This window comes from Adiantum capillus-veneris, chromosome 24, assembly GCF_014529385.1.
Source record: "Adiantum capillus-veneris isolate H3 chromosome 24, ASM1452938v2, whole genome shotgun sequence".
Lineage (NCBI taxonomy): Eukaryota > Viridiplantae > Streptophyta > Polypodiopsida > Polypodiales > Pteridaceae > Adiantum > Adiantum capillus-veneris.
Window position 1 is genome coordinate 57111274 of NC_140954.1, and position 72089 is coordinate 57183362.

Consider the following 72089-nt stretch of genomic DNA (forward strand, 5'->3'; position numbering starts at 1 on the left):
TGTTTAAGCCTCACTCAATACTCTCAAGATGGTCCTTGATAAGAACACCTTGGCTTAGTGCACACAATCCCTTTTTGCCCCAGGTCAAGTCTCTAAAAAGTCAGGAATTTGTGACTTTTTTGGTCTCTGGAAATCGGTTCTAGGTACCCTAAATTTTGGAATTAGGAAACCTAGAAGTCTAGGTGTGTGCTATTGCCCGCAAGCTTTCTTTCTAGCTATACCTGACTCAATTTGGAGTTGCCTATCAAAAGCTAGAGCACTTTTAGTGAACTACACTTGAAACAACACTCAAAACAGTCTCAGGACCAGAACACAAGAACTTTGGCTTGTATCTGGGCCTCCCAAAGGTATTTTTAACTCAAACTTGAGATTTGGGATGTCCTTAAGTATGTCTACCAACTTATGAAGTCAAATACCCTCACTATGGATAGGTACACCGATCGCGATCGTTGTTTGGAGCCCAAATTGGATGAAAATTCACCAGCTTGTTCACTATGCTATTTTAAGACTACCTGCCAGACACTTTTGTATTTGGACTCAAAAAAGTCAAGAATTTACAGTTTCTGGGTCTATCATGCTAGTTTTACCCAAGTGGCCTGATTTCCTTGATTTTTGATGTTTTTGGGTGTGGTTGCTTTAGACAAACTTGTTTAGAATCTTATCAGGAAGGAACATGTCAAATCTTGTACAATTCTGACACTGAGGTACACCGATCGCGATCGTAGTACCAGAGCAAAATCTGATGAAATTTTACAGGCTCTCTCTGACACGTATTTCCCAGTGTTTGGTGCTACCACTTTGTGATTTGAATCAATTTCAACTCTATTTGGTCATATTTTCTAATTTCAGAGTCTTATGGCCCTTTTGCCAAAGTTATGGTTTTCTGGTGTCTTTGACTCTATCTTTTGTCCCAAATTTGACAGGAATGTGATTTACCTATCCTACTCCTAAGTACGGAAATGAAAGAACATAAGAAAATGAATCAAGCAAAACAAACAGGATAAAAAACGGATGATGGATCAATACTCAATCAATACAAAGAAATTTGAAGAGAAAACATGCTTAAAGAAACCTCACTCACAACTCCCTATCTCTCTCAAGAGTAGATCTAGCCAGTCCACCGACCCTAGACTCCACTAAGCACTAAACCCCTGTCTAGATGCTTCACTGAAATGTAAATGAAATGGAAATTATATTTTGGAACAATAAGATACTCTGAATACGCACTCGGTCACTTATCACCTAAGATTCATTCCCCGGTAGCGGCGCCAATGTTTGCAGGTCACCGAAATGGCCGTCCATAGCATAGCCTTCAGGCATCAACATAAATATCAATACCAGGGAAGCGACTCGGATGAGGCATGGAAACTCACTAGGGTGTCAATCCTAATGCAAATCGTATCGGATTCGCATGAGCTTGAAGGGAAGCTACAGGGACTATCAGGAGAATATCCTATCACTATCACAATATTCTGGATGGGTACACGGATCACGATCGTTCGTCCCAAAGTACACAAAAATAGTAAACGGATGATCCTAAAGGGTCGTTTTTGGGTCCCTAAAGCCTCTCCTAAGGTCAAAACAACATAAAATACGCATACAAACACTCAAAACAACGATTTAAGGCCACAACAGTTGCGTTTGATACCTACACCGAATCTTGAATGCTTACACTTGAATGAAAGAGCAGAGTAAGAAGAACACAATGCAATAAATAAAACTGAATTTGGATTACCGTAGCCACAATAGCAATGATTACAACTTGGAGCCAAGAGGTCGCTCTCTGTGCGTACAACAATAGTCACTTATCTTCAAAAAATAATCCGCCTTTCCCACTAACCTTAGTGTATTATATACCTAGGGCTTTCTAAAGTGGCCGGCGGCCAACTTCTCATGGACCTTTACATACATCATTGAAAAAATTACATCTTTGATTTAGACTTGACATAGACGATTGTCATTAGGCTTTTACAGGGTTTGATGTATTAAACATCGGAAAAATAATGTGACCACATCAAAACTTTGGTTAGGCTGACCCAACGGGCGCCTTGGCTAGGTGGGCACTTGTATGTTGTTATCACCTCCAGACAAACAAGTTTCATCTCATTTGGTCCTATGAACTAAGTATTGAGGAAGTTTTACTCTTTTTCAGAAACTTCTTTAGAAAAAGTGGTGATAAGGTGCAATTTTGATATCCAAACTTTGATGTGAGTACTTGTGCATGTTGTACACATCAAGGTGCACCTAAGAAAGAAATAGAAATGAATTCTAGCAACTTAGACATCATACACGTATGATGTCTAAGAGGCTAGATTTGAGAAAAAAGGAACCTTTGTGTGAATCATGGTGTTTAAGAGTATCTAGGGAGTTAGTAGGCCAAGTCTCATTAACTTTGAAGCAATTTAAGGCTAGTAGAGACCAAGAGATGGAGTTAAGAAAATTGAATGCTTGATTTGACCATATCTAGCACAATAGGTATTGAAATTACATTTTGCAAGTGGCAGTGAGTTTCTTATGTGGTGGGTATCCTCTGGAATGAGATTCACTACATTTTGACCAGATAGACATCATACGCGTTGTCGAGAAATTTGCGGTCTTGCTAGGAAAGCACCGGGCTTATGGCTGTGAGAGAACTCAACAAAAACTATATGAAGGAGTTAAACCATAGATGCCATGAAAACTAGGGTTTGGAAAGAAGTGCAATCAAAGAAGACTCACTCTTTCTCTCTTGCACTCACACACACAAAGAAAGAACACAAAAGAGAATGTCAAAACAATACGAAAATGAAAACATCAAGGCTATGTTCATATCGTATCATGGGTAATATGAAAGGGTTAATAGATGTTCATATTTGGTCAATCTTGACTGACCAAATAGGCTACGAATTGTTCTTTGGAATTGTAGTTTTGTGCTTACCATAATATATATATTTTGTCTAGTGATTGGGATTAATTGTGTGTACAAATCCTCTTGGTTCATAGCAAGATAACTACGCTTACGTCAAAAGAAAAGTTATAGTCTATGAGAGGTAGTATGATGGGATCCGGTGATCGAAGTATTTCATTAAGCCTTTCTGGGCCAAAGAGAACACTATACATTGTTGAAAGTGTATTTTTCGGCTAATCCATACGTTAATTCTAATAGATCGTACAGAGTGAAAGCGATAGAAATGATCATCATGTGGGTTATTCATCTAGGATAGTATGTGAGAAATGTAGATATGAGAGAAGTGAAGAGATGAGAAGTTTCCCTCCCAAGCCCTATTCTTGCCCATAGGCAATAAGGATACTGCGGGGAGAGATGTACCTGTAGAAAAGCGAACCTAGAATTTGCAGAGAGGATGAATTACTAAGAATGAGAGAGATAGGTTTGGTTAAGGAGATGAGATTAGATACATATATATATATATATATATATATGTTGGATTAGAGATGAAAAAGAAAACAACAAGAAATCAAGAAAACATCAATGTAGAGCACATCTTACTTGAAAAACCCTTCGGCACTATTATTGATGGAGAGAGAAGAAGAGGGGAGCACTCCACTTTGATTGATACGCCAAGTACAACACCTTCTTTGATTAGAGTTGATCTTCCAAGGATAGCGTACAAGAATGGCTAGTCTTCCTCTAGGAGAAAGTGTAGGCTTGGGCTTATGTTAATGGGGCTAAGTGCAATTAGGCATTACTACTCACTCCCTCAAGAATTCCTCTCATCAATGGCTTGAATGCTTGAGTTCCTTTTCAAGGAAGAAGAGGTCCCCTTTTATAGGTGAAGGGAACCCCCAAGGGTTTACACAAGAAGAGAGGAGCCAGTGTGAATAGGAATTGGAAAAGTTGGAAATGAGCTGTCCGTGCATGATGTGGGCAGACTTGGGTCTAGTATTTTGATCATATCTCCTCAACCGTGGCTCTAAATAAAAAAGTAAAAAAATGGGCAGAAACTTCAGCTGATTAGATACGATTTTCATTTTAAAATCATTTTCCAATTCATCAAAATAGGGTCCATTTCTGGCAGCAAAAGTCTTCCCGTGGTCCCCTTAGCCTAGACTTTCATTTAATTCCAAAGGACACCTCATGCCATATGAAAGCATGACATTGCTCCTTGACAAAGTTTTATAATCATGCTTGCAATAATGCATTAAAATAAGTGTATCTTTGAAATCATGCCACCTAGTGTCCCACTAGGATTTGATTCCCTCCTAGTAGCTATTTAAAAGAAATATAAGAAAAGTATAAAAAATACATAGAATATATATATATTGGAGTTTACCCTAGATATAAGATCTAGCTAGGGTGTGAGATGATAATGAGATAGTAGAAATAAAGAATCAATGCTTTTTGCCCCAAGTTAAAGAGGCGGAGCTATTGACCTTTTCCCATAGTATTTTCTGATGGTAAAGTAAGGATAGGTTACCCTTGAGAAAAATAATAGGATGAGATAGAAGGCTTATTATTATACTTAAATATGCATATGTACATTATAGGAAAGATAATTATGTATCTAACAAGTTACAAGATAGATCTTGTAGCATGCATTCCCACTATGTATGTGTCACAGCACGACATCCACCCCCTCTAAACCTGCACATCCTCCGGTATGTGCCACATTATTTCTTTGTAAGATCAGCCCTCTTGTACATCTTCCTTGCTTTCTTCTTCACTGGATGATTCCAAATCTTCATCTTCACTTTGATCTTTACCTGTGGTTTGCTCCTCCTCCTCATCAACATCTTATGGATCATTGTCTCCTTTTCTCTTAAACATTTTGATCCTTTTTCCTGCAATGGGAATCTTTACTTTTGTACCATCTAGTTCAGACAATCTGTAAGTAGCATTTTCATGCACATGCTCTACAACATACGGTCCAAACCATCTTTTTGAAAACTTACGCATGACTGTGTGCTGGTTATCAAGGCTACTATCATACACCAAAACCCAGTCACCTTTGTCAATTGCTTTGCTCTTGAGTCGATGTCGCTTATCAAAGTATTCCTTGTTTTTCAACCTTGCATTTTTGAGTCGTTATTTTGCAGCTTCAATGTCTTCAGGTCTTCTCTCTAGCTGCCTTATACGCAGTGCAAGGAGATCTTCCTTGCTAAGCCCCTCTTGCCAAGGTAGTACATTCCATGTGGGAATTGTATCTTCAATCGGCATCACTGGCTTTTGACCGCACTTTAGCTCCGCAGGCATGTAGCCAGTTACTGAGCTATGTGTTGTACGATCAGCCCATAAAGCATATGGTAACAATTTTGGCCACTCACCAACTCTTCCTTTGCAAGCCTTGGCCAAAGCTTTGATGATAGGAGGATGCCCTCTTTCACTCTTTCCATTGCCTTCAGGGTTGTAAGCTGTAGTAAGAGAAAGCTTGATTCCTAATCTAGAAAAGAACTCCCTTACTTCTTCGGCATCCAGTTCACCTCTATCTGCATTGAATTTTCCCACACAACCATAACGAAAAATCACCTCATCAAGAAGGAATTTGCACACAGCTTCTGTGGTTTTAGCTCTTAATGCTCTTCCTTCAACCTGGTTAGTTAGGTCCTCTCGTTCAAGAACCAAGTATCTCATCTGCCAAAGTCCTAGAGGCATTGTGACTAGATCCACAACCCATTTATAGTGCATGGCTAGTGGATATGTAGGATGCAATCCATCACGATGTCGAACATTTGAATACACTTGACAAGTTACACATGTCTCTACAAACTGAGATACATCTTTATACATACCCTTCCACCATTATTTTTCTTTCAGCTTGGAGAAGGTTGCCCATACACCCCTGTGTCCAGCCCATAGACTCTCATGAAACTCTTGCATGAGCTTTACTTGAGTCTCTTTTTTACATATAACCCTTTGTGGTGTAGCACCCTTTTGTTTAGGATGCTTCCACAAGTAACCATCCCTCAAAAGGTACCCATATGCTTTCCTGCGTATCCTCTTGAATTCTTGTTCAGACCAATCATTCTGTTTTGTTAGAGTACTCAAGTAGCTTCCAATAAGAAGCCAATCACTTTCATAAAGCTCTTTCAAGAATGATTCAAGTAGATTAGTCATGCAGACATTGTTACCTTTGACATGAGAGATAGAATAGAATTTTGTGCCTACATCATCTCCCTCGTTAATCATTTGTGACTCATCTTCATACCTTGCCGTTGATAGCATATCTTCCACTGTATTGTCTTTACCTGCAATGTGCTTAAACTCAGGATTTAAGGACTTAATGTAGGCAATCCACCGCAACATAGCAATGTCTGGAGTTGAGCAGCTTGTAATCATCCCAAGAAGTGGTAGACAATCTGTTTCTACAACCACACATGCACCAATTAGGTACTCTTTCCCACTTTTCACGGCTGTAACGATACCCCATAACTCTCTCTTTATCTGTGGATAGTTTCTTTGGCGAGCACTTAGCACCTTTGCTCCAAATCTTACCACATACCTGTGTCCTTCTTTGTCATCTTGCCCTATTGCCCATCCAATCCCTGTAGGACTGGTGTCTACTGTCACAATTATTGACCTTTGACACTCATAGTCTACCTTTCTCAAAGTTGTTGCTGACTGGAGCAACTCCTTTAGCTTTTTCATGGATTTTACATGTGCTTCTGTCTATTTAAACTTTTGATTCTTTTCAAGCAGCTGATAAAGAGGATCAGCTACATGTGCATAATGTGGAATCCAAATAACATAGAAGACACATGCTCCCAGAAACCTTCTAACCTCAGTGATGCTAGTGCACGTTTCTTTCATTCTTTGGATGGCATCTACCTTTGTTGGACAAGGTTTCCTACCATATGGCCCGCACATGTGCCCCACAATAAGCACTTCATTGACACCAAACATAGACTTTTTCCCTGACAATGTAAGATTCACTTCTTCCAACCTAGACAAAATTTTATCACAATCATTTATGTGATTTACCACAAACCTGCGACATCCTTTGAGATCCAAAGCTTCATCTTTGTCACTTTCTTCACATCCTTTGATAGGAAAATCATCAATGAACGCATTGTGATTTGAGGAATAAAGTCACATAAGACCTTATTCATCCAATTCATCATATGTGCAACCGAGTTGGTTGCTCCCTGTGGCAAGGTACACATCCTTACCAAACCCAAAGGTGTCCTCATGGTTGTCAAGTCTCTGATTTCGATTGCAAGCTGAAATTGATCATACCCTGAGTAGAGATCCCCCATTGAGTAGATTGCCCTCCTTGCAAATGCCTTTGCAAACTCATCCACAATTAGACCTGTACCTACATTTCTAATTGTCACCTTGTTCACTGGTTGCATATCTTGGATGAAGTGTAGAGAACCATTCTTCTTCGAAACTGTGAACCACCTGTTTGAGTATGGAGCACAAGAAGGCTTCAAGATTCCCATTTTGATTTTTTCATTCAGTAGCTCTACTAACTTTGGCAAATGAGCCTTTGGAACCGGAATAGGCCACAGATTCCAAGGCACATGAGGTATTGTGAAAATTACCATAGGAGCTACAATAGAAGGATCAACACATCCTATCTCATGTGGCTCAAATGCAAAAGCCTTACCATGCTTTGAAAGCATTTCTTTGAAGCACTTTGTCTCCTCCTGTGTTAGAAACTCCTCGCGACCAATCTGCAAGTCTTGGAAAGACTCCTTTGTGAAGGTATGCCCAATCTTTTTAGGATTTCTCAAACTTGGTTGTAAAGAATCCTACTTGATCTTTTCCCTGTTGTTGGGTGGTAAGGGCGAAGCTACTGGTTTCACCTTCTTTGCTACACTCTTGTATTTAGTTTCAACATGGACTTCTGGGCCAACTGTTTGGATTTCTTTAAAGGCTTCTATTACTTGATACAATTCCATAGAGCAAACTTCCACAACTTCATTTTCAAGATGCAAATTAGACCACATTATAGCATCAATCTCACCCATAGTATCTACAAAAGAAACTTGTTCACACTGAGTCGGTCCGGGGCAAGCAACAAGAAGAGCAACCTCTAGACACCCTTTAAGGCTCCCGTGCTGCTCAATGGGACTGGGGGACAACACAACACAAACCAAAACAACGAACCCACAGCCAAATCCCAACTACACCAGGGGCACCACCTAGTTTAAGAGCGAACTAGGACGCAAAAGAGGAGAATCGTTAGAGCAACCCACAAACAAGCAAGGAATTTACACTAACCCTAACACCAATGGAACACTCTCACACACTAAAACACGAGAGAGAGAGAGAGAGAGAGAGAGAGAGAGAGAGAGAGAGAGAGAGAGAGAGAGAGAGATAGTGCTCGGGCTGCTTTGAAACGTATCGGCAATGATCAAGCAAACACAACTATATATTTAAGAAAGAGAGAGAAAGGGAGAGGGGGTGCTTGTTGCATTAATATCTTCTTACAAATCTGTCATGACAAATCAAAGTGAGATTAGTATGTGTTCAACATAGCTTGCGTAAATTTCACCACAACACATCACAAGAAAAGCCACCCCAATCACTGTCTTAAAGCCAGGGGAGTCCTCTCCACCCTGTCGCCCTCTTACAATATGTGGGATTTATGGCTAGATTGATGACAACACCAGAGACAAGCTATCAAGAACTTAACAAAAAACACCAAGAAACTTACGCATCATTGTTTTCCATTACTTCACGTTGGAAGGGAGACAAAGTATCCAAGCTTAGTCCAAATCCACCCTCCTTGATTCAGCAAATGTTGGGCTTACACTAGTAGGAGAAATGATAGATTTCCTACTCTCAATTGAATGATCACTCTCTCTCTTACAATGGCATAGATTTCCCTTGCTAATCCCCTATTACAACACATGCACATGCATAAGACAATGAGCTTCCACTCAAGAGCTCCTTCTAGAGAGGTTGAGCTTGGCTTCTCAAGCTATAGCATAGTGCTCTTGCTTATGGCTCCCCCTTTTTGTGCTAGCTACACCCTCCTTTTATAGAAAATTTGAAGGCTAGGGTTACTCCTCTAACCATGGTTGGGTTAGATTTTCAGCAATTTATCTAATTTCTTTTGCTTGGAATTATCAAGAAGTTGGTGGGGAAAGAGAGAGGAGAGAAATGGAGGTGATAGGACTTTTCATAGTGGGTTAGTGTTAGTAGAGCTAGTATTAATTTACAAATGGAATTGGATATTTACAATGGGAGTATCCATGTAGGATACAAATAAGGAAGAAAAAACTCTTAAGAGGTAAGAAAAGGTGGATTTCTTACAAGGTTGATGCTCCAAGTGTCTTGAGTAGGGCCAATTTTGACGCTTGTTGACGGTCCACTAGCTTTGACGGTACATTTTTTCTCCACTCTTGACCTTCCTTGAGAGACAAGGTAATTGAAGCTGAGTAATCAACCACCATGATGCTGTCTTTTAAGAGAAGAGGTTGAATTTTGTGGTTTTTTTTATAGATATGGGTAATTTGGAGGAGGAAAAATGAGACTAGGTGGTCAATTTTGGAATGGAATTGTGTGTGGGAGGTATGAGTTCACCATGGTTTCTCTTATTCTTCAAGGTTGAGGAGAAGGTGAGTAGGGTGCAGAGAGGAGGGGTGAGAGAGGTGGGGATGATGAGTGGAGAAGTGTGTGTGAAAGAGGAAAATGATAAAGTGGAAGAGAGAGTGTGGCTGCATAACATGGGAAAATTGGGGTCCACTAATAAAATCATAGCTCACTGCTCGTAGCTCAAAAAAATATGAAAAACTTTGAGGCAAAAGTTCAGCCCACGAGCTACAACTTTTGTTTGTATCACCTTTTCAAATTCGGAGAGCAAGTGAACTTTAAAAATTCAGCAAAACCGACCGTTTTTTTCCACTGCACAAGGTCCTTGTGGGGTCCTTCTTTGGATGATTCTTTTGAATACCTCCAAGAGTGAGCCCTCCATAGGGCATGTATGCATGCCACCTACCCTTGACCTTATTTGGTAGGTCTATAATTGAAGATATTGTTGAGATTGTGATATAAGTGAATAGTACAACTAAGAAAATCAAATATTGAGGGGTCTAAAAAATATGTACATGTCAAATATAAATAATATAAGTGGAAAAAATATAAAGGGGTCAAAAGAAATCTCTCTCATTATGAGGCTACCATAAAAAGATAAATATTTTTGGTGTTCTAATTTTTTAGAAAAAAAACAAAATAGATGTAGGAAGGGAAAAATCACAATAGTGAAAAAATATACACATAAATAGAACTAGTTTTTTTGGATTTTTGTTGGGGTGGAGTTACACCAAATATAAGAGAAACATACATGAAAATATTTCTATATGGAATAAAGAGTATGAAAAATGGTAAGAAAAATTGTGGTAATGTACAGAGCATAAATAACACACACCTAGGTAGAAATATTTAAATAAATACCAAAATAATTATAAAAAAATCTTTTATTTAGGCCCTATATACAAAGAAATATTTACATACGCATGGGACATAATATACTTATATTTTTTATATTTTTTATTTTTTTGGCTCAACTAGCCCCATGCCTAGCTAATTGAGGGTTTTTTATTTCAGTAAGCAGATAAGGGAAAAGTCCCCTAACTCACACGCACCTATATACAGTGAAAGGGTGAGGGTAACCACAGTGTTTGAGTGATTTGATAGGGTGAGATAACTCACTATGGAAATTACAGAGAGCCGAAAAACGGCTATCATTAGCCCTCCCCTAGGATGATGGTATATTCATGTACCATTAGAAAGAATCTTTTCCAAAGAGAGTGCTTCAGAGTCCTTGACAAGATCTTCATTGTTTGGCCCCTTGGAATTTTGGTTTGTGCTACACTCATACTTCATGGAACAATACTTACATGGGATAGTTGCCTTTTGCTCTGGTAGATCCTTTGGTAGAAGGCGACTCAAGTAAGGCTTCAAGCGATAGCCGTTTACCTTGCTGGAGTGCTCTTTCCCATTCAAGTCCATAAGTTGATAGTAACTTGAATTGAAAGGCTTCTTGACTATGTATGGCCCTGCCATCTTGTTTCAAATTTGGTATCAAAACGATTATCGAGTCGATTGTCATACCTTAGCACAAGATCTCCTTCATTGATGCCTTTGTCCTTCAGTTTCTTGTCAAGCTTCTCCTTTGTCTGTGTGGCTTTCCTCTTATAGCACTCGTATGCTGCTTCTCTTTTCCACTCAAGCTCAGCTAAGGTAAGAAGTCGATCCATCCATGCTTCTTGATCATCTTGTGCTCCTTTGCCATGAAGTCGCATTGTTGGAATGTTGAGCTTGATAGGCTGCAAAGCCTCTTGACCATAGACCAAGTGAAATGGTGTGAACTCCGTGGCTTCCCTATATGTGGTTCGATATGCCCACAAGGCACCATCCAAGAAGTCATCCCATAATTTTGTCTTGTTTTGCACCATCTTTCTAATGATTCCTGCAATGACACCATTAGCCTTCTTCACCAAACCATTTGACTGTGGGTAGTATGGTGTGCTATGACGATGTAGAATGTGAAGCTCTTCACAAACTTCTGTGAGCAAAACATCATATTAGTGAATTTGGGACTTCTTGGATTCCCACTTTCAAATTGAGCTTAAGATTTGACGACATGGCCAAATCTTAGCCAAAGTTTTGAGAGCATGGATCGGAAGAGATTTGCAAGTACTACCTTGTGGAAGTATTTGGCCCTTAGAAATAGTTTGAGATCTGTCCATATGGCCAAATCTTCACGACATTGATGATTTCCAAATTTTCTCTAAAGTCTCAAACTCTTTAATATGGTGTTGCAAGCCCTTCCTAAACCCTGGACCATTATCAGAAACAATCTCCAAAGGTGTGCCAAATGTGCAACAAATGTGATTGTACACAAACTTGCTAACTGTCCTCTCATTCACTCTTGCCACACTTTGAGCTTCCACCCACCTAGTCATATAGTCTATAGCCACTAGAATGTAGAGTTTACCATTTTTTGTCCTAGGCAGAGGACCCATAGCATCAATGCCCCACTTTTCAAAGGGTCCATTTGCAAGCACTATTTGCCTCGGGCCATGCACCAACCTTCTATTTCCATTTATCTGACAATTGTGATAGCTTTTACACCAATGTTGAACATCCACATGCAAGCTTGGCCAAACATACCCCGCAAGCAAAATCTTCTTCACAGTTGATTCTTGGGCAAAATGACCACCACATGCCTCTTCATGCAAACCTTTTAGAATGGCTGGAATTTCCTCGATAGTTGGTACTCTTCTGCACACTTGATCCTTCCCTCTTTGATAGAGGGAGCCTTCTAGGAAGAGATAGAAACTTGCCTTCTTCATGAGTCTCCTCTTCTGAGCCTTCGTGAAGTCTTGTGGAAACTCGCCCTCCAAAATGTAGCTAATAATGGGAGTCAATGACTCCAATCCCTGGTATCTCGGTTGCTTGACAGTTGTTGCCACCATGATGACCTGCACTTCTTTCTCAACACATGTAACTACTTGCTGTGCAAGTAAATCGGCATCTTCATTCTGTTTCCTAGGAATATGATATAGTTGCACTTCTTCAAATTGATTAAACAATCTACGAATGGCATGAACTTTTGTCCGTAAGCTTTCATTCTTGCATGTCCAAATACCTAAAATCTGTTTAACAATGAGATGTGCATCTCCCTTTACCATGAGGCGTTGTATCCCTTGGCCAATGCACATCTTCAAACCATGAATTAGTGTGTCGTATTCTGCTTCATTGTTGCTAGCTGAACTTGGTAGATTGACCTTCTCTTTCATGACCACCTCTCCACTTGGGTTGAGCAACACTAGCCCTCCCCCTGCTTTTCCTGTGGCTCGACGTAAAGCTCCATCAAAGAACAAGGTAAAAGCATTAGGAATACTTTTTGGTGGTGGCAATGGTAGGGTCTTTACTTCAGGCACCTTAATCTACTTTTCATGCACCCTATAAGTGAGAATCCCTGCCAATTGTGCACGCACACTATCTTCTACCTTGAAAGAGTATTGAAACTCTTGCAACTCCATAATCCACTTTGAGATCCTAGTACTAAGATTCATTTGAGATGACACCCAAGGGAACAAATTTTCTGCAGTGAGAATTACAAAAGGTTTTGGTAGTAGGTAGGATCTAAACTTTCTCACCGCAAACATGAGAGAAAGCATCATGAGTTCTGCCTCCGTGTAGCCTCTCTCTAAAGCATTCATGACCCTACTAGCAAAGTAGATGGGCCGCATCCTGGTACTATAGGGATCTTGTTGTAACAAAACTGCACCAATTGTTTCTTTCCCAACACTAGAGCTAACAAAGAATGTGTACTCCCAACAAGGAGGCATGAGTGTTGGTAGCTCTGACAAAATGACTTTAATGTTACAAAAATACTCTTCAAGCTCATCAGACCATGCAAATTCTACTTGTTGTGTCAACTTTTGCAAAGGATGAAGCAACTCCGAGGCTAAGTGAATGAAGCGTGACATATACTTCACCTTCTGAATGAAAGAGATGACCTCCTTAAGACTCTTGGGTGAGGGGAGCTCAATAAGAGCCTTTGCCTTTGAAGGATCCACCTCAATGCCTTTATAGGAAACCTTATGACCAAGAAAGATCACTTCATCCTCAGCTATGTGACACTTGTCGGGGTTGAGTTGACCTCCCATGTCATAGAGCTTCTTTAAACCTTCTTCTACCCTTTGTAGATGCAATGATTTTGAGCTATAAATGCAAAAATCATCAATAAAAACCCTAATGGACTTTCCAAAGAATGCTTGAAACACCATGTTCATGAAGCGTTGGAAAGTTGCAGGAGCATTTGTCAGGCCAAATGGCATGACTCTAAAAGCATAACAACCCCAAGGAGTGATAAAGGTTGTTTTCAATTGATCCTCCAATGCGATACCTATTTGAAAGTAACCTGAGTAGCCATCACACACAGTGTACTTCTCATGACCAGCTACATTTAGTATCTCATCCTGAAATGGGAGGGGAAAGTGATCTCTTTTTGTTGCCTCATTGAGGGGACGGTAATCCACACACACCCTCCACTTGCCATTTTTCTTAGGAGTGACAACAACAGGAGAGACCCACTCTGAATTCTCCACTGGATAAATGAAACCTGCTGCTAGAAGCTTTCTTACCTCCTTGAGTAGAGCCTGTTCCTTTATAACTCCTAGCCTTCGTAGCTTATGAGCTTTAGGTGTGGCCTCAGGCTTTAACTCAATCTTGTGTTGAACAACATCTACCCCACGCACGTCGGTGTATTCTTTAGCAAAAAGCCTAGGAAACTTCCTTAGCACACATTTGAACTCCTCTCTTTCGTCCTTTGTAAGTGTTGTTGATAGCATACCTTCCAGCATCCCTTCATCTTGAACACCTTCGTTCTCTTGAGGACCTACCTCCTCCAAGCCTTGACAAGAGGTCTCTTGGTTGCTTGGCTTAAACCTTACCCCCATGACTTCGATGGAAGACTCCTCTTCAGTAATGCTGCCGCTACTTTCTTCTTCTGAAGTGCTATCGGTCCAACCTTCTTCCGTCTCACTTTGAGATGATTCTTCATGGAGCTCCTCTTGGCGTTGCTCCTTCATGTCAAAGACAACCTTCTTATGATTGTTGTTCCTGCAAATTAGCTTTCCACTCTCCCAATCCTGCAAAGCTCGCATTTTCATTAGCCATGGTCTCCCTAGGATAAATGGGTAACCATTTCCTTTGGTAGACATGACATAGAAATCCACTGCCTTCTTAATTCCAAAGGCCTCCACAAAAACATTTTTACAAATGCCTACACACCTAGCCTTGCTATTGTTTGCCATCTTGACTTTGATTTCAGGTGTCTCATGGATGTGCATGCCTAGTCTTTGTATGAGTCCTTCTGTCATGATGCAAATTTGTGCACCCCCATCCACTAGACCTTTCCTAACCAATCTTCCTTTTATGTAACAATCTAGCACAGGTGTAATATCCTCTTTCATTTCAGCATGTGCAATTTTTACAACAGGAAAACTCTCTTTTACCTTTCTCCTAGTGCTAACTGCCTTTGTTAAATCCCTCCTAACTTGTGGGCATAATGCAAGAAACTCAGGCCATGAGATATCAGGACCCTTACCTCGCATGTCTTCCAACAGGTTGTATGGAGCCATACCATGTCCAAAAGGGAAGTCTTGGAGATTGATACGACATCGAGTCCTCTTAGCTTCCTTGGTCTCCTTTGCCTTCTTGCCTTGTCCATGGTCACTCTGTGATGGGACACCCTCTTTCTCTTTACCTTTTCCTTGGCCATACTTAATGCCATTTGCTTCCATGTCAACCTCATTTAAGTTTGTCACCTCTACCACATGCACATTTGGATCTGGCAAAGGTGGAACTCCTTCTACCCCTTGTGGAGGTGGTCTTGGTCCATTTGGTCTTTGTAGAAGCCTTGGTTGTTGACCAGTTCCTTCACCTGCATTCATCACTGGGTAATTCAAGTTAGGTCTCCTTGGCTCCCCACGGGGCCAAGGACAATTATACATCCCATGTCCAGACTCTTCGCAATTCCAACATTGCAAGACTCTCCTAGGTCGTGGATCTCGCTCTTCAGACTTCTTTGCTTGTCCCTTTGAACCTACAGCTTGTGCAAGGTGAATTGACAGGCTGCTTAAAGATTCATTTAACTTCTCAATCACTTTAGCCGTTACCTCAGGAAGCTCCCTAGATGTTGATGCTTGTGACTTACCTTTGGGTCTAAGACCTTCTATTGAAACCTCTCCCCTTAAGCACTTGAGTTTCCTATACTTCTCAACAGCCCTAGTTTCCGCTGCATCAAAAGTAGCAGGTGCACCCGCCTCAACTTTTACCTTAAGGTCAGGAAAGAGTCCGGCTATGAACCTCTCCTTCTTTAAGAATTCTGCACCATCACCAGGGTTAGCAACATTTCGTATCCATAGAGCCCAAAGACGTACAAACTCTTTCTTGTACAAGTAGTAGTCATCTAAGTCCTTTTGCTTATGAGAAACAATGTCTTGCCATAGTTTTTGAGTGTTTTGGGGATCAAAGAAGTATCTCTTAAAACGATTCAAAACTTCTGTGTAATTCCCCTTAACTTCCTCAGGCAAAGAGTCAAACCAAGTACTAGCATCTTTCCTAAGGACCACCTCAAACATTTCTACACGTTCTTGATCGGTTACTATCCTCTTGATACGGCAAGACATCTTGAAATTTGCTAAAAATAATTATGCATCTTCTCCAGGCTCTCCAAAGAAAAGAGGATATCCAGACATTTGGCGTTGGCTCTCCATTATTATGAAAGATTACAACACGAGTTACAATAAGGGATACAATAGAGATTTAGAACCACTCGCCTGCAAATGAAGAAGTAAGAAAATACCACTCTAGGTTTTCTTCTTCAGCTATCCAAGCTTCAATGAGGTCTCGATTTGTTTGATCAAAACAAAAAGGTAGACTATTGATGAGCTCTAAGAAGGGTTGAAATTCTTCAAAGCTAAGGCGATAAACAGAAATCTCTAGAACTTCATTTTCTGGATCCAAAAGAGCAACCACGTCCCAAGTGATAAATTGCACTTGCTCTACAATTCCCAACACACAAGCGGTTTGTATAAAAACTAGATCTTCATGCTCGTCGAAGGCCGTGAGAAAGTAGAAATTGACTAGGAGCTCCTTTCCTTCGAGTTCCACACAGTCGGAGTGAGGCAACGTCCTCACAATTTCATAAAGAACATCCTCATCAAGTCCAATCAAGTTTGCAAGATTTAAAGACTCCACTTGTGCTACAAAATTCCTGGACAAAAACTCCTTAGGATTATGGTTAAATCATTCAAAAGAATAAAGAGATTTACAATGTCTCTATGAGCAAAGTGTCATAGAAAGTAGAGAAGGATGAGAATTTATACAAATTTGCAATCTTCTCTATGCTCTCTTAATTAAGACAAGCAAGCTTTGAATAGCTCCCTATCTCCTTTGTTGAAAGCGAAAGGAAGACTATTAATAAGACGCAAATGAGGGAAAAATTCACCAAATGTGAATCTATGAAGCATGAACTCTGGCCGCAAGTTTCCTGAAGAGTCTTCCTCAATGGTGAAATGCACTCGCCAAACGCCAAATTTCTCTCTATTTACCAATCTTATGGCACACACTAGTTGGATGAATGCGCGGTCTTCCTTAGTGCCCAACAACAAGAGGAAAATGGAATCCACGCGTAGGACCTTCCGTCTTAACTTCACCACCCTCTTGTTATGAGGGAGACGCCTTACTACTTGCTCCTACAACTCAATTGGTAATAGAGCTAGATCTCTAAGGATTGAACTTTCACTGCACACACATTCCCAGTTAGAACAAATGATCGTTTTTTGTTTCTTGTAATAACTTGGACAAAGAAAAAACAAACATACACACTATTTTGCCGGGCTGCACTTCATTTTAAAATAAAATGAACACATGTACATCAAAAGAAGTGTGGTAGTTGATGAGAGGTAGAATGACAGGGTTTGGTGATGCAAGAATTTCTCCTACTCTTTGGGCACCAAACATGAACACCATTCGTTGTTGAAAATGGATATTTCTACTAATTGCAACGTTTATTCTAATGTGTGGAGTAAAATGAAAGGGAAAAACCTCTATTCCTGGGCCATTATCCATGGCCTATGCATGTCCTAATGCTTAAAATAACACAAAAATATAGACGTCCAAGCTAATATCGTACCTAATGAGAGGCAAAATAAAAGGATTTACCGAAGTGTTTATCTCGGCTAACCTAAGAGGACCTAAAATTCTACGAATTACTCGCTGAAATTGCAACTTAGTACTAACAATTATGTGTACCTTTTGCCTTGCAATGGGAATGAAGGGATCATACAAATTCTCGTGATTCATGCAAGCTACTTGATTATGCTAAAGGTTGAGCCTTCACAAAACATACACAAGCCTGTCCTCAGTGGGGGCACCAATTTGAGGCGGTCCGGGGCAGGCAACAAGAAGAGCAACCTCTAGACACCCTTCAAGGCTCCCGTGCTGCTCAATGGGGCTGGGGCACAACACAACACAAACCAAAACAACGAACCCACAGCCAAATCCCAACTACACCAGGGGCACCACCTAGTTTAAGAGCGAACTAGGACGCAAAAGAGGAGAATCGTTAGAGCAACCCACAAACAAGCAAGGAATTTACACTAACCCTAACACCAATGGAACACTCTCACACACTAAAACACGAGAGAGAGAGAGAGAGAGAGAGAGAGAGAGAGAGAGAGAGAGAGAGAGAGAGAGAGAGAGAGAGAGATAGTGCTCGGGCTGCTTTGAAACGTATCGGCAATGATCAAGCAAACACAACTATATATTTAAGAAAGAGAGAGAAAGGGGGAGGGGGTGCTTGTTGCATTAATATCTTCTTACAAATCTGTCATGACAAATCAAAGTGAGATTAGTATGTGTTCAACATAGCTTGCGTAAATTTCACCACAACACATCACAAGAAAAGCCACCCCAATCACTGTCTTAAAGCCAGGGGAGTCCTCTCCACCCTGTCGCCCTCTTACAGTATGTGGGATTTATGGCTAGATTGATGACAACACCAGAGACAAGCTATCAAGAACTTAACAAAAAACACCAAGACACTTACGCATCATTGTTGTCCATTACTTCACGTTGGAAGGGAGACAAAGTATCCAAGCTTAGTCCAAATCCACCCTCCTTGATTCAGCAAATGTTGGGCTTACACTAGTAGGAGAAATGATAGATTTCCTACTCTCAATTGAATGATCACTCTCTCTCTTACAATGGCATAGAGTTCCCTTGCTAATCCCCTATTACAACACATGCACATGCATAAGACAATGAGCTTCCACTCAAGAGCTCCTTCTAGAGAGGTTGAGCTTGTCTTCTCAAGCTATAGCATAGTGCTTTTGCTTATGGCTCCCCCTTTTTGTGCTAGCTACACCCTCCTTTTATAGCAATTTTGAAGGCTAGGGTTACTCCTCTAACCATGGTTGGGTTAGATTTTCAGCAATTTATCTAATTTCTTTTGCTTGGAATTATCAAGAAGTTGGTGGGGAAAGAGAGAGGAGAGAAATAGAGGTGATAGGACTTTTCATAGTGGGTTAGTGTTAGTAGAGCTAGTATTAATTTACAAATGGAATTGGATATTTACAATGGGAGTATCCATGTAGGATACAAATAAGGAAGAAAAAACTCTTAAGAGGTAAGAAAAGGTGGATTTCTTACAAGGTTGATGCTCCAAGTGTCTTGAGTAGGGCCAATTTTGACGCTTGTTGACGGTCCACTAGCTTTGACGGTACATTTTTTCTCCACTCTTGACCTTCCTTGAGAGACAAGGTAATTGAAGCTGAGTAATCAACCACCATGATGCTGTCCTTTAAGAGAAGAGGCTGAATTTTGTGGTTTCTTTTATAGATATGGGTAATTTGGAGGAGGAAAAATGAGACTAGGTGGTCAATTTTGGAATGGAATTGTGTGTGGGAGGTATGAGTTCACCATGGTTTCTCTTATTCTTCAAGGTTGAGGAGAAGGTGAGTAGGGTGCAGAGAGGAGGGGTGAGAGAGGTGGGGATGATGAGTGGAGAAGTGTGTGTGAAAGAGAAAAATGATAAAGTGGAAGAGAGAGTGTGGCTGCATAACATGGGAAAATTGGGGTCCACTAATAAAATCATAGCTCACAGCTCGTAGCTCAAAAAAATATGAAAAAATCTAAGGCAAAAGTTCAGTCCACGAGCTACAACTTTTGTTTGTATCACCTTTTCAAATTCGGAGAGCAAGTGAACTTTAAAAATTCAGCAAAATCGACCGTTTTTTTCCACTGCACAAGGTCCTTGTGGGGTCCTTCTTTGGATGATTCTTTTGAATACCTTCAAGAGTGAGCCCTCCATAGGGCATGTATGCATGCCACCTACCCTTGACCTTATTTGGTAGGTCTATAATTGAAGATATTGTTGAGATTGTGATATAAGTGAATAGTACAACTAAGAAAATCAAATATTGAGGGGTCTAAAAAATATGTACATGTCAAATATAAATAATATAAGTGGAAAAAATATAAAGGGGTCAAAAGAAATCTCTCTCATTATGAGGCTACCATAAAAAGATAAATATTTTTGGTGCTCTAATTTTTTAGAAAAAAAACAAAATAGATGTAGGAAGGGAAAAATCACAATAGTGAAAAAATATACACATAAATAGAACTAGTTTTTTTGGATTTTTGTTGGGGTGGAGTTACACCAAATATAAGAGAAGCTTACATGAAAATATTTCTATATGGAATAAAGAGTATGAAAAATGGTAAGAAAAATTGTGGTAATGTACAAAGCATAAATAACACACACCTAGGTAGAAATATTTAAATAAATACCAAAATAATTATAAAAAAATCTTTTATTTAGGCCCTATATACTAAGAAATATTTACATACGCATGGGACATAATATACTTATATTTTTTATATTTTTTATTTTTTTGGCTCAACTAGCCCCATGACTAGCTAATTGAGGGTTTTTTATTTCAGTAAGGAGATAAGGGAAAAGTCCCCTAACTCACACGCACCTATATACAGTGAAAGGGTGAGGGTAACCACAGTGTTTGAGTGATTTGATAGGGTGAGATAACTCACTATGGAAATTACAAAGAGTCGAAAAACGGCTATCAACACAAACCCAAAACATTTTCAGTAGGCTCTAGCAACCCACTCTTTTTCATGCCTATTTGTACATTATGCACATATTGCTTATCACATCTCTTCAAATCTTCAAGTTTTGTAAAACATACTGATCCATTCTTTGTTACCAAGGAGCTTGTTGAAAACGCTTCACCTATTTTTGGATCAGGTGAGAACCTTTTTCTTTTTGTACCACTGCAATCCCGCTTTACAATGGTACTTGGCGAAAACCCATCATTTCTCTATGATCATGAAACTCTTTGCTCACCTTTGGTAGAGGATGTTCTCTGAGGTTATCACGATTTCTTTCATGGTTCACACAAACTGTGAGAAATTGGACAGCTCGTTTACCATCTTTGCTACGTATCCTAGCATATGCTGAACCATCATCCATTACCTTTGTTTCCATTCAAACTCCCACAATGGAGGGCTGTCCAAGGATGAGATGATATGAAGATGTATCCTGTACAAAGAAGTTTTGGTCAATCTTTACATCACCTATTGTTACCTTCACACCTGGACATGTTGCATACAATTCACTGGATGAATTTTTTGCCACTTTTACCATCCAGCCATGATCTATGTCCATCGGCGATTTGCACTTGTTGTAGAGACTCTTTGACATTATGTTTATTTCTGAACCATGGTCAATCAAGGCAACAAATGGCTCTTCAAGATCACCTACCTTGACCAAAGTTTCTGTAGTAGCCCTTGCCCAATGACTTCGTGGATAGTAACTCCTAGGAATATCTTCAACTTCTTCATCATCATTTGAGAAATACACTTGCTTCACTCTCCCACTAGATTGGTAGCATCCTACCACAGCTCCATCATTCTCCTTATTTTGCAGTTGCATCCCTTGTGTCTTTGAGGTTTCCCCTTCAACCTGTGGACGAGAAACTTCAGCAAGGGTTTGCCTCTTCCTCTTGATGATTTCAATGATCTCCTCATGGAATTCACGCTTTGAAATGCCAAGAACTTCTCCTAGAGTAAACTCAATCATGCTATTCAAGATCATTTCCCCCAAGACTTTCTTTAAATCTGTAGCAACCTCAATATCAGATTTTAGTTTATAAGTTGGGCCTTTTGTCTTACCTTCCGTTGGCTCTTTCTTCTTTCGTGTTGTAGACTCCTCCATGAGTACTTAGGGTGGAGATGCTCCTTGTGTTGAGGGTGTTTGAGAAGCATTGAGTCGCTTCTTCCCCCACTTCTAGAAGCTCTTTTTGATGGTCCTTCATAAGCATTCTCATGTCTGCGCTTCTCTTCTACAATTGCCTCATTTTGTTGGCATTTTGTAATGTAGGCATGCACTGACAATGAGTCCACTGGATCATTCCATCCTGTTTCTAGACGTATGCAATCACCTGCTTCATGTAGAATCTCTTTTGTAAGCTTTCCTTTTTTAGCTAATTGCATGACATTTGGCCAAATTTGACCATGATGGTCACTCACCTCTTCATCACAAAAATGTTCAATTTTTACTCCATAAGTAGCTGCCTCAACTGAAGAGGTGGCATGCTTGGTTGCCATATCTTCAACTAAGGTTTGCATTCCCCCCTTCTCAAAGTTATTTCTCAAGGGTAGACCTGTCTCTCTTAAGTGGATTTTACCATCCTTAAAAAAGACAACATCTTTTGACAAAGCATTACTAAATCATCACAATCCCTTCTTACATGGTCTGTACTATCACACCAAATACATCTATTAACAAACCCTTCTTTGGGCTGTTGTCTTTGCCTAGGAAGTGGCCCTAATGGTTGGCCTTTTTCTTCAAGCTTTGCAAACTTCACCTTCAAGTCACGCATTCCCTTCACAAGCTCATCTAGCATGGACTCATCAAACTTAGGAGCGATAGAAGTAGGCTTTACCATTTTGTCAGAAGTTGAGGTGGAAGGACTTGTAGTGTTTACTACCATCTTGTCCCTTCTTCTTTGTCGTTTGGCAAGCAGTGAGATAGCACCTTCAACCTCAATCCAGTCGGTCTTTAGTCCTTGCTCAGCATCTTTATCTTCAAGAAGAAGCTCCAAATTTTCTTGAAACTCTTTACCTACAGCTTGTAAGAAAAGATCTGTCTTCTCTGCATCTAGTGTGGCCCTTTCTGTCCTGGTGAGTTGTGCATAGCGCCGCTCAAATTCCCTCAGTAGCTCTGTTATTGATAGTCCTTGCTTTGGCTTGACTACCCATTCTAAGAATGTCCTTTTGGTCACTCTCTCCGAGTCCTCCATGAAATATTCCTCCTTTAAAGCTACTTTGAGTTCTTTCCAATTTCTCCCATGCCCATCTTTAATTTCCCTAACATGCTCCCTAATTTCTGGAGCAACAACTAGCTCAAAGCTTTGAATCATCTCACCTTCTGACACGCGATGCAACTCCATCTCCTTCACATACTCGCGTAAGTACTTGGTTACATCTTTGCCATTGAACTGATCCATTCTGTTGACGACCGCTTGTATGGCCTTCGTTGCTAAAATCTCCCTTCTTTCAGTAGCATGTTGTTGTTGCATGAACATTGCAAATTCTTGAAACATTTGCATTGTTGCTGGGTCAAAATGCATACCCTGTTGCTCAACATGATCACCCATGGTTACCCACAAACTCTCACCCTAGCAGATTCGCGTCGGGTTCACAAAAAATATGTCGAGAAATTTGCGGTCTTGCCAGGAAAGCACCGGGCTTATGGCTGTGAGAGTTTGTGAAAGAACTCAACAAAAACTATATGAAGGAGTTAAACCATAGATGCCATGAAGAATAGGGTTTGGAAAGAAGTGCAATCAAAGAAGACTCACTCTTTCTCTCTTGCACTCACACACAAAGAAAGAACGGAAAAGAGAATGTCAAAACAATACGAAGATGAAAACATCAAGGCTATGGTCATATCGTATCATGGGTAATATGAAAGGGTTAATGGATGAGTTGTTGGTATTCAATCTGGGCTGACCAAATAGGCTACGAATTGTTCTTTGGAATTGTAGTTTTGTGCTTACCATAATATATATATTTTGTCTAGTGATTGGGATTAATTGTGTGTACAAATCCTCTTGGTTCATAGCAAGATAACTACGCTTACATCAAAAGAAAAATCATAGTCTATGAGAGGTAGTATGATGGGATCCGGTGATAGAAGTATTTCATTGAGCCTTTCAGGGCCGAAGAAAAACACTATACGTTGTTGAAAGTGTATTTTACGGCTAATCCATACATTAATTCTAATAGATCGTACAGAGTGAAAGCGATAGAAATGATCATCATGTGGGTTATTCATCTACGATAGTATGTGAGAAATGTAGATATGAGAGAAGTGAAGAGATGAGAATTTTCCCTCCCAAGCCCTATTCTTGCCCGTAGACAATAAGGATACTGCGGGGAGAGATGTACCTGTAGCAAAGAGAACCTAAAATTTGTAGAGAGGATGAATTACTAAGAGTGAGAGAGATAGATTTGGTTAAGGAGATAATATTAGATATATGTTGGATTAGAAATGAAAAAGAAAACAACAAGAAATCAAGAAAACATCAATGTAGAACACATCTTACTTGAAAAACCCTTTGGCACCATTATTGATGGAGAGAGAAGAAGAGTGGATAATTCCACTTTGATTGATACACCAAGTGCAAGACCTTCTTTGATTAGAGTTGATCTTCCAATGTTAGCTTGTTGCAAGAATGGCTAGTCTCCCTCTAGGAGAAAGTGTAGGCTTGGGCTTATGTTAATGGCTAAGTACAATTAGGCATTACTACTCACTCCCTCAAGATCTTTTGACAAAGCATCACTAAAATCATCACAATCCCTTCTTACATGGTCTGTACTATCACACCAAATACATCTATTAACAAACCCTTCTTTGGGCTGTTGTCTTTGCCTAGGAAGTGGCCCTCATGGTTGGCCTTTTTCTTCAAGATTTGCAAACTTCACCTTCAAGTCACGCATTCCCTTCACAAGCTCATCTAGCATGGACTCATCAAACTTAGGAGCGATAAAAGTAGGCTTTACCATTTTGTCAGAAGTTGAGGTGGAAGGACTTGTAGTGTTTACTACCATCTTGTCCCTTCTTCTTTGTCGTTTGGCAAGCAGTGAGACAGCACCTTCAACCTCATTCCAGTCGGTCTTTAGTCCTTGCTCAGCATCTTTATATTTAAGAAGAAGCTCAAAATTTTCTTGAAACTCTTTACCTGCAGCTTGTAAGAAAATATATGTCTTCTCTGCATCTAGTGTGGCCCTTTCTGTCCTGGTGAGTTGTGCAGAGCGCCGCTCAAATTCCCTCAGTAGCTCTGTTATTGATAGTCCTTGCTTTGGCTTGACTACCCATTCTAAGAATGTCCTTTTGGTCACTCTCTCAGAGTCCTCCATGAAATATTCCTCCTTTAAAGCTACTTTGAGTTCTTCCCAATTTCTCCCATGCCCATCTTTAATTACCCTAACATGCTCTCTAATTTCTGGAGCAACAACTAGCTCAAAGCTTTGAATTATCTCACCTTCTGACACGTGATGCAGCTCCATCTCCTTCACATACTCACGTAAGTACTTGGTTACATCTTTGCCATTGAACTGATCCATTCTGTTGACGACCACTTGTATGGCCTTCGTTGCTGAAATCTCCCTTCTTTCAATGGCATGTTGTTGTTGCATGAACATTGTAAATGCTTGAAACATTTGCATTGTTGCTGGGTCAAAATGCATACCCTGTTGCTCAACATGATCACCCATGGTTATCCAAGAAATCTCACCCTGGCAGTTTCGCGTCGGGTTCACCAAAAATATGTCGAGAAATTTGCGGTCTTGCCAACAAAGCACCGGGCTTATGGCTGTGAGAGTTAGTGAGAGAACTCAAGAAAAACTATATGAAGAAGTTAAACCATAGATGCCATGAAGACTAGGGTTTGGAAAGAAGTGCAATCAAAGAAGACTCACTCTTTCTCTCTTGCACTCACACACACAAAGAAAGAACACAAAAGAGAATGTCAAAACAATACGAAAATGAAAACATCAAGGCTATGGTCATATCGTATCATGGGTAATATGAAAGGGTTAATAGATGAGTTAATGGCATTCAATCTTGACTGACCAAATAGGCTACGAATTGTTCTTTGGAATTGTAGTTTTGTGCTTACCATAATATATATATTTTGTCTAGTGATTGGGATTAATTGTGTGTACAAATCCTCTTGGTTCATAGCAAGATAACTACGCTTACCTCAAAAGAAAAGTTATAGTCTATGAGGGTAGTATGATGGGATCCGGTGATAGAGAAACACTATACGTTGTTGAAAGTGTATTTTTCGGCTAATCCATACGTTAATTCTAATAGATCGTACAAAGTGAAAGCGATAGAAATGATCATCATGTGGGTTATTCATCTACGATAGTATGTGAGAAATGTAGATATGAGAGAAGTGAAGAGATGAGAATTTTCCCTTCATAGCCCTATTCTTGCCCATAGACAATAAGGATACTGCGGGGAGAGATGTACCTGTAGCAAAGAGAACCTAGAATTTGCAGAGAGGATGAATTACTAAGAATGAGAGAGATAGGTTTGGTTAAGGAGATGAGATTAGATACATACATACATATATATATATATATATATATATATATATATATTTGTCGGATTAGAAATGAAAAAGAAAACAACAAGAAATCAAGAAAACATCAATGTAGAACACATCTTACTTGACAAACCCTTCGGCACCATTATTGATGGAGAGAGAAGAAGAGGGGAGCACTCCACTTTAATTGATACGCCAAGTACAACACCTTCTTGTTGGGGTATAGGCGTCTGTGCCTTGCCCGGCCGCCCAGAGTTTGGGCGCCCACTGACTTGTATACCTTATACATAGCATAAGTGTATAGGGGGCTGCTCACTCTTTTGTGTCTCCCCACCCATATCTATCTGTCGTGTATCTCCTTCTCTCTCTCACTCTACGTCTGTGGTGCTCCCCGATCCCCTTCAATTGGCATCAGAGCGTAGGTGCGGAGGGAACGCGTGTGTGCACAGTCACGACGACAGCGGAGAGCCAGTTTCATTCCCGAAATCGCGTCCGCGCGCGCGCACTTTCAAGAGTGCAAACAGGGTTTCGACTTCGGCATCGGCAAATTCAGCTTTCCGAGAGCGTTTCCACAAGGTGTATTGACGTTTTACACCCCTTTCGAAGTCATTCGAGCCATCAGAAACCTCATTCGAGCTACGGTTGAGGAGCTATATTTTTCAGCCCTCTTTTGGCAGTTTATGCTGCGTTTTTGGGCCGAAAGAGAGGTTTTTGGCATAGCTTTCACACCCGGACTCGGATACATGTGATCCAAGAGTCTACCTTGGGGTATTGGCACGCTCCGGACGCGCTCGTCATATCAGAATTTCAAAATTCTGAACGTTGAATTTTTTGCAGCAGCAGCAGTTGTTTATTGTGTGTCGAGGATTCCACACATGGTTTGCTCTCAAATGTGAGAGTGATATTTGCTGCAAGTTTCCTCATAGGTGGGAGGATATGATGTATGCCTTATGTGGTTTGATGCTCAGGGAGACTAATGTGATTGCATTTTGAGCTCGGCAATGTATGCCTCGAGCATGTTTTTTGGCAGTCACAGGTAGAGCAGATATTTGTGTACTAGATTTGCAGGTGTTTGCAATGATGTATGCAAAGTGTGGAGATTGGTGCATGCATTTGGAGTGCGGTTTGATGCGCTTTGGTTGCTCATGGTTTTGAGTGTGCAATCAGTTTGGTTACTGGTTTTGTGGACGTTTGACTGACAAAACTCTGGAGAAATTTTCCCAGGAGTTTTATGCGCATCATTTATGCGATCTAGGTAGAGATTGCGGGTTGCACTCAGCATTTGTGTGCGGTGTTCTCTGCAGGTGGGAGATTTGTGCGTGTGTATGCATCGATACTGCACATTGTGGGCTTGGTGATTAGCTCACGGGTTTGACAGGCGTACAGTTATCTTGGCACACTCACAGGAGTGAGTATTGTGATGCATGCTTGTGTGGCTACGAGCTAGGTAGCCGGATTCGAGCACTAATGGCTTGAGGTTTTTCAGCAGGTTTTAGCTACAGGTTTACAAGTTTACAGGCAGGTTTGAGGTCTTATTTGGGCGCTGAATTTTCAGCCATTGTTTCCTCTTTGCAAGTGTCTATGTATGGCTCAGTTGTAGGCTGATCTGGGACACGTTTGTGACTTGTTTATGCAGCTGTTTAAGAACTGAATTTTGGGGCTGATTTGCAGCCATATTTGCAGACTTTTGTTTGAAGCGATTCGAGCCAGTTTAGGGCTGATTTGGTTGACATTGCGGGAGCTCTATTTTGGAGTGTGTCTCACAGGCTTTACATTGTGTTTCTGGCCATATTTGTAGACAATTTCAAGGTGTTGTTGGTGAGGTGGCTTTGCTATCTAGCTTGCTACTTGTGCTCATGGCAGAGACAGGTGATCGATCAGATTGTGACCTCTCACAGATGCGCGTTTTTGATGGGTCAGACTTTGCGGCATGGAGAGAGTGTATGCTTGATGCATTGACACAGCGAGGGTTACATCGACCATTGAGTGGTGATGCAGGTAGACCTTCAAACATGTCTGACGATCAGTGGCAGGAGCTAGAGGAGATGGTACTATCTACGCTCTCTTTGCACCTTGTGGAATCTGTATATGCTCTTGTTATGTATGAGACTACTTCGAGAGCACTTTGGCGCAGATTACATGAAATGTATGATAGATCTGAGTCATCAAGGACTCGTGTGAGACATGTACATTCACGAGCACGCCGACAGGTGACATGTTGGTATTGTGGTCATTCTGGACACGTTAGACGGCGTTGTTTTTGTCGTATGCGACATCGTAGGAGACATGGCAGTCTCAGAGATGTATGTAGTGATGCCATGGACTCAGTTGCTTTGACAGTTGAGGCAGATGTAGTGTCGGAGTATACTAGTGACAGGGATGTCACTTTTACCTCGATCTATGCACGAGATGCTATACATGTGGATAGTGCACTCCCTTCGCAGTGGTTGCTAGATGCAGATTCTATGTTTCATGTCACGTCGCATCGTGAATGGTTTTGTAGCTCTTCTAGCGGGATGCTTGGCAGTGTACGTTTGACCGATGGATCGGTGCATGCGATAGTAGGTGCAAGAGATGTGAGACTGTCATTACCGAGTGGTGCATCTCACTTGTTACGACATGTGCGCTATGTACTAGATTTGACAGTGAGTTTGATCTCGATTGGTCAGCTTAGAGATTGTGGATGTCAGATTTTGCTACGAGAGCGAGATTTTGTGATGCGTTTGGGTTCGCTAGTGATTGCAAGAGGTGCTAGAGTTGGCACATGGTACCCATTGCACATAATACTGTTGCGAGATGATCGAGTCTCGATCTTGTTACAGCCATGCAGAGAGCGAGAGACCGGGACAGTCTCTTTTGCTCATGGGTTGCAGGGTACTTTGCATGGAGTGCAGAGTAGTGAGCTCATTGTGCACACAGATGGTGCACGACTTGAGCAGTCACACAGAGAGGTGACAGAGTCAGACATGCATGCTTTGCTAGTGAATGAGCAAAGCAGAGAGTCAGTTGTGCGAGATACTTCTATGCAGGATAGACAGGTAGAGCGGTCTTGCTCTAGTGAGTCACGACAGGAGGACGTTGTACAAGAGTCTATGCATACGGAGTTAGAGCATGAGAGCTCTAGTGAGTCACAGCAGATTGAGTGGTCATGTTTGCAGTGGATGATTGCAGAGGAGACTGAGATGTCAGCGATTATGCACTCATTCCTTTCTATGCTCGACAGTGAGCATGGGGATATAGTTGTGCAGGATATGTCTTCCAGCAGACACCTAGAGCAGCTGGTTTGCTCTGAGGTTGCACGATAGGTTGATGCGTCTTTTGCGGACAGTCAAGAGATGCATGTGGCTGACACACCTTGTCAGTCAGAGATGCCTATTGCCAGGGATATATATGTTGATGCATGCTTCGTAGAGCTAGCAGGGCCCGCTAGCATTGCATCGGCATTCGGTGGTCTCATGTATGAGATGCTGATCTTGAGACCGGATATCGCAGCTGTAGTGGGAGCATTTGCAGTTGGGGTTGTCAGTTGTTTGTTGATTGATGATGGCATAGTGCACGAGGGAGATATGCAGGTATTGCATACATACTTGCAGTACGTGTGCGGTACGTCTGGTGGTGTATGGACTTACATGGGAGCAGGACAGCCGGATGCACACGATCACAGTCAGCCAGTGGACATCGGTTGAGAGAGGTTTTCTCTCGCCTTTTGTAGTCTTTAGACTAGGTTCTCTTGCTTAAAGACATAGTCGCCTTTAAGTGGGAGGTTGTTGGGGTATAGGCGTCTGTGCCTTGCCCGGCCGCCCAGAGTCTGGGCGCCCATTGACTTGTATACCTTATACATAGCATAAGTGTATAGGGAGTTGCTCACTCTTTTGTGTCTCCCCACCCATATCTGTGTGTCGTGTGTCTCCTTCTCTCTCTCACTCTCCGTCTATGGTGCTCCCCGATCCCCTTCACTTATTTGATTAGAGTTGATCTTCCAAGGATAGCGTACAAGAATGGCTAGTCTTCCTCTAGGAGAAAGTGTAGGCTTGGGCTTATGTTAATGGCTAAGTACAATTAGGCATTACTACTCACTCCCTCAAGAATTCCTCTCATCAATGGCTTGAATGCTTCAGTTCTTTCCAAGGAAGAAGAGGTCCCCTTTTATAGGTGAAGGGAACCCACAAGGGTTTACACAAGAAGAGAGGAGCCAGTGTGAACAGGAATTGGAAAAGTTGGAAATGACCTGTCCCTGCATGATGTGGGCAGACTGGGGTCCAGTATTTTGATCATATCTCCTCAACTGTGGCTCCAAATAAAAAAGTAAAAATATGGGCAAAAACTTCAGCTCATTAGCTACGATTTTCATTTTAAAATTGTTTTTCAATTCGGATTGGAACCTTGTGTAAAAAATTCATCAAAATAGGGTCCATTTATGGCAGCAAAAGTCTTCATGTGGTCTCCTTAGCCTAGACTTTCATTTAATTCCAAAGGACACCTCATGCCATATGAAAGCATGACATTGCTCCTTGACAAAGTTTTGTAATCATGCTTGCAATAATGCATTAAAATAAGTGTATCTTTGAAATCATGCCACCTAGTGTCCCACTAGGATTTGATTCTCTCCTAGTAGCTATTTAAAAAGAAATATAAGAAAAGTATAAAAAATACATAGAATATATATATATTAGAGTTTACCCTAGATATAGGATCTAGCTAGGGTGTGAGATGATAATGAAATAGTAGAAATAAAGAATCAATGCTTTTTGCCCCAAGTTAAAGAGGTGGAGCTATTGATGCTTTTTCCATAGTATTTTCTGATGGTAAAGTAAGGATATGTTACCCTTGAGAAAAATAATAGGATGAGATAGAAGGCTTATTATTATACTTAAATATGCATATGTACACTATAGGAAATATAATTATGTATCTAAAAAAATACAAGATAGATCTTGTAGCATGCGTTCCCACTATGTATGTGTCACAACACGACATCCACCCCCTCTAAACCTGCACATCCTCCGGTATGTGCCACATTGTCTCTTTGTAAGATTAGACCTCTTGTACATCTTCCTTGTCTTCTTCTTCACTGGATGATTCCAGAGCTTCATGTTCACTTTGATCTTCACTTGTGTTTTTCTCTTCTTCCTCATCAATATCTTCTAGATCATTATCTCCTCTTCTCTTACACATTTTAATCGTTTTTCCTGCAATGGGAATCTTTACTTCTGTACCATGTAGTTCAGACAAGCTGTAAGTAGCATTTTCATGCACATGCTTTACAACATACGGTCCAAACCATCTTTTTGAGAACTTACGCATCACGGTGTGCTGGTTATCAAGGCTACTATCATACACTAAAACCCAGTCACCTTTGTCAATTGATTTGCTCCTGAGTCGATGTCTCTGATCAAAATAGTCCTTGTTTTTCAACCTTGCATTTTTGAGTCATTCTTTTGCAGCTTCAATGTCTCCAGGTCTTCTCTCTAGCTGCCTTATACGCAGGGCAAGGAGATCTTCCCTACTAAGCCCCTCTTGCCAAGGTAGTACATTCCATGTGGGAATTGTATCCTCAATTGGCATCACTGGCTTTTGACCATGCATTAGCTTCGCAGGCATGTAGCCAGTTACTGAGCTATGTGTTGTACGATCAGCCCATAAAGCATATGGTAACAATTTTGGCCACTCACCAACTCTTCCTTCGCAAGCCTTGGCCAAAGCTTTGATGATAGGAGGATGCCCTCTTTCACTCTTTCCATTGCCTTCAGGGTTGTAAGCTGTAGTAAGAGAAATCTTGATCCCTAATCTAGAAAATAACTCCCTTGCTTCTTCGGCATCCAGTTCACCTCGATCTGCAGTGATTTTTCCCACACAACCATAACGGCAAATCACCTCATCAAGAAGGAATTTTCACACAGCTTCTGTGGTCTTAGCTCTTAATGCTCTTCCTTCAACCTGGTTAGTTAGGTCCTCTCGTGCAAGAACCAAGTATCTCATCTGCCAGAGTCCTAAAGGCATCGTGACTAGATCCACAACCCATTTATAGTGCATGGCTAGTGGATATGTAGGGTGCAATCCATCACGATGTCGAACATTTGAATACATTTGACAAGTTACACATGACTCTACAAACTGAGATACATCTTTATACATACCCTTCCACCAGTATTTTTCTTTCAACTTGGAGAAGGTTGTCCACACACCCCTGTGTCCAGCCCATAGACTCTCATGAAACTCTTGCATGAGCTTTACTTGAGTCTCTTTTTTACATATAACCCGTTGTGGTGTAGCACCCTTTTGCTTAGGATGCTTCCACAAGTAACCATCCCTTAAAAAGTACCCATATGCTTTCCTGTGTATCCTCTTGAATTCTTGTTCAGACCAATCATCTTGTTTTTTTAGAGTACTCAAGTACCTTCCAATAGAAAGCCAATCACCTTCATAAAGATCTTTCAAGAACAATTCAAGTGAATTAGTCATGCAGACATTGTTACCTTTGACATGAGAGATAGAATAGAATTTTGTGCCTACATCATCTCCCTCATCAATCATTTGTGACTCATCTTCATACCTTGCCCTTGATAGCATATCTGCCACTGTATTGTCTTTACCTGCAATGTGCTTAAACTCGGGATTTAAGGACTTAATGTAGGCAATCCACCGCAACATAGCAATGTCTGGTGTTGAGCAGCTTGTAATCATCCCAAGAAGTGGTAGACAATCTGTTTCTACAACCACACATGCACCAATTAGGTACTCTTTCCCACTTTTCAAGGCTGTAACGATACCCCATAACTCTCTCTTTATCTGTGGATAGTTTCTTTGGCGAGCACTTAGTACCTTTGCTCCAAATCTTACCACATACACTACAAGAGGTTGTTCACAGTTGTGACGGCCTTAGCGACGGAAATACACGGGGATTTTTTTACGCCCGGCGTCACTATAAGCGTCGCTATGCGCATCGAAAAGCGAGCGTCGCTATTTGCGTCTCTATATGCGTCTCTATTTACGTCGCTATTAGTGTCTCTATATGCATCTCTATTTGCGTCTCTATACGCGTCTCTATTTGCGTCGCTATATAGAGACGCATATAGCGACGTAAATAGAGACGCATATAGAGACGCAAATAGTGACGCTAATAGCGACGCAAATAGAGACGCTAATAGCGACGCACATAGAGACGCAAATAGAGACGCAAATAGCGACGCTGCAAGTCCAAAAATAGCGACGTATATAGCGACGCCCGAGAATAATTTTTTTTGGTGGCAGGGCATACATTACCCTGCCACCCCATCAACCATTTTGAACATAAAGTTTCCAAAACTGAGATGCAAAACTGACAAAAGTATATCGATAAAAGTGAATTGACAAAGTAATAAATTGACAAAATTATACACATCATAGGCAAAATAACTTGATTATTAAGCTTTGATTAAAATGTACTAGCTACAACGCAGTTGTCATTAATTATTGAAAAAATACATTGTTGGCCAATAGTTAAAAAATTGACGTACACACGTCATCTCCTAATATACGCTGTGAAAAAAATAAAACTAGTGCTATCTAGCTACGGTTACTTTGATGCCAACTAATCTGACGTCTCATCGCGTCCGAGCGGCACATCTGTCGGATACTGCAAAAAAAAAAACACAATAAGACTTTATGTAAGTATAAATAAATAATTACAAAACAATCTAATGTTTAGCTTATTATTAAAATATAACAAATGTAAGAGTGTAAGGTTAAATATTGCCCAAGTCGGAGCGATAACTCTGAATGTCCATAAGAACATTTAAGCCCTTTTTGTCCGCATACTCGCGCTTGTATGGTGTGGGTTCATGTCCAATCATCGACCACTGTCAAGAGCGCGTATGGCAAGCCGTAGATAAAATCGTAAGAAGAAACGCCAAATATACAAGCCGTTTTTGAAGTCCTTCGCGTTTTTCTACAAAAAAACGCAAACAGACTTCCGAAAAGGCTTCAACACTTGCCCAAACCATCCATAGTTGATTAGGTAAGCTTTAGACAAAGTTAATAGTGCATATGGCAAGCCGTAGCCAAAACGGCAAGATGAAACGCTAAATACACAAGCCTTTTCTGAAGTCCGTTTGTATTTTTCTATTGAAAAACGCAAACGAACTTTAGAAACGGCCTGTGCGCTTGTCCAAACCATCCATAGTTGATTAGGTAAGCTTTATGCAATGTCAAGAGCGTGTATGTCAAGCCGTATGCAAAACCGCAAGAAGAAACGCCAAACACACAAGCCGTTTCTGAAGTTCGTTTGTGTTTTTCTACGAAAAAACGTAAACAAACTTAGAAAATGGCTTCAACACTTGCCCAAACCATCCATAGTTGATTAGGTAAGCTTTTGGCAAAGTCAGTAGCGCGTTTGGCAAGCGATAGGAAAAACCGTGAGAAGAAACGACAAAAATATACAACCCGTTTCAGAAGTCCGTTCACGTTTATCTACGAAAAACACAAACCATCCATAGTTGATTAGGTAAGCTTTAGGTAATGTCAAGAGCCTGTATGGCAAGCCGTAGGCAAAACCGCAAGAAGAAACGCTAAACATACAAGCCGTTTCTTAAGTCCGTTCGTGTTTTTTTACGAAAAATATAAACGGACTTAAAAAATCTCTTGTGTGCTTGTCCAAACCATTCATAGGTGATTAGGTAAAGTTTAGGCAAAGTCAAGAGCATGTATGGCAAGCCATAGATAAAACCGCAAGAAGAAATGCCAAATATACAAGCCGTTTCTGAAGTCCGTTCTCGTTTTTCTACAAAAAAACACAAACGAACTTCGGAAACGGCTTCAACACTTGCCCAAACCATCCATAGTTTATTAGGTAAGCTTTAGGCAAAGTCAATAGCATGTATGGCAAGCTGTAGGCAAAACCCCAAGATGAAACGCTAAATCTACAAACCGTTTCTGAAGTCCTTCGTGTTTTTCCACGAAAAAATACAAACGGACTTCCGAAAAGGCTTCAACACTTGCCCAAACCATCCATAGTTGATTAGGTAAGCTTTAGACAAAGTTAATAGTACATATGGCAAGCCGTAGCCAAAACGGCAAGATGAAACGCTAAATACAAAAACCTTTTCTGAAGTCCGTTTGTATTTTTCTACGAAAAAACGCAAACAAACTTTAGAAACGGCCTGTGCGCTTGTCCAAACCATCCATAGTTGATTAGGTAAGCTTTATGCAATGTCAAGAGCGTGTATGTCAAGCCGTATGCAAAACCGCAAGAAGAAACACCAAACACACAAGCCGTTTCTGAAGTTCGTTTGCGTTTTTCTAGGGAAAAACGTAAATAGACTTAGAAAATGGCTTCAACACTTGCCCAAACCATCCATAGTTGATTAGGTAAGCTTTTGGCAAAGTCAGTAGCGCGTTTGGCAAGCGATAGGAAAAACCGTGAGAAGAAATGACAAAAATATACAACCCGTTTCAGAAGTCCGTTCACGTTTTTCTACGAAAAACACAAACCATCCATAGTTGATTAGGTAAGCTTTAGGTAATGTCAAGAGCCTATATGGCAAGCCGTAGGCAAATTTTCAAGAAGAAACGCCAAACACAAAAGTTATTTCTTAAGTCCGCGTTTTTTTGCAAAAAAACGCAAACGGACTTCAGAAACTACTTGTATATTTGGTGTTTCTTCTTGCAGTTTTATCTATGGCTTGCCATATGCGCTCTTGACTTTTCCTAAAGCTTACTTAATCAACTATAAATGGTTTGGGCAAACGGACTTCGAAAACGCTTGTATATTTGGCATTTCTTCTTGCGATTTTGTCTACGGCTTGTCCAAATCATCCATAGTTGATTAGGTAAGTTTTAAGCTAAGTCAAGAGCACGTATGGTAAGTGGTAGACAAAACCACAAGAAGAAACGCCAAATATACCAACCGTTTCTAAAGTCCGTTCTCGTTTTTCTACGAAAAATTACAAACGGACTTCGGAAACGCAAATGGACTTCGGAAATGGTTTGTGTGCTTGCCCAAACCATTTATAGTTAATTAGGTAAGCTTTAGGCAAAGGCAAGAGCGCGCATGGCAAGCCGTAGAAAAAACCGCAAGAAGAAACGCCAGATATACAAGTCGTTTCTGAAGTTTGTCTATGGAAAAACGCAAATGGACTTTAGAAACAGCTTATGAGCTTGCCCATATGGATGATTTTTAGATTGGCATATTCCGGTTCAAGGCGCTTATCATAGATATCTACTTCTAATCCCAAGGGAGTCTAAAAAATATTAAGGTCTAAAAAGGCACAACAATCACTCTTTGTGGTACAGTTAAGTTCACAAAACTCCTTGGGATAAATTCCTCCACCTATAGAACTCGAATTCAAGTACATAAAATCTTGAAAAGAAGGAACGTCAGGGACAAAAAGATAATCTACAAAGTGTCTTACATTGCATAACTTGTGCAAAAATATTGGGCAAGTGTTAGCAAGGACAAGAAGAAGTCATAAGAAGTCATAAGTTCAAGGCTGACTTTTTTACTAGCAATGCCTTGTACCTATCCTTCTCAAGCTTGTACGCAAAAACTTTTGAAATAAGAGACTTGACTCTAAATTTAAGGTCCTGCAAAATTTAGCTTTGTATATAGCGATAAAGGAGAGTCTTAAAGAATGTTTACGAAAGCTTGAAGATGCGAAGGAAGAAGAGAGCCAAGCTCTGCTTGAAAAAGAACACGCAGTCGAAGTGGCACTGGAGAAAGAATCACATGAAACAACACATAAGAAGATTGACACCAAGATATAGGCGGCCCTACAAGAATGTCGGCTACAAGAATCTCTTGGCCTCAAGGTCAGCATTGGGGGGCTACACTTATCGTGGTGTACCACGGAGGACACCCTTCAGGAAGAAATCACCAAGCTCAATGACATTCTTCAACCTATCTACATCAAGCCCGAAACTGTTGCTTGGATCAATGATACACATAGACATGTGCCACCCAAGCATTGCATACTCACTTTCAAGGACAAAGATGAGCGTATGAAGTTGCTACGTGAATCTCGTCTTCTCAAGGGAAAAAAGATTTGGAATGCAAAAGAATGGACCATGAATCAACTCAAGAGTAAAGCAAGCAAGCTCAAGAAAATGCAAAAAGCATGCAAGCAAGGCAAATGGGCAGTCTACCAAGGTGGCAAAGCGATCATCCAAGAATTTCAAAAACCCAAACCTCTCCTCTCAGCTGACCCTTAGGGTTTTGTTCTCTCTTTTTCCCTACTCTACCCTCTTGATGGACCCTCAGTCCTTAACTGATATGTATCAGCCCGCACTGAGAAGCAATTGTTGTAATGTTGTGTTTTTATTCTCATGGGTCATATATGACCTCCGTGGACGATAATTCAATCTCTCTCTCTCTCTCTCTCTCTCTCTCTCTCTCTCTCTCTCTCTCTCTCTCTCTCTCTCTCTCTCTCTCTCATACTAAAATATTAGTTGAAAGAGCCATTGAGCTCGGGAGAGCTAGACGTCCACGATATCAATCGAGGCTCCATCAGAGAATCAAGTCTACTCTAGCGCGATATGGGAGATACCCATTACATCTATTTACAAAGGCGGACATTGACGAAGCTCTTCACCGACCAATGCACTACTTTCTCAGACAATGCCCAATGTTGGAAATTGATGAAGATGATGATGATTTTAGTCTTCCACTTCACTTTTATGTTTGTACCTAGACATTAGACTAGATCCACAAGGAGTTTATTGGATTGGTGTCATAAGTCATTTTGGCATTTTGAAGACGTTAAATATATCATTTCATTTCATTTCTTTATCTCTCTCTCTCTCTCTCTCAATGTGTATGTGTGTGTTCTTTGTTTACACATGTGTGTGTACATTCTCTCTCTCTCTCTCTCTCTCTCTCTCTCTCTCTCTCTCTCTCTCTCTCTCTCTCACACACACACACACACACACACACACAGTGTAGAGAGAGAGAGAGAGAATGAAAGAGGGGAAGGGAGCATAAGAGAGAGGAGAGGGAGGGAGCATACCTGGCTCTCCCTCCTCTCCTCATGTGTGTGTGTGTGTGTGTGTGTGAGAGAGAGAGAGAGAGAGGGGGGGGGGGGGGGGGGGGGGGGGGGGGGGGGGGGGGGGGGCAGGGGGGACAGGTATACCTATTGTGCAGAGAGCGCCGAAACTCAGATCTACAGATCTGAGTTTCGGGTGCCCTCAAATTATTTTTACAGGGTCGGCGTCTCTATGAGCGTCGCTATAAGAGTCTCTATGAACGTCGCTATAAGCGTCTCTATGCGCGTCGCTATAATCGTCTCTATGAGCGTCTCTATGAGCGTCGCTATAAGCGTCTCTATGAGCGTGTCTATAAGCGTCTCTATGAGCATCTCTATAGTCTTTGTTATATAGTGACGCCTATAGCGACGCCGGGCTTTTTCCCATTTGAGCGTCGCACTATGAGCGTCGCTACATTGAAGGACCTCTTGTAGTGATACCTGTGTCCTTCTTTGTCATCTTGCCCTATTGCCCATCCAATCCCTGTAGGACTGGTATCTACTGTCACAATCACTGGCCTTTGACACTCATAGTCTACCTTTCTCAAAGTAGTTGCTGACTGGAGTAACTCCTTTAGCTTTTTCATGGATTTTACATGTGCTTCTGTCCATTTAAACTTTTGATTCTTTCTAAGCAGCTGATAAAGAGGATCAGCTACATGTGCATAATGTGGAATCCAAATAACATAGAAGACACATGCTCCCAGAAACCTTCTAACCTCAGTGATGCTAGTGCATGTTTCTTTCATTCTTTGGATGGCATCTACCTTTGATGGACAAGGTTTCCTACCATATGGCCCGCACATGTGCCCCACAATGAACACTTCTTTGACATCAAACATAGACTTTTTCCCTGACAATGTAAGATTCACTTCTTCCAACCTAGAAAATTTTTTATCACAATCATTTATGTGATTTACCACAAACCTGCGACATCCCTTGAGATCCAAAGCTTCATCTTTGTCACTTTCTTCACATCCTTTGATAGGCAAATCATCAATGAAAGGCATTGTGATTTGAGGAATAAAGTCACGTAAGACCTTATTCATCCCATTCATCATATGTGCAACCGAGTTGGTTGCTCCCTGTGGCAAGGTACACATCCTTACCAAACCCAAAGGTGTCCTCATGGGTGTCAAGTCTCTGCTTTCGATTGCAAGCTGAAATTGATCATACCCTGAGTAGAGATCCCCCATTGAGTAGATTGCCCTCCCTACAAACGCCTCTGCAAATTCATCCACAATTGGACCTGTACCTACATTTCTAATTGTCACCTTGTTCACTGGTTGCATATCTTGGATGAAGCGTAGAGAACCATTCTTCTTTGGAACTGTGAACCACCTGTTTGAGTATGGAGCACAAGAAGGCTCCAAGATTCCCATTTTGATTTTCTCATTCAGTAGCTCTACTAACTTTGGCAAATGAGCCTTTGGAACTGGAATAGGCCGCAGATTTCAAGGCACATGAGGTATTGTGAAAATTACCATAGGAGCTACAATATAAGGATCAACACATCCTATCTCATGTGGCTCAAATGCAAAAGCCTTACCATGCTTTTAAAGCATTTCTTTGAAGCACTTTGTCTCCTCCTGTGTTAGAAACTCCTCGCAACCAATCTGCAACTCTTGAAAGGACTCCTTTGTGAAGGTATGCCCGATCTTTTTAGGATTCCGCAAACTTGGTTGTAAAGAAGCCTGTTCAATCTTTTCCTTGTTGTTGGGTGGTAAGGGTGAAGCTACTAGTTTCACCTTCTTTGCTACACTCTTGTATTTAGTTTCAACATGGACTTCTGGGCGAACTGTTTGGCTTTCTCCAAAGGCTTCTATTACTTGATACATTTCCATAGAGCAAACTTCCACAACTTCATTTTCAAGATGCAAACTAGACCTCATTATAGCATCAAGCTCACCCATAGTATCTACAAAAGAAACTTGTTCACACAAACCCAAAACATTTTCAGTAGGCTTTAGCAACCCACTCTTTTTCATGCCTATTTGTACATTATGCACATAATGCCTCTCATATCTCTTCAAATCTTCAAGTTTTGTAAAACATACTGATCCATTCCTTGTTACCAAGAAGCTCATCGAGAAAGTTTCACCTATTTTTGGATCAGGCGAGACCCTTTTTCTTTATGTACCACTGCAATCCCGCTTTACAACGGTACTTGGCCAAAACCCATCATTTCTCTATGATCATGAAACTCTTTGCTTACCTTTGGTATAGGATGTTCTCTGAGGTTGTCACGATTTCTTTCATGGTTTACACAGACTGCGAGAAATTGGACAGCTCGTTTACCATCTTTGCTATGTATTTTAGCATATGCTGAACCATCGTCCATTACCTTTGTTTCCATTCGAACTCCCACAATGTAGGGTTGTCCAAGGATGAGATGATATGAAGATGTATCATGTACAAAGAAGTTTTGGTCAATCTTTACATTACCTATTGTTACCTTCACACTTGGACATGCTGCATACAATTCACCGGATGAATTGTTTGCCACTTTTACCATCCAGCCATGATCTGTGTCAATCGGCCATTTCCACTTGTTATAGAGACTCTTTGACATTATGTTTATTTCTGAACCATGGTCAATCAAGGCAACAAATGGCTCTTCAAGATCACCTACCTTGACCAAAGTTTCTGTAATAGCCCTTGCCCAATGACTTCGTGAATAGTAACTCCTAGGAATATCTTCAACTTCTTCATCATCATTTGAGAAATACACTTGCTTCACTCTCCCACTAGATTGGTAGCATCCTACCACAGCTCCATCATTCTCCTTATTTTGCAGTTGCATCCCTTTTGTCTTTGAGGTTTCCCCTTCAACCTGTGGACGAGAAACTTCAGCAAGGGTTTGCCTCTTTCTCTTGATGATGTCAATGATCTCCTCATGGAATTCACGCTTTGCAATGCCAAGAACTTCTCCCAGAGTAAACTCAATCTTGCTATTCAAGATCCTTTCCTCCAAGACTTTCTTTAAATCTGTAGCAACCTCAATATGAGATTGTAGTTTATAAGTTTCGCTTTTTGTCTTACCTTTCGTTGGCTCTTTCTTCTTTCCTGTTGTAGACTCCTCCATGAGTACTTCAGGTGGAGATGCTCCTTGTGTTGAGGGTGTTTGAAAAGGCATTGAGTCACTTCTTCCCCCACTTCTAGAAGCTCTTTTTGATGGTCCTTCATCAACATTCTCACGTCTGTGCTTCTCTTCTACAATTGCCTCATTTTCTTGGCATTTTGTAATGTAGGCATGCACTGACAATGAGCCCACTGGATCACTCCATCCTGCTTCTAGACGTATGCAATCACCTGCTTCATGTAGAATCTCTTTTGTAAGCTTTCCCTTTTTAGCTAATTGCATGACATTTGGCCAAATTTGACCATGATGGTCACTCACCTCTTCATCACAAAAATGTTCAATTTTTACTCCATACGTAGCTGCCTCAACTGAAGAGGTGACATGCTTGGTTGCCATATCTTCAACTAAGGTTTGCATTCCCCCCTTCCCAAAGTTACTTCTCAAGGGTAGACCTATCTCTCTTAAGTGGATTTTACCATCCTTAAAAAAGACAACATCTTTTGACAAAGCATCACTAAAATCATCACAATCCCTTCTTACATGGTCTGTACTGTCACACCAAATACATCTATTAACAAACCCTTCTTTGGGCTGTTGTCTTTGCCTAGGAAGTGGCCCTAATGGTAGGCCTTTTTCTTCAAGCTTTGCAAACTTCACCTTCAAGTCACACATTCCCTTAACAAGCTCATCTAGCATGGACTCATCAAACTTAGGAGCGATAAAAGTAGGCTTTACCATTTTGTCAGAAGTTGAGGTGGAAGGACTTGTAGTGTTTACTACCATCTTGTCCCTTCTTCTTTGTCGTTTGGCAAGCAGTGAGACAGCACCTTCAACCTCATTGCAGTCGGTCTTTAGTTCTTGCTCAGCATCTTTATCTTCAAGAAGAAGCTGCAAATTTTCTTAAAACTCTTTACATGCAGCTTGTAAGAAAAGATCTGTCTTCTCTGCATCTAGTGTGGCCCTTTTTGTCATGGTGAGTTGTGCATAGCGCTGCTCAAATTCCCTCAGTAGCTCTGTTATTGATAGTCCTTGCTTTGGCTTGACTACCCATTCTAAGAATGTCCTTTTGGTCACTCTCTCCGAGTCCTCCATGAAATATTCCTCCTTTAAAGCTACTTTGAGTTCTTTACAATTTCTCCCATGCCCATCTTTAATTGCCCTAACATGCTCCCTAATTTCTGGAGCAACAACTAGCTCAAAGATTTGAATCATCTCACCTTCTGACACGCGATGCAGCTCCATCTCCTTCACATACTCGCGTAAGTACTTCGTTACATCTTTGCCATTGAACTGATCCATTCTGTTGATGACCGCTTGTATGGCCTTCGTTGCTGAAATCTCCCTCCTTTCAGTAGCATGTTGTTGTTGCATGAACATTGCAAATGCTTGAAACATTTGCATTGTTGCTGGGTCAAAATGCATACCCTATTGCTAAACATGATCACCCATGGTTACCCACAAACTCTCACCCTAGCAGATTCGCGTCGGGTTCACCAAAAATATATCGAGAAATTTGCGATGTTGGAAGGAAAGCACTGGGCTTATGGCTGTGAGAGTTTGTGAGAGAACTCAACAAAAACTATATGAAGGAGTTAAACCATAGATGCCATGAAGAATAGGGTTTGGAAAGAAGTGCAATCAAAGAAGACTCACTCTTTCTCTCTTGCACTCACACACACAAAGAAAGAACGCAAAAGAGAATGTCAAAACAATACGAAGATGAAAACATCAAGGCTATGGTCATATCGTATCATGGGTAATATGAAAGGGTTAATGGATGAGTTAATGGTATTCAATCTTGGCTGACCAAATAGGCTACGAATTGTTCTTTGGAATTGTAGTTTTGTGCTTACCATAATATATATATTTTGTCTAGTGATTGGGATTAATTGTGTGTACAAATCCTCTTGGTTCATAGCAAAATAACTACGCTTACATCAAAAGAAAAATTATAGTCTATGGGAGGTAGTATGATGGGATCCGATGATAGAAGTATGTCATTGAGCCTTTCAGGGCCGAAGAGAAACACTATACGTTGTTGAAAGTGTATTTTACGGCTAATCCATACGTTAATTCTAATAGATCGTACAAAGTGAAAGCGATAGAAATGATCATCATGTGGGTTATTCATCTACGATAGTATGTGAGAAATGTAGATATGAGAGAAGTGAAGAGATGAGAATTTTCCCTTCATAGCCCTATTCTTGCCCGTAGACAATAAGGATACTGCGGGGAGAGATGTACCTGTAGCAAAGAGAACCTAAAATTTGTAGAGAGGATGAATTACTAAGAGTGAGAGAGATAGATTTGGTTAAGGAGATAATATTAGATATATATATATATATATATATATATATATATATATATGTTGGATTAGAGATGAAAAAGAAAACAACAAGAAATCAAGAAAACATCAATGTAGAACACATCTTACTTGACAAACCCTTTGGCACCATTATTGATGGAGAGAGAAGAAGAGTGGATAATTCCACTTTGATTGATACACCAAGTACAAGACCTTCTTTGATTAGAGTTGATCTTCCAAGGTTAGCTTGTTGCAAGAATGGCTAGTCTCCCTCTAGGAGAAAGTGTAGGCTTGGGCTTATGTTAATGGCTAAGTACAATTAGGCATTACTACTCACTCTCTCAAGAATTCCTCTAATCAATGGCTTGAATGCTTGAGTTCTTTCCAAGGAATAAGAGGTCCCCTTTTATAGGTGAAGGGAACCCACAAGGGTTTACACAAGAAGAGAGGAGCCAGTGTGAACAGGAATTGGAAAAGTTGGAAATGACCTGTCCCTGCATGATGTGGGCAGACTGGGGTCCAATATTTTGATCGTATCTCCTTAACCGTGGCTCCAAATAAAAAAGTAAAAATATGGGCAAAAACTTCAGCTCATTAGCTACGATTTTCATTTTAAAATCTTTTTCCAATTCGGATTGGAACCTTGTGTAAAAAATTCATCAAAATAGGGTCCATTTGTGGCAGCAAAAGTCTTCATGTGGTCTCCTTAGCATAGACTTTCATTTAATTCCAAAGGACACCTCATGCCATATGAAAGCATGACATTGCTCCTTGACAAAGTTTTGTAATCATGCTTGCAATAATGCATTAAAATAAGTGTATCTTTGAAATCATGCCACCTAGTGTCCCACTAGGATTTGATTCTCTCCTAGTAGCTATTTAAAAATATATATAAGAAAAGTATAAAAAATACATAGAATATATATATATTAGAGTTTACCCTAGATATAGGATCTAGTTAGGGTGTGAGATGATAATGAAATAGTAGAAATAAAGAATCAATGCTTTTTGCCCCAAGTTAAAGAGGCGGAGCTATTGATGCTTTTCCCATAGTATTTTCTGATGGTAAAGTAAGGATATGTTACCCTTGAGAAAAATAATAGGATGAGATAGAAGGCTTATTATTATACTTAAATATGCATATGTACACTATAGGAAATATAATTATGTATCTAAAAAAATACAAGATAGATCTTGTAGCATGCGTTCCCACTATGTACGTGTCACAGCACGACAGCGTATGATGTCTATAGACCAATTTTAGTGCTCAAACTGAGAATCTACTGCTCCAAAAGCTTTCATTGATATCCTAAGATTCCATTTGTCTTATCAGATGAGGATTGGAGCTCATATAAGGATCTAGTATTTAATACAGTAAAACAGGAATACTGATCTAACAAAGAATTGCAGAGTCAAAGTTTTGAACATATAGCCAAAACCAACGAAGTTGCAAATTGGTAATCAATTGAAATTGCAAAGCACTCTTCTAGTTTGAAAAGTTATTTGTAAGCAAACAAGGACAAAAGAAAAACCACAAGCATACTTCTAAGATAAGAGGTTGGGTTAATAGTTGTTTGTATAAAGAATTTGATGAATTTGAGATCCGAAAGGAGTATTCAAAGAGAAAAAGGAGTGGTCGGAGATCATGTTAGCTTAGTGTCGATTGAAGAGAGTGTAAACCAAGCAAGGATAGATCCCTTAGCACCTATCATAGAAGAGGGTAGTGATACAAACACCTCTTTCAAAGGATCATATCATTGGATGGCTAACCAACCACTTGGAGGTTTCCAGCAACAAAGGACCATGGGGGGTAGTACCTCTCAAAAACCCTTAAACATGCCAAAATACACTGCAATTTTTCTTAAGGGAACCAATGACCACGGAGCTCTGGTGTATGTTGATGTTCAACGAGGTCAATGCATATGTATTGAAAAACGGCCAACAAGAGGATTAACAGGAATCATGGTAACTGATGATGCTGATAGCTTTGCAATGAGGAGGGAAACCACTATCTTATTGTCAAAGACCCTGAAAATTTCAATGGATACGGAGATAATGTAGTAAAAGGGAAGATGGTTATGGAGACTCGAGAGATACCTCCTAAACTCACTCTTTCTGAAGCCTATTACATTCATGAAAAGAGAGTGGAAAGAATGGCGACGATCCATGAGAACATCGAGATTTACAAGCACGAGGGAGGAAGAGTCACCTCTTACTACCGGTGCATGGAGCCCCATGTAAACGAGTTAGGCATAGACAAAGTCTTGTATTTGTTTTCATATGAGTCGATAACAGGTGTTACCATATACATGTGGTAGTGATGTGTGTGAACACACCAGGACCGCCGGGGGCATTTTTTCCCTCTTTAGCAGGTTTTTTCCCCCGAGCATTGTATATACGCCCATCACTCTAGGCCTATCTATCTTTCCATTGCATACTAAGAAACACACTCTCTATTGTGTGCCTTGAGCTTCCTTCATCTTCTCCAAGCTGTGTGTGTATCTCTGCAACCCTAATTCCAACAATTGGTATCAGAGCAGGTCACGTCCTCCCGGGCTTAGTCGCCAGCTGCTCCAGCACACGCCCGCTCACTTTTTCCGATTTCAGTGAGCTTTGGCAAGCGTTCGCAGGTCGACAAAAATTTTGGGAGCGCTCGAAGAGCTTGGTCTGCTCAGAATTTTGATTTGGGTTCATTTTGACCTCCATTTCCACTACAGGCTATTAATACTGCACAGGCTATTTCGTCATTTTGTGCAGAATTTTTGTCAGTGTTGTTTTCTGTATAAGAGGTGTCTTATAGTCTTCTACGGTTTGTGCTATATAGCACAAGCTGTTCCCGCTCTGTTTCTCCTATTTTCGGGCAGTTTTCACATCAGGTGCAGCATTTACCATGGCTGACAACAACAACACAGATGTGTTCAAGATGTTTGCTGATGAGGACAGGTTGGATGGGGACAACTACCCTATGTGGTCTTATATGATGCAACATGTTCTTGTGTCAAAGGGTGTCTAGAACATTGTGCAGGGCATTGATGTACGTCCTGGTTCTGAGGATGTAGGCGATGTTGAGGATGTTGCAGGTCTTGCTACAAGGATTGCAGTTGTTAGAGTTGTTTTGCCTACGTCAGAACAAGCTCGTTGGGATGTTAAGGATACGCAGGCTCATGCATTGATTGCGTTGTCTGTGAAGCGCACCATTGTTACTCACATCCGTTCAGCAAAATCTACAAAATAGGTTTCGGATATTCTAGCAGGTCTTTATGCAAGCCGCAATGAGGCTAAAATTGCTTTGCTGCGTAAAGAGTTGGAGTCAAAGATTATGCATGAGGAAGATGATATGGACACTTTCCTTGCTAGTGTCAAGGATATCAATGAGCAGCTTATTTCTGCAGGTGAAGTCATTTCAGACAGTTCCCTTGTGCAGACTGTTCTTGATGCCTTACCAGATTCTTATCAGACTTTTGCTAGTACTTGGAGACTTATGACCCAAGGAAATCGAGAAGTTGTCAGGTTTGATTCATTATGCACATTGCTGTTGCAAGAGTCACTTTCTAGAAAAAACAGGACTAGGCAGCGTGCAGTTGAACAGGCTTTTATTGCTTCTCAAAGAAAGGGTGGTAACAGTAATGCAGCCACTTCTTATGGTTCTGCTGCGAGTGGAAAAAATTTTGTTCCTAATGCTGGCAGCACTTCGTCTAGCAATTCTGGTGATAAGGGCAAAAAGAAGATGCGTTGCCATTATTTTAAAGCCAATGATCACTTGATCAAGTCGTGTCCTAAGTTGAAGGCCAAAGAGGCTAAGAAGAAAGAGGGTGGTTCCACTGCAAATGTTGGTTCCACTACAAATGCAGCCATTGTTGAGTCTTCTGTGAAAGGAGATTGTAATGCTGATGTTCATGTAGAATGGGCTTTTAGCATAGAGTGCACTTACAATCCTACTGTCCATGATGCATGCTTGTCAGTTGCTGCAGATTCACATGTGTGGTATTTCGACAGTGGTGCTACAAATCACATTACCTCACATCGTGAATTGTTTACCTCTCTTGAGTCTGTCCCTCATGGGAATTCAGTCACTTGTGCCAACAACGCCTCTTATCCAGTTCAGGGAGTTGGAAAGATTGTGCTCACTGCTGCTAATGGCAGTTCCTTCACACTTGTTGATGCACTTTCTGTACCTGGGATCAAGAATAATCTCTTGTCTGTATCCGCACTTGCTAGACTTGGACTTGTAGTCAAATTTGTAGATGACAGATGTACAGTTCATGATCTCAGTGGTGATGAAATTGTTGCATCTGGGCTTTTGTGCCGTGGGCTGTATAAGCTCACTTTGTATGACAAGTGTGGACAAAATTTTGCAAATGCTATTGCAGATTCAAGGGCTATTTCAGATGCAAAACTTTGGCATGCACGTTTTGGTCATCTAAATTTTGCCACTTTGCTGCGTTTGCAAAAATTTGATATGGTTGCTTCTTTGCCACCTCTTGAAGCACCTGTCAAACATGTTTGTGAAGGCTGTATTTTGGGTAAGATGCAGCGTTCTAAGTTTCCAAAGGTTGGTTCAGTTCGGGCCACATGCAGGTTGCAGCTTGTGCATAGCGATGTTTGTGGGCCCATGCAAACTCCGTCCTTGGGAAATTACCTGTACTTCGTGACTTTCATTGATGACTACTCCAAGCATGCATGGGTATTTCTGCTTAAAGCGAAGTCCAAAGTTTTTATGTGCTTCAAACAATTTCTGGCTATGGCTGAAAATGTCTCAAAATGTACTATGGGCACCCTCCGTTCCGATCGAGGGGGGGAATATATGTCTCATGAATTTAATGCATTTCTTGCTAGTCGTGGGATAAAACACCAATGTACAGTGCCTTATACACCTCAGCAAAATGGTGTTGCTGAGACGAAAAACAGGTCACTGATGGAAATGGCACGATGTATGGTCAAAAGTCAAGCTTTGCTGCATTCTTTTTGGCTTGAGGCCATTATGTGTGCCACTTATGTACTTAACAGGTGTCCTACGAAAGATTTGCAGTCTATTACTCCATATGAATCATGGCATGATAGAAAACCTTCTATTGAGCACATGCGTGTTTTTGGCTGTTTGGCATATGCTTTGGTGCCACAAGTGCAGTGTAGAAAATTGGATGATAAGGCTGTCAAATGTATTTTTGTTGGTTATAGTGCTGAAAGCAAAGGTTACAGGTTATATCATCCACAAACAAAGCGTATTTTGGTTTCACGGGATGTCGTGTTTGTGGAAGATTCTGTTCAGCCCTTGCTGTCATGTACTAGAGACAGTAATGTAAGCTCACAGGACATTTATGACACTTTGTTGCCTCTTTTCAGTGGTGGAAATACGAATGTAACTTCCAATGAGGTAAATGTACAGCCTATGGGGGTTTCTGAAAATGTTTTAGATCAGACTATTACTAATGCAGATGTACATGATGTACTTGATGAGGAAAGGGCTGAAAATGAGCAGGCTAGAGGTATGCCAAAATGGCTGGTGCACACTTTGCGTGACAGTAAATTGGATGCACCTTTGTCTAGTCGTACTCGTTCAGGCTCTCGCCATGCATCTTATGCATCAGATTGTTATGCTTTGGCTGTGTCTAGCTTACATGATGTTGACGAGTCTCTGACTTTTGATGAAGCACAAAATTCAGAAAATTGGATGGCTACCATGCAATCAGAATATGATGCACTTATAGAAAATGACACATGGACTTTATGTGATTTTCCTCCTGGCAAAAAGGCCATTGGTACGAAGTGGGTTTACAAGTTGAAACGCAAGCCGGATGGTGAGATCGATCGCCATAAGGCTCGACTTGTTGCAAAGGGTTATGCACAGCAAAAAGGCATAGATTATGAAGAGACTTTTGCTCCCACTTGTCGTATGACTACTGTGCGTTTTCTATGTGCATTTGGCAGCTCATTTTGGTTGGGATGTACATCAATCAGACTGCTTTCTTGAATGGTGACATATTTGAGGAAGTTTATGTAACGTAGCCTCGCGGTTTTGTCATAAAAGGACAAGAGGACAAAGTGTGAAAATGTAACAAGGCTTTGTATGGTTTGAAGCAATCTCCTCGTGCTTGGTATGAGAAAGCTGACACTCATTTGGTCAAACAAGGCTTTCGTAACAGTCCAACAGAAAGCACATTGTATGTAAAGCGTACTGTGAGGGTGATGTACTTCTCATTGTGGTTCTTTATGTTGATGATTTGCTGATCACTGGACCAAATGAGAGACATATTGCTGAATTTAAGGTTGATTTTAATGCTACTTTCAAGATGAAAGATTTGGGGTTGTTGCATCATTATTTGGGTATACAGTTTAAGCAGTGTGATGGTGGTATTTCCTTGTGTCAGAAAAGTTACATAGAGACATTGCTATGTAAGTTTCGACTTGAGGATTGCAAACCTATTGCCACTCCCATGGAAATAGGTTTGAAGTTGAGTCTACATGATGCTGGTGATCCTGCTGATGTCACTCTTTACCAAACTGCTGTTGGCTGCCTCATTTATGTATGCAATACGAGGCCGGATATTCAGTTTGCAGTCTCACAGGTCAGCAGATTTATGCAAGCCCAGGGTCTAAGCATTGGCAGGCTGTCAAGAGGAGTTTCCGCTACCTTAGTGGCACTTTACATCTTGGCTTGTTTTATCCCAAGGGGGGATCATTGCCGCCAGACTTACATGCTTTTTCCGACTCAGATTGGGCTGGTTGTTTTGACACGAGAGTGTCCACAAGTGGTTTTTGTTTCATTCTTGGCAGTTCATGTATATCATGGTTGAGCAAAAAGCAACCTACTATGGCCACTTTGAGTTGTGAGGCTCAGTACAGCGCAGTCTTCACAGCTACGGTTGAGTGTGTATGGCTCAGATGCCTTATGGCTGATTTGGGTGTTGGACAGGACACTGCCAACACTATCTACACTGACAGTCAGAGCGCATTGGCAGTTGCGAGGAACCGAGTTTTTCATGCTCGCACAAAGCACATTGAGGTGCATTACCACTATGTCACGGAGAGGCTCTCAGCAGGAGAGATCAGCTTGGCTTATGTGCCAACACAGGAAAACCTTGCAGATTTTTTCACAAAGGCATTGTCTCGTGAGAATCTTGAAGCTTTTCACAAAGCTTTGGGCTTACTCCTCTTTGTGGACTGATCCTGTCCTGAGGGAATGGCACTTCGCTTTACTCATGTGCCAGCTCTCCTTCACCGCATCACTCCAGGGGGGATTTGTTACCATATACATGTGGTAGTGATGTGTGTGAACACACTAGGACCGTCAGGGCATTTTTTCCCTCTTTAGGAGTTTTTTTCCCCTGAGCATTGTATATACGCCCATCACTCTAGGGCTATCTATCTTTCCATTGCATACTAAGAAACACACTCTCTCTTCGTCTTCTCCAAGCTGTGTGTGTATCTCTGCAACCCTAATTCCAACAATAGGAAACCATATTATTTTTGTCCATAAGTACGGATGAGAATATGAGCCAATCTACCCAGACAATGTAGGGAGAGTGATAACACCAGAACTGATGGCACACGCTTTGATAGAGGAGAAAAATCCCATAGAAACCCCAAGAAAATCTACAAATCCCTTCTCAGATGATAATAAAAACACCACATCACATTCAAATAAACAACCACCCCTAACTCTCATAACTCACAAGCATCACCACTATCATTTCAAGCGTGGCTCAAACAGTTTGCTACACCAGACATGAACAAAAAAGGGGGTGGATATCAGGCCGTGTCAGGGCTAGATGCACCACCAAAACCACCACTCCATCGGCAATATCAAGATGAGAGTAGGACATGAACACTAAATTCAATCAAGACGGAAACACCACAACAAGAACAAGAAGAAAGAAGCCAAGTAGAAGAATGAACACTTGCTAGGACAATTAGGAACTATGAATTAGGAGCACCCTTAGGGGAGGATCTACCATATCCTAGGATAAAAAGGGCTTATAGAGAAGGAATAGAGGATCCTATCGTTTAGTATGGTTGATCACCGGAGGGTCAAACCCTCTCAAGTCCAAAAATTGGTTAACAAGAAATATTCTAAAAATAGATATCCAAGGGACCATATGGCTACCTTTGTGCGTGTCATCAAGGCTGAGGAAGTACTGGATTTTTCCACACATCTCAAGGATTTGGGTTAAATCTAGAGGAGGATGCCACCACTTGATTTGAATCTATTGAACATAGAGATTTTGACTCGGTGAAGGAGGTATTTGATGAGTTTATCGAAGACTTCTCTCAAAGCGGGATAGCTCATAATACAGTCTCACAAATCCCTAAGTTCAAGCAGAAAGAGGGAGAATCTATTAGAAAGGCACCCTTAAGTTTGAAACGCTATGTAAAATTTTGCCCACTAGAGGAATTATCAATTCAATCCCGACTCATGCTGGCAAGGACTGAGAAATGCAAATCTTTAGAAGGATTTGCAGATGAAGAAGAGCTCAACTCTAAATGACTTGACCAAGGAGGCTCTATACTTAGTAGAAAACTGTGTTGTCTACAACAAGGAAGGTGACTATAGAGACTTAGATGATGACTCATCATCACAACAAATCAAAGCTAAGTCTTTAAAGTCAGCACACAAGAGCGAAGTAACGATGAATCAAGAGAAACTTTTTGAGGAGGTTCTCAAACGGATAAGCCCGTTTACTAAGACACATGCTAAGCAGCCTAAATGGTGTGCCATTGAGAAAAAATGGATGCATCATGCAACAAAAGAGTGTTACTGTAACAATGGGTATGTAAGAGGGAGACATTATGCCCCACTAGCCCAAGTAGCACCTCCTCAGGTACCACCAATGCCTAGGTATGCGGTAGTAAATTTACCAGGACCAAGAGGGGTTGAGCGGCCACAACGAATTTGAGGGAAACAACCACCTCTGCCAGGAACACAACCATTGGGTGTCAGATATACACCCACTATAAAGGAATCAGAGGAACAAGCCTTAGTGCTTGTGCTTGTGTATCACAAAGAGCCAAGGGAATATGGGGCTAGTTCAACATACTATCCACCCAAAGAGCCAAAAGCACCTGAACCTTGGAGAATGATTGGGAGTGTTGGACCACCAACATTATCTCATGCTACATGAGAAGGTAGATATAGTTTGTATGAATGTACATTGTTGTTTGTAGCCAATGGGGGGTTAGCAGGACCAACACTTGCCTATCAACAGAGAGTGGCCCCAGGAGTGTCTCACCAACCCTTAGAAAAGTGTTACAAATGTGGTGGTGACCACCTTATGAAGGACTATCCTCACACAAAGATCATGAGAGTGAATGTGTATTGTCCAGATTACAGCATTACACATTTGATTAGTGACTGTCTGAAAAACCAAAATAGGATAGTGAAAACTAAATTAAACATAGTGAGCACGATCCCATCGAGTAACAGTTCAAAAACTGAAACGGTGATACCCATACAAGTGATCACAAGAGCACAAGCTTAGAAGGCAAGGGAAGAACCAATAATTGAGGAACTTAAAACAAATGTTCCTGGTTATGAACAAAAAAGTCAACGAAACACCTGGAAAGCGAGGAAGACACGTGTAAAAGCTAGAAAAGAACGTGAACAGACAGCCCTAGCGAAATAGTTAAAAAAAACTAGGGATAGATTAGAGAGATTAGAAATTCAAAATAACCTTGAGTTGGAACTCCCTAAGACCAGAGAGCCTAACGAGACAAAGATACCAAAGAGTGCAAGTTTTGGTGGAGGATCAGTACTAAAGGAAAAAGTGAACGAACCTTTAGATGCACTTGTGAAAGCCTACGAAGGGCGACTTCAGATTAAGTAAAGCCAAGAGCAAAACTGGATGACATGTCCTTATGTCAAGTTAGAAAAGCAAAGGTTGGAGATGTGTCAAAAATTGATCCGAACTACCCAACCTTTGCTAGAGCCACCTACAAGTAAGCCAAAGAGCTGGATCAAAGTTCCAACTCCTACACCGATAATCTTGTCAAGGCATGCAACTAAAGGGACAATTGGGAAATCCCACAGTTGAAATAGAGAATCCTAGAGTAGTGATGAGTACCACAGATCAGGCATCAGAGGATCTCCATCCTATGATACCAAAAGATTACAGAGAGGATGATTGCCTAGAAGAGCTTTGGAGACACATATGAAAAGCAAACGATTACAGAGAGGATGATTGCCTAAAAGAGGATGATTACAGAGAGGATGATTTCCTAGAAGAGCTTTGGAGACACATATGACAAGCAAACGATGTGAAAGAGTTGAGTCAGAGAGTCAAACAACCTAGTAAGGAAAGGGATGTTTTTCTTCCACCTATTAAAGAGTTTGAGGCAAGATCTCAAGCTAATCTAGACCTTAGCTCATACTAGGGAGATAAGGGTTATATTGCTCTTTAGAGAGTCAACCTCAATAGTTGAAAACCTTAACCTCATACGTGGAAGAGTATGAAGTCAAATCAAATGTGAAGGCAATGCCATCACAAATTCTCTTGTAAAAAAAGGCTATCAGACTCTAAGGGGTTGATAGGTATATTGTCTACGCATGTGACTTGTACTATTACACTAGTAGATAGTTGGAAAATGCTTGGAGAAACTTGGGGTAAGATATCCAACATCACAGATTTAAGAAGGGATGTGGGAACTGAAAAAACGTCAATTGAACACAAGACCTATACCATTAAACAAGGTTGGTGAGAATTGCGAGGGTGAAGATGGGAATACTACGCTTCCAGTAGAATGCCAAGGTGAAACAACCATGGAAATTCTTGATAGTGGAGCTAGTGTTGCTATCGCCACCAAGGAAATTTGGAAAAAATGGGGAAAAGCTGGCTTGAGGGCTACCAAAATGAGATTGCAGCTAGCAGATGGGTACATGGAAAAACCCCTGGGACTTCTAGAGAAAGTGATTGTTACCGCTTGCAGCATTGAGTATGAGCATACCTTTTTCATAGTTGACTTTGACAAGAAGAACAATTTTGACATCATAATTGGGTGACCATTTATGAGACAACCTATGGATCAAGACTAGGGATATGATCATATATACCACAGAGACATGGAAACCATGACACACATAAATCTTAAAGACCATAGCTACAAACACATAAACCAAACCCCAGTGGAGGAGTTGGATCTGTCTACAATAATAGGATTAGAACTTCCATTTTGGTTAGGCAAACCCAATGCGGTGCATCACAATGTGGGAGTTTGAAACGAGAATAGTGTATCTTGGAAAGGTCGCTTGAAGATAAGGAATATGTTCCTGAACCTTTTCCTAAAGAAGCAATTGTGAGCCATTAGAATGGACTCATAACCTAGCAACCCTAGATGTGTGTGCTATTTCAGATGGCCCCCAACAAAATTTTGTGACAAAGACGGTTACGATGTGGTTCCATACTAATATGGTCAGCATAGTAAGTGCGAGTGATAAGATGCTAGCCCTAGAGGGACCTGAAGATGATCTATTGGCAAGTGACAAAAGGGAGGGAGAAGAGTTTCATTACTCCCTAGAACATTTTGAACGCGATGAGGACATGGATAACGAATGCTCCAACAACGCAAGTGAGCAGGAAGAAATGATCACAGATGTTAGGTTTTATGATTTTTCAAATAAAAAACCTAGATGTCAAGAATGCTACAAGAAAAAGAGAGTTGAAAACAAATCAAGGGAGAACCCAGTGCTTAGACCAAGGGGCAAAGAGAAATTTTTTAATGCTTGTAAAAGCAAAATATTGTGTTAAGAACAAGGTATCCGAAAGGTTCTCTAAAGCTCAAGATCCAAAACTAAAAGAGAGCATAAAGGACCTGCAAAAGTACACCAAAAGGTCAAAATATGAAACAAACCCCAAACAAACAAAAGAATCAGCATTAAACGAGTTTGCATTAACTAAATGTGTGTTTGCCACAAAATGGGGTATATATGCATATAGGGTGGTGCCTTTTGCCTTGACCAATGCCCCAACTACCTTCCATAGATTGATGGCCCATGCCTTTAACGAATACTTGAGGATATTCTTGAAAATATACATGGATGACCTATGGGGTATATATGCATATAGGGTGGTGCCTTTTGCCTTGACCAATGCCCCAGCTACCTTCCATAGATTGATGGCCCATGCCTTTAACGAATACTTGAGGATATTCTTGAAAATATACATGGATGACCTATGTGTGCACTCTCTCTTGAGAGATGAGCATACATAACCTCAGGAAAGTATTTGAGATGTACACGACTTATAGGATCTGTCTTAATCTAGAAAAGTGCATATTTATGGTTAGACAAGGTAGAATCTTGGGACATATTGTCTTGGCGAATGGCATATCTATCGAATTGGACAAAATAAAAGTAAGTATAGAGTTTCCTATCTCAAACAACACAAAGCAGGTAAAATGATTTATGGGACATTGTGGGTACTACAAGAGGTTTATGGACATGTATGATATCATTGCCCAGCCCCTGACTCATAGTACCCTTTGTGTGGATGGATGAGTGTGAAGAATCCTTTGAAAAGTTGAAGAAAACACTGGATTGGGAACAGATCTTTCATATTCATATTGATGCTTTGGCATTTGCTATTGGATGCAGGAGAAGGAAATATGGATTTCCCAGTCTACTATGCCAGCATGCCGCTTAATAGTGCTGAAAAGGACTACACAACCATGGAGAGAGAGAGGTTGGAGATGATTTATGCTGTTAAGAAATCTTGGCATTATCTCCTTGCAAAAAAATTTGTATTTTTCATCGATCATCAGGCCTTCTTATATTTCATAAACAAACCATGCAATAGCGGAAGAATTGTACAATGGTTTATCATATTGCTAGAGTTTGATTTTGCTGTTGTGGTAAAAAGGGGAAAGATGTATCTATGAGAAGATCACCTTTCCAGACTACCAAATGGAGAAGCTCTAGAAGAAGTAGACAATGAAATCTCTAATGTGTATCTTTTCAATGTTGAAATGATACCAAAATAGTCTCAAGAGATAGATAATTTACTATCCTATGGAGGAGACCTCGATAGAACAAGACATGAAAGTAAAAGACAAACAGTTTGAGAATTAGGTATTTCCAATTACTTGGTAGACAATTGTATTAGTGGAGTTCGGACAACATCTTGCGGTTATGTAAATCTAGAGGATTACAATTTTTATCTTTCGAAAACATATATTCAGGAATTAGCATTTCCTTCCTCGCAACAAAAAACATACCAGCGCTTGCAAAAATTAGGATTTTATTGGCCAAATATGTGCACTGATGTTTGAAAGTACATTACTAACTGTGCAACCTGTAGATCTAAACCATTGATAGAAGATGCTACATTGTTTCAAGTGAATATTGCACCAAAATGGAGCTAGTACATTGTTGACTATCTGACCACAAGAACATTTAGAGAACATACCTCTAGGGCAATACAACGGGTGATATAAATAGAGGTTTGAGATTTTGTATTAATTAAAAATCAACTCTATAATAGAAGAAAGGAAAATTAGCTCACGATGTCTGCAACCAAAATCATGTATTTACCCATCATAGAGAAGGCACATGAAGGACTTAGTGGACGTCATTCTTCGGGGATAAGACAATTAAAATTTTCTAAATCGTTGGGATATGGTGTCCTACAATATACATGGATGCTGCCAAATATGTTAAGAGATGCGATGCATGTCAGCGTACCAAAGTACCGAGATGAAGAGAGATGAGATGCCTTTAAGGCCAATGATGGGAGAAAGAGCTTTTCCTAAGTGGCATATATATTCTATGGGCACAATCCCCTCCCCCCCCCCGCTTACAGAACGAATGCACAATATACCATTGTGGCTACAGATTATCTCACAAAGTGGGTTGAAGCTAAGGCCACACAGAAATCTCATGGAAGGACCACTGCACAGTTTCTATGAAAAATATATTTGTTAGATATGGCTTACCCATAGAAATTGTCAGTGATTGTGGCACACATTTTCTTAATGAATTTATCAAAAATCTTCTCAACAAATTCATGGTGGTTCATAGAAAGTCTGTTGCATACCACCCATAGGCTAATGGATAGGCTAAAGCTAACCAAAGGATTCTATGCACAGTTTTGACCAAAATAGTATCTGACTCAAGAGAATATTGGGACCAATCATTACACGATGTCAAGGGATATGGGTTCAAAAAGTGAACCAAGTCAGCACTGGGCTACTGGCTATAAGAAAATTGAGAGCCAAGAGTTGTCTCGTTGCACAATAAGGTAGTTATAACCTACTTGGAAATGATAACGACGCACAAAAACCGCTTGAGAACTAATAACACTGACAAACTGATGCACAATTATTGAAGCAGTGCTGTTAATGACACCTGTTAATTAATTCAAATGGCGGTTTAGGAGTTTAAACTCCCCTTATAATTTCCCTTGGGCCATTAACGGCTCCATGATTCATCAAAATGGATTAATTAAACCTAAGTTGACGTCAATGATCAAAACCTCTTATGTGTTGGGCTTCCAAATTCGGCCTTGCTTAACTTTGTCTGATCTTCTTGAACCCTGGCTTCTTGAGCTCTTTTCAACTTTCTTCGTCTGATTTCCCTTCTACTTGCTTCTTCAACTCTCTTGCACACCTAATCGAGGTCGATATTGAGAGAGAAAATTCCCTGCTTAGCTTTGAGAATGAGAGAGAACCTCCTGCTTAGCTTCCAGAGTGAGAGAAAGAGTCTCCCCTGATTGCTCCTCCACTCCTTCCTTGCTTAGATCCGAGAGCGAGAGAGAGAGTTATCCTCCTCCCTTGCATATGTCCAAGAGAAAAAGAGAGAGTTATATCCTTGCTTGTATCCGAGAGCGAGAGAGAGAGAGTTATCCTCCTCCCTTGCTTATGTCCGAGAGAGAGAGAGAGAGAGAGAGAGAGAGAGAGAGAGAGAGAGAGAGAGAGAGAGAGAGAGAGAGAGAGAGAGAGAGAGAGAGAGAGAGAGAGAGAGAGAGAGAGAGAGAGAGAGAGAGAGAGAGAGAGAGAGATATTTATCTCCTTGCTTGTGTCCGAGAGCGAGAGAAACATATTTATCTCCTTGCTTGTGTCACACACACACACACACACACACACACAGAGAGAGAGAGAGAGAGAGAGAGAGAGAGAGTTATCTCCTTGCTTGTGTCCAAGAGCGAGAGAGAGAGAGTGGCTTCCTCCTCCTCTCCCACTCCTTGCTCCAACTTCTCAAGCTAAAACTCCCTTCTCCTTCAAGCCACAAATCCCGCTGAATACCTCCTCTTGCATGAAAAACCCTATAAATAGCCTCCCCCTATTCATAGCAGCCTTGATTCAACCAATGCATTCCAAATGATGAAATTCAGAGGGGAAGCCCTTCAAGAACTTTATGTGTTTTCGTAACGGGCACAATATCAACCATGGTAATGCTATTCATAGATTCACCAGCTTACCCTACTATCAATGTTCTCCAAGATATGAAATTCTGAACAAGATACTCCTCACGCAGTTACTATTGTATTCCACAACCTAGCTAAAGCTCAAAAGTTCAAAGATGATCAAGGCGACCAAAGTGGTACGGAACCGCGGCCCCCGGGGAAACTTAAACTGGTAATAACTTGCCGACCATATCTCCGGTGGATGATTTGAAAATACCAACGTGCTCCACAAAGTGAGCACTTCAAGTCCATGCATTCAATTCATTTCTGATCCCTCAACTGGACTTGCCCAATCCGTACGGATCAGAAACAATTGACTCAAACTTCAAACTGCCATAACTTTTTCACCGTATCTCGAATCGACAAGCCGTAAAGACAGGCCGATAGAGCACTTCAAGCACTACAATTCTAGATCATAAACTCTATTTTGTTCTCACTTTAAGCATACTTTTTTTTCATCATTAAGGAATCTATTGGCCATTTAAAGCCACATATGGCATACATTAATCGTATACCTAGTTTGTTAGCAAGTCCTAAACACGGATCATTAATTAGGTAGGCTTCAATTAAGCTCATGTGCATCTTCTTGGTATCTTTCTTAGCATAGGAGTGGAGCTACACGACATCCAGCCCCTTTGAACTTGCACAACCTTCGGTCTATGCCAACTGCACTTAAGAAGCATTATCAAGAGCATCATCAGACTCATCATCTAGTGCTTACATAGCATTATCTTCAGGAGGTTGATATGTGTTGAAATCTTCAATATTAATCTCACCTTATTGTTTCTTAAACAAATTGACTCTTTTTCCTGCAATTGGCACCTTGAGCTCAGTTCCATCCAGCTCACATAGCTTATATGTCGCATTATCATTAACATGAAGTACTACATATGATCCAAACCATTGTTTAACCATTTTTTGCATAGCAATGTACTGATTCTCCAAGCTATTTTCATATACAAGGACCCAATCCTCATATTTAATAGCATGAGGATGTAGTCTATGCTTACAATCAAATGCTGCTTTATTCTTTAACCTTGCTTCCTTAAGCTTCACTTTAGCCTGTTCAATATCTTCTTGACACCTTTCAAGTTGGCTAATGCACAAAGCAAGCAAATATTCTGCAGACATACCTTCTTCCCATGGCATTATGGTCCAAGAAATAATGGCTTCCTCTGTAGGCATGATGGGTTTTTGCCCATACATTAGCTCAAATGGCATAGAACCTGTAGTAGAACTATGTGTAGCTCGATCAACCCATAAAGCAAATGATACAAGTTTAGGCCAATCACCAATATGTCCCTGGCATGCCTTTGCTAAAGATTTAACAATAGGCGGATGCCCTCTTTCACTTTTACCATTACCCTCTGGATTGTATGTTGTAGTGAGATCCAAGTTAATGCCCAAGCGAGCAAAGAATCCCAAGCTTCATTTGCATCTATCTCTTCTCTATCAATAGTACTTCTACCAACACATCCATACCTCGAAATAACATCCTCAAGCAAGAACTTGCATACAAAACTAGTAACTTTGGTACAAAAAGCTCTGCCTTCCACCTGATTAGTAAGATCTTCTCTGGCAAGAACATTGTACCACATTTGCCAAACACCTACATGCATGGTAATCGGGTCCACCACCCACTTGTAGTGCATAACGAGTGGATAGGTGGGATCAAATCCATCTTGATGTCGCACATTAGAATATTGTTGACATATTAAACATGTCTCCGCAAACTGAGCCACATCTTTATACATACCTTTCCACCAGTAATGATCCTTAATCTTGACAAAAGTTGCCCAAACTCCTCTATGTCTAGCCCATAAACTTTCATGAAATTCTTTGATAACCTATTGTTGAGCCACTTTATCACAAACAACCCGTTGCAGTACCCCTCCAAGATGCTTTGGTTGCTTCCATAAATGTCCATCCTTCAAAAAATAGTTGTAAGCCTTCTTTCTGATCCTTTTATACTCTTAATTTGTCCACCCTTCATGCTTAGTAAGAGTGCTAAGGTAGCAACCAATCAAAAGCCACTCTCCAGCATAGAAAACTTAGAAAATACCTAAAAAATATGAGCAATATTACCACAATTTTCATCTAGATAAGAAGACATGTAGAACTTCAAGCCAACATCATCACTTGTGGTCAAGATCTCTTCTTCATCTTCAAACCTAGCTCTTGATAACGTATCTGCAACAAGATTATCTCTACCTACAATATGAAAAAATTCAGGGTTAAGAGACTTAATATAGGCTATCCATCACAGCATAGAAATATCTAGAGTAGAGCAGTTTGCAATCATCCCTATCACTGGCAAGAAATTTGTCCCTACCACGACTGAAGCTCCAATAAAATATTATTTATTAGACCTTAGAGCAGTAGCAACACCCCAAAGTTCTCTCTTAACTTATGGGTAACCTTGTTGACAAGCATTAAGCACCTTTTCTCAAAATTGAACAGCATACCTATGTCCTTCATCATCATTTGACCTATAGCCTACCCAATACCTGTCGGGCTAGTGTCAATTGTTGAAATTACTGGCCTTCCACATTTCTAGTCAACTTTCCTCACGATAGGAGCCTTGAGAAGCATATTCTTTAATTTCCTGATAGCTCGTGTGGACTTCTTCCCAAACAAATCTTTTACTTTTTCTTGACAATTGATAAATCACTTCTGCAACATGAGCAAAATGTGGCATCCAAATATAATAGAATACAAATGCACCCAGAAATCGACAAACTTCAGTAACTAAAGAGCATGTTTCCTTCATCTTTTGGATAGCTTCAACTTTAGCTGGACTCGGCCTTCTATTTTGTCGTGAAAGTGTTAAGTTAACTTCTTCAAGCGTTGACAAAATAGCATCACAGTCAAGAATATGTTGAGCAACAAATTGGCGGCACCCCCTCTACTTTAGATGGACTTGGCCTTCTACCTTCTGGATTGCACATATGCCCCACAATGAAAACCTCTTTAGCACAAAAAATTGATTTTTGCCGTGAAAGTGTTAACTTCTTCAAGCCTTGACAAAATAGCATCACAGTCAACAATAAGTTGAGCAACAAACTGTCGGCAGCCCCTCTAATCTTTTACCTCATCTTTTGATCCTTCCTCACATCCTTTAATTGTTAGATCATTAATAAAAGGCATAGTAACATGAGGGATAAAGTCCATTAATATCTTATTCATGTCGTTCATCATATGAGCTACAAAATTAGTAGCACCCTGTGGTAGAGTGCACATCCTTACCAACCCGAGAGGTGTACGCATTGTAGTAAGATCCCTACTCTCCAAAGCTAGCTGAAATTGATCATATCCAAAGTAAATGTCACCCATATAGTAGATTGACCTACCTGCAAAGTAACCGAAATTGATCACATCCAAAGTAAACGTCACCCATATAGTAGATTGACCTACCTGCAAAAACCTCAGTAAATTCATTGACAATTGGACCACTACCCACATTGTGGATTGTTACCTTGTTAACCGGTTGCATGTCCTTTATGAACCATAAAGTACCATTTTTCTTTGAAATAGTGAACCATCCATTGGAGTATGGCACACATGATGGTTCCAAAATTCCCATTTGTATATTCTCATTAAGAAAATTAATAAGCTTTGCCAAGTGAGCTTTAGGAACTAGAATGGGATGTAAGATCAATGGCATGTAAGGAACAGTAAATATAGCCATAGGTGAAACAACACTTGGATCCAAATATCCAATCTCACCTAGCTCAAAAGAAAAATCTTTATTGTGTTTTTTGAGAATACCTTGAAAACACTTGATTTCCTCTTCGTTGAGGAAACCATCTTCTCCAATCTTCAGCTGCTGCAATGTCTCCTTAGTAAATATATGCCCAATGCGCTTTGTATTCCTGAGCATAGGCTGTCGAGAAGCTTCTTTGATCACCCCAACACTTCCTTCTGGTAGAATGGTATCACTTTCTTTGCAGCAGTCTTGTACTTTGTCTCTACCTATGCTTCAACTTTTTTACCCAAGTTATCCTCAATATGCATAATTGCCTCGTATATGTCCAACTCTTCATACATGTCCATTGAGTGCACTTTAACAAATTTAGTTCCACTTTGTAACCTGTATTGCCTGATATCCTCCAGTTCTGACATGGTGTCAACATAAGAAACCTCTTCAAAGATTTTTGAAATCACATCATCTGGTTCAAGCACATCACATCCCTGCAATTCACTTTGAATACTTGAAACATATTGTTTCTCCCACTTTGGTAAATCATTATATTTTGTGCAAGATATTGAACCCTCAGATGTCAATCCCAAAAATCTTGAAGAGAAGGTTTCTTGCAAACTCTTTGCAAGAACTTCTCCTCACTTGTGCCACCATAGTCCCGCTTTATAGTGGCACCCCAAGAAAGAGAAAAGCTGTGTTCTTTGAACTCTTTGCATATCTTTGGAATTGGAAGATCAGGTGAACGGTCTTTATTCTTGGCTTGGTCAACACATACAGTCAAAAATTGAACCTCTTTCTTACCATCTCGGCTCTGAACCTTGGCATAGGCCAAGCCACCGTCTAGCACCTTGGTTTCCATTTGCAGAACCGTAATGTAGGGTTGTCCCAAAATCAGTGGATAGGAGGAATGCTCTTGTATAAAGAGGTTTTGCTCATCACAGAAATCCCCAATAGTTACCTTGATGTTTGCACATGCACCGTAAAGATCGCTTGGAAGCATGTTGGCAGCTTGTATCTGCCAACCTTGGTCTGCATGAATAGGCCACTTCCCCTTCTGGTCCAAACTCTTTGCCATAAGATTGATTTTTGAACCATGGTCTATAAGGGCTAAGCCCGCCAGATCCGCAATGTCGCCAAGCTTTACCGCAGATTCAATCATTGCTCTTGCCCAATGAGTCCTTGAAAAATGACTCTTAGGGGTATAGCTTCATCATCTTCCCCGTCATTAAAATACATGTTTCTTACCTCAGGTACAATTGGGTTTGAAACCACCACAGACCTCGACTCTTCTTCTTCAAGATCTGCCAAATATTTTCATAATCATTCAAAATTTCTTAAGTGTGTCGAACCACTTGGATCCTAACTAATTTTGTTTCTTGCTCACTCAATATTTATCACTTTGTTTTGATAATATTGATGATCTTGTCATGGAACTTGCACTTGGCAATTCCCAGAATATCAGCCAATGTGAGATCCACTTTACTATTCGGGATACGCTCTTCAAAAATCTTCTTCAAATCTGTAGCCAATTCAATATCAGATTTAAGCTTATACGAGGGTCCCTTAGGCTTACCTTGCTTTGTGTCCTTTGGTGCCTCTTCCATAACCACTTCGAGAGCGGGCTTAGAAGCAGGCCTTTCCTCTTTCTTGCTGCTGGATCTCATTGCCCTTTTTTATGTCCTAGCAACATCTTCATCCCTTTTCCGCTTCTCTTCCACCATAGCTTCATTGTCTTGAGCCTTAGCAATAAATGAATATATTGAAAGGGAATATACTAGATCGATCCAACCAATAGTTCCTGAATTGAATTCCCTACCTATTGTAACTTCCCATATGTTACCTTACGTGCTTTTGTTGTCTTTAAAGCATACAACCACAATTGGCCCTTTGCACCTGTACCTTCATCATCTCCCTTACCACAAACCTGCAGCCCATATGTAGCTGCTTCCAGAAGAGCAACATTATGATATATTTCTTCCACTTGCTTCTTCATGCCACCCCCCTGCCAAAGTTTAAGTGGAGCATCTCTCCTGTTGCCCTGAGATGAATTTTCATGTCTTTCTAGAGAACCACATTCTTCTTGTAAGCTTCATCAAACTCATCACACTCTTTCACATACCTATGGTCTTCACTATCATACCACATGCATCGATTATCCCAATTTAAATGTGGTGCTTAGGTTTCTAGGTAGACACCTTTGCAGCTAACCCTTCAAATTTAACGGTTTTGAAATTTAAATTTAGCTCTTGAGTACCTTTTACAAGATCTTTGAGAATAGGCCCCTCCACCTTGGGTACTGTTGAGGGTGATTTCTCCTTAATCTCATCTTCAGTGTCATCTATTACCTCGACCACGATCTGCTTGTCAACTCACTTCTGTTGTTCTACAATCATATTCACCGCTTCAATGACTATTTTCAATCAAATGTCAATCCCAGTTTTCGTGCCGTGTCCTCCAATAATTAAAGCAAATTCTTTTGAAGTTGTGGATGAACAGCTTGAATAAACAATTCCACCTGCTGATCCTTCAAGGAACGTTGTTTTGCTGCAGTGAAAACTGATCAAACTTCTTTTCCAATTCTTGTAACAACTCTTGTGCAGATAAATTTTTACTCTTCTTCTGCCCCCACTTCATAAAACTCTGTTTGGTCACCCTCAGAGAATATTCAAGAAAATATTCTTCTTGCAGCGCCTTCTTGAAGTCCTGCCAATTTAGTCCTTGTGCCACTTGAATTTCTTTGGTCCGGGCCCTAAGTTCCGTCACTACAATCAGATGAAACCCTTCCACTGAATTCTGGTCTTGAATTTTTCAATCTTTCATAAGTTTCTCATAAAGATTGAAAAATTTTGAAATATCTTGGCCTTCGAACCGCTGCAACTTATCTGTAGCAGTTTACCAAGATTTACAAATCCACTCTTGCAGATTATGTTGCTATTGGGCAGCCTATTGTTGCTGCATGTAAGCTGCAAATTGCTACATCATTTGTTACCTGACTACCTCTTGTGGTGTAGACATTGTCTTCAACTATTTTCCCACCCTGGCTCAGTTTCACCTCGGGTTCACCAGGTTGTCGGGGGATATGGGTTTGGAACGTGAGGGAGTCAGCGTCGGGCTAATGGCTATGGGAAAATTGAGAGCCAAGAGTTTCCACACTAGAAAATAGGTAGCTATAACCTACTTGTAATGCTAACAACGCACAAAAACCGCTTGAAAGTTGATAACACTGACAAACTGATGCACAATTATTGAAGCAGTGCCATTAACAACAATTGTTAATTAATTCAAATGATGCTTTAGGATTTTAAACTCCCCTTACAGTTTCCCTCAGATCATTAATGGCTTTGTGATTCATCAAAACTGATTAATTAAACCTAAGTTGACGTCGATGATCAAAATTTCTTATGTGTTGGGCTTCTAGATTCAACCTTACTTAACTTCATCCAATCTTCTTGAGCCCTGGCTTACCAAGCTCCCTTCAATTTGCTTCAATTGAGTCCCCTTCCACTTGCTTCTTCAACTCTCTTGCACACCTAGTCAAGGTCGAGATCGAGAGAGAAAATTCCCTGCTTAGCTTTGAGAATGAGGGAGAGATAACCTCTTGCTTAGCTTTGAGAATGAGAGAATGAGTTTCCCCTGATTGCTCCTCCACTCCTTCCATGATTAGATCCGAGAGTGAGAGAGAGAGTTATCCTCCTCCCTTGTGTATGTTCGAGAGCAAGAGAGAGAATTATCTCCTTGCCTGTGTCCGAGAGTGATGTCATGCAACTCCTCTCCCATGCTAAGAAAGATACCAAGAAGATGAAGATGAAGCTTAATTGAAGCTTACATGATTAATGATAAGTGTTCAGGGATTGCTAAGAAGCTAGTTTTACGATAAATGTATGCTAGATGCGGCTTTAAAAGGCCAACATATGCCTTCATTGATCAAAATGATTATTCTTGAAGTGATCATAGATGGAAGATTATGGTCTTGAATTGCAGTGCTTGAAGTGCTCTACTGGCCTGTCTTTTATTTCTGGTCGATTGGCACTACGATGAGGAAGTTATGTCAATTTGAAGTTTGAGTTGATGCACATTTGTACCGGATGATTGGGCAATTGCAACTAAGGGGACAAAAATGAAGTGAATGCATGGTCCTAAAGTGCTCACTTTGTGATGCACGTTCGTCTTTTCAGATCAGGAATCGGAGTTACGGTTACGAAGATGTTGCCAGATTAAATTTCCATAGGGACCAGTTCTGTGCCAGGTCGATCGCCTCGATCGGTGTGCCATCTGTGAATTTTATAGCCTCACCAGGGTTTGTATGCATTCTATGCAGCTTGAGAAGTCTAAAGAAATTAACAGCTTGTCAGACCGATGATGAAGTAATATGGGTGTCAGTTGCTGGCATTGCTGAGCTAGATGATTTTTGGCTATTTTCAACAGATGCAAATAGAGGACAACTCCGCAAATGCAATCATGTACGCTTGTAGCTGGAAGGAAAGTGACACCATGCAAAACATTGACATAGGAAACAAAACTCCAATGAGATTGTCAGTCGAGGGCTACTATGAAAAGATGTCGTGCAAGGCAATGCCTTTGTTAAAGTGCTTGGTCATTATGTATGTCAAATGAGGTGCCTTTTTGAAAGCACAAAAAGTTCTTGATGAGTTCTTTGTCCAAAATGTCATCTTTGGAGAAAGATGTTGTGCTTGGCAATGCTTTGGTCAATATGTATGCTAAATGTGGTGTCCCTTGCGGGGAACCGGGGACCCAAAAGTATTAAGGCTGCCCATAAACTTGAAATGGCCACCCAAGGTGGGGAGTGGCCGCCCATGGGATGGCCACCCAATTAAAGAAAAGGGGTTTTTAGTATGGACAAGGAGGGAGAAAAAGAGAGAGGGCAACGACAACGCCATCCTTGCCCCTCCTCAAAAGCAAGCTTTGATAAGTTTTTTTTAATGGGGAGAAGTGAAAATGTCAGGCAAAGTTAGGCAAAAGAAGAGGAAGAGAAAGGAGAGCGTCGTCGAGAGAAAGAGGAAAGAAGAAGGAGAAAGAAAGAAGAAGAAGAAAAGAAGAGAAGGAAAAGAAAGAGGAATAAGGAGAAGGAGAAAGAAGAAGAAGAAGAAAAAGAAGAGAAGGAAACGAAAGAGGAAAGAAGAAGAAGAAAGAAAGAAAGAAGAAGAAGAGGAGATTTTTGGCGATCAAGAGCAACATGAGGGCAATTTTCCCGATCAAGGATAACAAAAGGGAGGCACCTTCTCATATGACATTCACCCTTTGATACGGTAGGTAGTCATATTCAGAGACGTCATTATGGTTTATCTAAGTTCTTTATTGATGAGCTCACAATCGCATTCATGTCCTTACCAATCATCCCATACGATGTTGTGGAGAGAACACATTCCGATGATTGTTTAGACACCGAGGTACATCCTAGGATAGTTCAACTACATATATTGGAGCACACATTGACCTATGTTGATGATTGGGGACATAGATATTGATGAGAGCAAACCACAAGACGTTTGGAGCAAGCCACAAGCATTATGGTATATCTTGTTGGAGATCCTTGCAATAGGATTTATAGGGACATCGATGGTACCCGATATTCCTTGATGATTGGATTGTTCTTTTATCTACGGCATGACCACAATCATGTAGTGATGACCATGCAGAGTCCACACACACATACAAGACAAACTTCCCCTACTAGGTCACCTCCCAAATCTCCATCACATAGAGAGATTTTGCCTCAGAGCACAACTGATCATTTGAGATGTAGAGTGATTGAGATGAAGGAGACGAATGCCCATATTGACAAGAGGACGAGTACACAAGAGAGCACTACCATAGAGCCACCTAGAGTGACTATTCTAGATGTTTCTACTTGTATAGAGGAGGTACAACCTAATGAGATAGATCCAACACCAGAGATGATACATGAGCCAGTAGAGGTAGATTCCATTATAGATTCTGCACTTGTTGCTGATTCCAATGCACCTATCACAGAGGTATATGTCCCACCAGAGACTACATTTGAGCACATTATTGACGCACATGACCATGATAGAGTTGTGTCACATGAGGCTATAATTTTGACAAGTGACATGAGTCCTACAACTAGAGATGAGCTACACTTGCTAGCCACTACTTGGAGATAGATAGACCCATGCTAGTCTTGTGTGATGAGAGGATGGGATTATGTATATTTCATGATCTAAGCCGATCGAGTTTCTTTGAGAAACTCAAGCTCTTTGCTCAAGACCCTCCCACACATTAGCTAGTGCAAGTTATGCTGCCTAGCCTAGGCATGCCAAGATCCTTTAGAGACAAGTATGATGCGATGTACTTGTTGATGTTTGAGATTGATCTATGGACCATAGAGCCTTTATCTTACGACGAGTCCCTAGATATCCATACTCATCCGACAATGGTAGCGTTTTTAAGACTTGAGTAGACACAAACATATGTTGAGGATCGTGGACGTAGGTACACATGAGAGTCTAGCACATATGGAGAGTTACCTCCAAGTGTGAGTGCCATGCTCAGATTTTTTACGTCTTTTAGAAGGCCTTTTTGAGGAGAAAGAAAAGGAGGCATGTCCAAAGGAACATAAAGTAGAAAATAGAAGAAATACATTAGAAAATATTTTAAAAAAAGACCAAACCTAAGGTAACATCTCTTTTTTACGGGCTTTATGCCATCCATATGTGGACTCGTTGTAAACGGACTCTAATAGTACTAAAAGATAGCTACAAAAATATATCATACTCTTGCCACCAAAAGATCTTTCTTCATTACGAAATTGTTCAAAACTGAAATTCCCTCCATTTCAAGTAATTTCAAGCTTTTTTTTTCCACTTAGAAAGAGCCATGACTTCTTCTTCTTCATCCCGCCTTAATAGCTCAAGAGGTTGTTGTACTCTCTCCCCAGCTAGCCTCACCATTAGTTTTCCAAGGATTCCAAGTAGCACCGTATGCTCTATCACCATCTCAAACTCCATCAATATAGATAGTCAATGGCAACAACATGCAATATACAAAGGTTCTTGGGTTCTTATGTAGCCAAGAAGGAGGAAAAGATCCTCTACAACAAAATCCTCTTGGGTTCTTAAGTAGCCAAGAAGGAGGAAAAGATCCTCTACAACAAAATCCTCTTGGGTTCTTATGTAGCCAAGAAGGAGGAAAAGATCATCTACAACAAAATCCTCTTGGGTTCTTATGTAGCCAAGAAGGTTCTTGAGTTCTTATGCAACCAAGAAGGAGGAAAAGATCCTCTACAAAAAATCTATTTTGTTCAGCATGGAAAGCACAAGTGCTAGATTTCAAAGTGGAGGTTAGCAAGAAAACTGTTAAAAGGAAGTTTTGGTTCAACATGTCTGCAATCACTCTGACATGATTGCAAATGGCAGATATGTCTCATTGATTTATCATCCCACGATGCAACTGTAAGAGCTTTCTTAGCCATCCTTTGTATTCTTCATTTTAGACCTTGTTGGTCTCTTACTTTCTTCTCTTTTTGAAGAGGTAGAACTTTATTAAACGGGGTAGATCTAGTTCTCTAAATTCCTTCTAAATTATTTTCAGTTGTTGTCAAATTAAGTGGTCTCTTACTATTGGTTATTGCAATTATAGATGTCTATCCTTCATCATACAAGTAATGGGAGCCAATTGAGTGTATTGTAGGTCTCATATCTGTAATCCATGCTTACATTGGTGCTTTAGAGTATGTTGGAAGAACTAGCAAGAGCCTGGAAAATGAGGGTATTTTCTTCTATGGGCACTTCTACCAGCTTAACTAGAGAAATAAAATATGCACTTTGGTTAAACTCCCTCTTCCTACCGATTGGAGTTGTATTGATTAGCCACTCTCGGACACCACACTGTGTGAAGCTCTCCGAAGTAAGTTGTTTAGGGATGTGCAAAATTCCCTACAAAATTTTTTACCCACCAAATTGGTGAAGATTGGTAATTTTTGTCATGTAAGTCCATTTGTGGAACTATTTCACACCTGCCACATACATGCTGCAGAGAAAATTCTAGTATGTAAATCTCTAGATACTTGCTTTTGTGACAAGCTTCTTGATAGAGGGTGGTATGTTAAAGAGGTGGACGGCAAACATTACGAGGTTGCACCTAGACACTTTGGTGGTCAAGTACATGATCGACACACAGTCACTTATCATCTCCTTCTGGTACAAGTGCTCTCAATTTGTTGTTGGTTGCTCTTAGTTTGTGCCTATTGATCAAGATTTGGCTGTCCTGGAGAACAATGTTGTCATAGATGTGGAGGTATTGGACAAAGAGATCAACCTTGTGACAATGGTCACAATAAGGGAGCAATGCAGACTTCTGCAACTCCGGCACGACATAATGGATGAGACTGCAAACAACAAGCCCTCAAAGTTCTATTTCTTACTCGGTGGATGCAAAGTAATGCAATAAAGGGAAAAAGAGATTGCATGTAGAGATATAGCTGGCCGTGTTCAAATCGTGCCAATGTAACTTGGAGGAATTCCAATGAGCGTAACTTCTTCTTTAATTCAAATCTATAGTCATGACTTGCATTGCAACAGTTCTCTCAATTGAAATCTTTTATTTCAACTACGAGATGATTTTGACCATTTGGTTGTAAGATGAAATTGTCTGTCTATCTCTCTCCCTTTGTGAAAGTATGTGTCATTTCTTTACATATACAACATATGTAAATTTTGATGTCTAATCTCTCTCTCTCTCTCTCTCTCTCTCTCTCTCTCTCTCTCACACACACACACACACACACACACACACACACTTACATCCATGGCACCACATTGACAAATACAAAGAATCATATTAATGTCCATAGTTAACATTTCGGAGAGTATTTGTATGTACATATTTTGAAATAATCAATGGGATGCAATAAAAATTATGGAGATAAGGGATCAAAATGTCCTCTAGGTAGAAGTCATGCTCATGCCCGTCAAATGAGGGCAGGAAGAGAGTTGTACCCGGTGAATTAAGTAAGACCGTATGGGGTGTGTCCTCAACCGGAACAATCATGTCAATTTCTAACAAAGGTCCATACAAGGTTTGGAAGCTGTGGAGGTTATCCACTCCACTATTTCCATCCTCGAGCTTTTTCTCACCACTCCCTTGTTCTTTTCTTTATGAGACTCTTGTGCATCCACTATAGAATGTTCCATCATTGAAATAAGTAGCTCATAACTTTCACACAACTTACCATATACAAGCAACAATCTCGCTATGCATTTGCAAGTAGACAAGTTTGTTATGATTTCAACACAATCACTCCATGCATTCCTTACTCCACATCAATCCAAATTCTAGTTTTGAATACTCACAGTCTTAGTTTTGGATGCGTTCCTTGAATTGAGTTTAGAATCTAGACAACTGGTTTATCAATCTCAATGCAAACCAAGGTCTAGTGGTGGCTGCTCTCATATGGAAAAATGATGTTCGTGTTTTTCATTATGAGAAAGATAGAGTGTTAAGGATCCATGATATATATATTTGATTGACTTTCTACAGG